This window comes from Tenrec ecaudatus, chromosome 9, assembly GCF_050624435.1.
Source record: "Tenrec ecaudatus isolate mTenEca1 chromosome 9, mTenEca1.hap1, whole genome shotgun sequence".
In the NCBI taxonomy this organism is placed as follows: Eukaryota; Metazoa; Chordata; class Mammalia; order Afrosoricida; family Tenrecidae; genus Tenrec; species Tenrec ecaudatus.
Window position 1 is genome coordinate 72342198 of NC_134538.1, and position 72089 is coordinate 72414286.

General features: G+C 42.8%; 1 protein-coding gene and 1 pseudogene across 1 annotated transcript; one reads left to right on the top strand and one right to left on the bottom strand.

Annotated features, from left to right (window-relative positions):
* Window positions 1–7668: 7668 nt before the first annotated feature.
* Window positions 7669–8311, top strand: LOC142456397 (large ribosomal subunit protein eL18-like; annotated as a pseudogene).
* Window positions 8312–30197: 21886 nt separating this feature from the next.
* Window positions 30198–30615, bottom strand: LOC142456398 (small ribosomal subunit protein eS12-like). Its single transcript, XM_075557548.1, has one exon. It carries the CDS (start codon window positions 30594–30596, stop codon window positions 30198–30200), a length of 399 nt encoding a protein of 132 aa, XP_075413663.1. The 5' UTR covers window positions 30597–30615.
* Window positions 30616–72089: the final 41474 nt, after the last annotated feature.

Genomic DNA, 72089 nt, shown 5'->3' on the forward strand with positions numbered 1-72089 from the left:
CCCTGACCCTGTCCACCACAGGTAGCCCTATTGATATTTGAAACACTGGAGGCATAGCTTCCAATATGGTAGCGAAACACAAGCCATCACAGTGGTGTTGGCTGATAGACAAGTGTTGGAACAGACTGCTTACTACCTTGTCTATGTCTCCTTAATGATGAAACATACAACTTTCCTCTAGTTCCTAAATGCTCCCCCCCCCCCCATTTTCATGGTCCCAATTCTACCTTACAAGTCTGGCTAGATCAGAGGATGCACACTGGTACGACAGGAACTGGAAACACAGGGAAGCCAGGGCGGATGATCCCTTCTGGTGATTGTGATCATTTTAATTTCTTCTTTAAAAATGGTACTCTATCTTGTTCTTTTGCATTGAGGAATTGACTTGTAAAGGTTCTTTATAAATAACAAATAAAAATCTTTATCCTGTCAGAGTTTTCTTCTTTTGAGTCTGCCATTTGTACTTTCATTTTGTTTTTAAATTTTTTTAATATAAGTAACATTTTTATATGATGTTAAAATTTTTCTATTGACTTGATGTGCCACCAGTTTATTATTTGTACGTAGAAAGTACTTTTGGAGCAAAAGATATAAAAATAATTAAGTAGAAAGCCCCTCTGTCTCCCAATCATCCATCACATTGGGGTGAGTTAAGGAAGTGTTTCACTAGTATGCCCTGCAAATATCCAAATGGCTCTTGGCAGAAACAAAGGTCCACACCCCAATCAAGCTTGCTAATACTGACAAATGATCTTTGAGAAAGTTGAACCTGTTTATATGCTCATATTTCAATGGATTAATACCCAATCTTTTCAAAGTAGAGATTTAACAATTGTTTTGATTTTCTATTATTTTAGTTGGAACTTTTGTTCCTAATGGTAATAACTATTTTTCTACCTTTAATTGATTATATGTATAATTTTGCATTATGCTAATGGCACCACAGTAGTACAGTGAATTACAAGTTAGACTGCTAACTGGGAAATCCACAGGGGCAATTCTATTCAGTTTCATTGAACCAATTTCGCTGAGTTACAATTGGCTTGGTGACAGTGATTTTGGTCTGAGTTTTGATAATATGCCATTTATATCATTTTCTTGTTCATAAGCATTTAGATTGTATTAACTATTTCTTCATTACAATGTTTCACTGGAATAGATTCCAGGTCGTGGTTTGGCTCTCGTGGACTTGGTTTTATGTTCTTCAGCTTTAACCTGAACTTACATATGAACAATTGATGGTCCTTTCTCCAGTTTGCCCTGGGCCTTGTTTTAGCTGCTGATATCGAGCTTCTCCATCATCTTTCCCCACTAACGATCCCATTTTATTTCTATTGTTTTTATTTCTATTGCATCCCATCTGGGTAAGTCTATACGTATAGCTGCCATTTGTGTTGTTGAAAAAAAGGTGTTTGTAGTGGAGAAGGTGGCAGTCTTGCAAGTTTTTATCATGCAACCTCTAGCTTCATTTCTAAAGCCAATGTCATGGTTTCTAACTATTGTTCCTTCCTGCTTGCTTCCAGATTTTGCATTCCAGTCACTAATAATTATCAATACATCTTGGTTGCATGTTTCATCAATTTCAGACTAAAAGAGCTGATAATATACTTCAATTTCTTCATCACTACTTTTATTGGTTGGTGTATAAATTTGAATAATCATTGTATTGACTGGGTATCTATCTCTTCACAGATAGATACTACTATCACAGACAGCATTGTATTTCAAGCTAGATCTTGAAATGTCCTTTTTGACAATGAATGTATACCATTCCCCTTGGAGCTCTCATTCCTGGCATAATAAGCCATTTGACTCTCTGATTCAAAATGGTCAATACCAATACATTTCAGCTCAGTAATGCCTAGAATATTGATCATCCTGGATTCCATTTCATTTTGAACAACTTCTGGTTTTCCTGAATTCACCACCTTGTGCATTCCAAATTCCAATTATTAATAGGTGTTTTCAACTGTTTCTTCTCATTTTGAGTTGTGTGCCATCAACAAGTGAAGTTGGTGCTCCACCCATGTCATTAGGCTTGACTGTACTTTGAAAAGGTAAGTGTAAGATATGACAAAATAATAATTTATAAATTATCAAGGGTTCATGAGTGAGGGGGAGCGGGAGGAAGGGGGAGAAACTGAGGAGCTGATGCCAGGGGCTTAAGTGGAGAGCGAGTGTTTTGAGAATGATGAGGACAACGAATGTACAAATGTGCTTGACACAATTGATGTATATATGGGTTGTGATAAGAGTTGTATGAGCCCCCAATAAAATGATTTTTAAAAGAAAGAAAAGGTAATTCTTTCTCAGTCATATTTTGGATGCCTGCTGACCTAAGGGACTCAGCTTCAGGAGCTATATCTGACAATATTCTGCTACTATTCACGAAGCCTTATGTATCTGACAATGTTCTCTTGCTATTCCTCAGAGGTGCTTATTAATAGCCTATTGTTAGTCTGGAAGCTCTACTGAAACCAGCTCACTTTAGGTGACTCTGCTAGTACTTGAAATACCAGGGACATCGCTTCCAGCATCACAGCAACACAGCCACCACCACAGGACAAAGGGACGGAAAAGAGGAGGATTGAAAATAAGTACATTACATCCACAGGGACGAAGTTAGGATTACAATATATATATATTTGGAGGGATATACTTCAAGCCACAAGATCATCTCCCACCCTGAAAAGAGAACCTCTCTTCCCTTCTCTTCTCTTACCCTCTGTTTCAGCTCTTCCCAGTCAGAGCTGAGCTAACAGGTGTCCAGCCCTCCTATCTGCCCTCATAGGGGAAACACTGATGGGCTATATATTGTATTCCCGCTGGCAGGCAAACACCTCGCACAACAAGCATTTGACAAATGCTTTGGGAACAGAGCTATAAACCAGCTTATGACAGGCAAGAAGACAAAATGTTTGGGCTGGAACCATTGGCTGGTCATCCATTTGGCTGGCCTGTTTTCCCTCTGCTTTCTTCTTTATGAGAAGCGCTGGGGTGTACCGACAGCACTCAGGGTTGCTAACTGAAAAGTCAGCAGTACAAAACCATAGGTGGCTTTTCAGGTTACAGATGAGGCTTTCTACTCCAGTCATGAGTTATAGCCTCGAAAACCCACAGGGGCAGTACTCTGTTGGCCGACAGAGTCACTCTTGAGTCAGAATAGACTCAATGGCAATGAGTTTGTTTTTTTGAGAGTTTTGTTGTTGTTTGTTTGTTTGATTTCCTCTTTGCTTCAGAGTTCCATAGGGGGCATGGTAGAGTACTTCATAACAACCTGTCCTTGCCTGGCAGAGCCAGATTCACTGCAGCTTCTACCTCTCCACACATTGGTCTCCCACCCCCACCCCCACCCTGCTCTATCCCGACCCCTCTTCTGATGCAGAGAAATATGGTAGGAAAAGCTCGCCTTCAGAGACAAATAGTCCTCAATGTAAATCTTGTCAATCCCTTGCTGGTCGTCCAATGTGCAATTTACAGCTTTTCTCTTCCGTTCCTCCCTTAATAATAACACTGCCTGGCTCCCTGGCTTGTTGAACTTCTGTCTCAGTAAACGCTTGACAAGTTTACTGTGCCACACATCAAAGCCCTTCTGAAGTGCTATATTAAAGATGCCTCCATCTCTGTTCCTCATGCCCGTTCCAAGACTGTGACTTTTGAAAATCAAGGAAGCTTGATTTCCACTCCTAACTCTGTAGTCAGCAGGGATGTGTGCGTCTCTTTGTGTCAGGGCCAATTAGCTTTTCTGTATTTCCCATCTCCTCCTGCAGTCTTATCTGCTGGTTTATCTTCTCTCTCCTCTCCTCTCCTCTCCTCTCCTCTCCTCTCCTCTCCTCTCCTCTCCTCTCCTCTCCTTTTCTCTCTCTCTCTCTCTCTCTCTCTCTCTCTCTCTCTCTCTCTCTCTCTCTCTCTCTCTCCTATCCCCTTCCCTCCCTTCCTCTCTCTCTCTGTCATTCATTCATTCATTCATTCATTCATTCTCCTTGTACAGGATGGAGAAGGGCCCCTGGTTAGGAAAACCCCAGAACCAATGCACTGATAAGCTTCTTCCCTCTGTTGTTTTCTAACCCTTAGAAGGCGGAAAGCCAGGTGCTTGTATTGCCCTTCACGGGTAACCCAATTACATGAATTAAAAGGCTTTGACTACATTATTAATTTTGAAGCCGTGTGCCTCTCACCCATTAAAGATCCAGGGACCCTTAAATTCAGATGGTCTGCAGACCACTCTACTTCTTTTTAAAAAAATCATTTTATTGGGGGCATGTACAACTGTTGTTTTTTCTTAATCATTTTATTGGGGGCTCGTGCAACTCTTATTGCAATCCATACATCCATCCATTGTGTCAAGCACATTTGTACACTTGTTGCCATCATCATTTTCAACACATTTTCTTTCTACTTCTTTGACAATCACACGTCAGATTACCCTTAGATCCCTTTAACCATTTGTCTGAAAATCCCGCAGAGCAGTCTACTCCGTCCTATAAGGTCGCTATAAGGACGAGTCAGAGTCAACTTGGTGACGGTGCTTTGGGGGTTAGTTTTGTCCATTGCCAACCCTTTGGTTCGCATCCAACAACATTGGCTCCAGCCAGTGAGTCAATTCTAACTCATACTGCCCCTGCAGGAGCAGAGCAGAACTGCTCCCTGGGGGAGGAGACTGCATCTTATTTCACTTGCTGGGCAATTAGTAGGTTAGAGCAGCCAACCTTGAAACCCAATAGGGCCATTCTGCCCTATCCTGTAAGGTTGCTATTACTTGGAATCCCAGAAAAAAGATCCCGTCTAAGCAAAAGCAGGGCTGTGTTCTAGCTTCTGCTGCCCCAATGTGATCTACTTGGCGAGAATGGCCTTGGGAAAGTCATTTACCTAATTGTCCCTAGGTCAGCTTGGTGTCCGGAGAAGCGCCTGAAACACAAAAGGAACCTGCCCCTCAGGTTTCCGAAGCTGTTGTGAATGCCAGGTAAGACGATCACAGGAGTGTTCTGTTCTTATGTATTTTAGAAATTTCTGACATGATTTATAAGCTGGTCGTGCTGTGGAATAAGCCTTGGGCTGCTAACTACTGGGTCAGCAGTTCAAGCCCACTAGCTGCTCCCAAGGAGAAAGCTGTCTGTTCCTTTAAAGATTTACAGTCTCAGAAACCCTGCATGGGGTTACTGAGTCAGAATCAATTTTTATGTCGGTGGGCATGATTTACTGTAGTTTTTGTTTTCCATGATGTGTAGCTATCTGTTGAAGGTTAGATACATACAAATATTATTTTCCATTCCTATTTTCTATAGCAGTGTAACATCATGTTTCAGTTAGTACTTGAGCATGTAACCACTGTGCCATCTCGTAGGATAGCCAGATCCATAGTTTTCCAGTTGATTCCAACTCCTAGCAACCTTACTGGACAGGGCAGCATGGCCCTATTGGGTTTCGATGTGTGGCAATCTTCATAGTAGCAGACTGCCTTGTTTTTCTTTCACGGAGTGCCTGATGTCTGTGAAAACTAACCTTTCTGTTAGCAGCTGAACACTTAGCCATTGCCCACCTGTGATCCTCTTCGGGCGGCCAGCAATGAAAGCTCAGTCATCAGTATCATTGTGACTATCAGTACTCACTCCTCATTCAGCTCTCCCCCAGCTGCCTCCCTTTTGCAGAGCAGGCCTTGACCAAAGCTCCCAGAAAGAGCTTAGTTAAGTCTCATGGGTAATTCTGATTTTATTTATTGGAGGAAAATATTTTCTTTAAGGATTAAGTGATTGAGTTAATGACCACAAAACTAAGCAAAAGTGAGGTCCTATCTGTTCATCTGGCACAGAGGAGAAGGCATGAAGTACAAAAGCCAAGTGGGAGTCGTAATGGGATGTCTCAGACTCCAGAGGAGTCTTCCCAGGAGCATAGATGGACACAGAAGCTCATGCTGAGCGTGCCAATCACACACACACACACACATACACAAAGTCAATATTTATCTCTCTACTCACACATCCATAAGTGAGCTTCAAAAAGTTCACAGACAGATGGAGTTAAAAGGTCATGGAAATGTTACACACACTTTTAAAAGGACCTTCTGGTGGCACAGCGGCTACTTGTTGGGCTGCTAATCACCATGTCTTCAGTTAGCAGTACCAGCTGGTCCTTGAGAGAAAGATGAAGCGTTCTACTCCCGTGAAGAATTAACAGTCAGTGGTGTTAACAATCTCGGGGACAAGGGAACAAGTGATCTAAAATTGATGGTGAGGAGGGTGTAGGAGGCCTGATAGGGCTTGATCGAGGACAATGTAACCAAGAGGAATTGCTGAAACCCAAATGAAGGCTAAGCATGATAGTGAGACAAGAGGAAAGTAAAAGGAAATAGAGAAAAGAACTAGGAGGCAAAGGCTATTTACAGACGTCTAAAAACAGGCATGTAAATATATCTATATGATGATGGAGAAATAGATCTATATGCATATATTTATAGGCTTAGTATTAAGTTAGCAGATGGTTATTGAGCCTCCAACTCAAATACTCCCTCAATGCAAGAATACTTTATTCTATTAAACTGGCATTTCAACATGCTCACCTTCTCGAAGACAAAGTGGGTACAGAAGCAAATGTGGTGAAGAAAGCTGATAGTGATCGGCTATCAAAAGATATAGCTTCTGGGGTCTTAAAGGCTTGATGATAAACAAGCGGTCATCTAGCTGAGACGCAAATAGCCCACATGGAAGAAGCACACCAGTCTGTGTGATCATGAGGTCTTGATGGGATTGGGTATCGGGCATCAAAGAACAAAAGAATCATATCATTGTGAATGAGGGGGAGTCAGGAGTAGGGACTCAAAGCCCTTCTGTAGCCAATTGGACATCCCCTTACAGAAGAGTCTCAGGGAGGAGATGAGCCAGTAAGGGTGCAGGATAGCAACGATGAAGCATACAACTTTCCTCTAGTTCTTAAATGCTTCCTCCCCCACACCCCTCCACTAGCATAATCCCAATTCTACCTAAGAAATCTGGCTTGACCAGAAGATGTACATTGGAATAGATAGGAATCGGAAACATAGGGAATCCAAGACAGATGAATCCCTCAGGACCAGTGGTGAGAGTGGCAATAACGGGAGGGTGGAGGGAAAGTGGGGTAGAAAGGGGGAACCGATTACAAGGGAATCTGCATATAACCCCCTCCCTGGGGGGCAGACAACAGAGAAGTGGATGAAGGGAGACATTGGACAGTGTAAGACATGACAAAATAATAAGGGGAAAATGAGGAGCTGATTCTAAGGACTCAAGTAGAAAGCAAATGTTTTGAGAATGATGATGGCAATAAATGTACAAATGTGCTTGACATAATGGATGGATGGATGGATTGTGATAAGAGTTGTATGAGCTCCCAATAAAATGATTTTTAAAAAAAGAATTAACAGTCTTAGAAGCCCATGGGGGTGGGGTGGGGGGAGTTCTACTCTGTTCTACAGTGTTGATCTGAGTCAGAATTGATTCAATGACAATGAGTGAAACCTATGTGCAGGTGTATGTGTATACATATGCATGTATGCAAATATGTGTGTGTACATGCAGGAGACCTGGTTACATGTTGGGCTGCTAACTGCAAGGTCATCATTTTGAAAACACCAGCTGCTCCTCGGGAGAAAGACAGGGCTTTATACTCCCATAAAGAGTGACAGCCTTGCTTTCCGGACCCGGCTGAGCAGGAGGTGCCATCATGGGAGTTGACATCCGCCACAACAAGGACCGAAAGGTTCGTCGCAAGGAACCCAAGAGCCAGGACATCTACCTGCGCCTCCTGGTCAAGCTATACAGGTTTCTGGCCCGACGGACCAACTCCACCTTCAACCAGGTTGTGCTGAAGAGACTGTTCATGAGTCGCACCAACCGGCCGCCCCTGTCGCTCTCTCGGATGATCCGGAAGATGAAGCTTCCTGGCCGAGAAAACAAGACCGCTGTGGTCCTGGGAACCATAACGGATGACGTGCGGGTGCAAGAGGTGCCCAAGTTGAAGGTGTGTGCCCTGCGAGTGAGCAGCCGGGCCCGCAGCCGCATCCTCAAGGCCGGGGGCAAGATTCTCACCTTTGACCAGCTGGCCCTGGACTCTCCCAAGGGCTGTGGCACTGTCCTGCTGTCTGGTCCAGCAAGGGCCGCGAGGTATACAGGCATTTCGGCAAGGCGCCAGGGACCCCCCCACAGTCACACCAAACCCTATGTTCGCTCCAAGGGCCGGAAGTTCGAGCGGGCCAGAGGTCGACGTGCCAGCCGAGGCTACAAAAACTAACCCCAGATCCGGTCCTGCTATTAAAACGTTTTGAATGTTCAAAAAAAAAGAGTGACGGCCTTGGAAATTCACGGGAACAGTTCTACGCTATCCTAAAGGGTTGCTTGGAGTCAGCATGACCCAAGCTAGTATTGTCAAGCTAGTACATAGACAAAGCAATCCAATGGGCAACAGAATGGTTCTGGATACTGTACCATTCTCACAATAATTGCTTTGTTTGACCCCGTTGGCAGCCACTGTGTCAATCCATGTCACTGAGGTTCTTCTATGGGGAGATTCTGCTTTCCCAAGCATGATGTCCTACTCCAGTGACTGACCTCTTCCAATAACAAGTCCAAATACATGAGATGGAGTCTCGCCACCCTGGCTCCAAGGAGACTTCTAGCTGAATTCTTCCAAGACTGATGTTTTTCATCTCGTAGCCTATGGTATAGTCAAGATTCTTTGCTAACACCATAATTCAAAGGGATCTATTCTTCTTTGACCTTCCTTTGTCATTGTCCAGCTTGGACCCACATAAGAGGTGACTGGAAATTAACCCTTTGATTTGTTTTCATTGCTACTCTAATGAGCATCCAAGTAAAATGAAATTCTTCCTTTTCTCTCTTTACTGTAATGTTTCTCAGTCCAGTTGAGAGGATTTGGGCTTTCTCTATGTTAAGGTGTAATCTTCACATGAAAGCCTGTAGCCTTTGATCTCGATCAGTCGATCCTTCAAGTCCTCTTCACTTTCAACATGTAAAGTTGCGTCATCTGCATGTTGTAGATTGTTAAAGAGTGTTCCTCCAGTCCTGACATCATGTTCTACTTCATATAATCCACCTTCTTGGATTATCTGCTTAGCATAAAGGTGGCCTAAGTATGTGAAAGGACACACCCCGACACACTTTCTGTTTCTGAATCATATCCACCTACTCCCCACAGTCAAGGACTTCATTCCAACTCACAGACTGATCGGTAGGGCAGAGTGAAACGGTCCCTTTGGCTTTCCACAATGTAAACCCTCATGGGCACAGACAGGATCATCTTTCCACAATGTAAACCCTCATGGGCACAGACAGGATCATCTTTCCACAATGTAAACCCTCATGGGCACAGACAGGATCATCTTTCCACAATGTAAACCCTCATGGGCACTGACAGGATCATCTTTCCACAATGTAAACCCTCATGGGCACAGACAGGATCATCTTTCCACAATGTAAACCCTCATGGGCACAGACAGGATCATCTTTCCACAATGTAAACCCTCATGGGCACAGACAGGATCATCTTTCCACAATGTGAACCCTCATGGGCACAGACAGGATCATCTTTCCACAATGTGAACCCTCATGGGCACAGACAGGATCATCTTTCCACAATGTGAACCCTCATGGGCACAGACAGGATCATCTTTCCACAATGTGAACCCTCATGGGCACAGACAGGATCATCTTTCCACAATGTGAACCCTCATGGGCACAGACAGGATCATCTTTCCACAATGTGAACCCTCATGGGCACAGACAGGATCATCTTTCCACAATGTGAACCCTCATGGGCACAGACAGGATCATCTTTCCACAATGTAAACCCTCATGGGCACAGACAGGATCATCTTTCCACAATGTGAACCCTCATGGGCACAGACAGGATCATCTTTCCACAATGTGAACCCTCATGGGCACAGACAGGATCATCTTTCCACAATGTGAACCCTCATGGGCACAGACAGGATCATCTTTCCACAATGTGAACCCTCATGGGCACAGACAGGATCATCTTTCCACAATGTGAACCCTCATGGGCACAGACAGGATCATCTTTCCACAATGTGAACCCTCATGGGCACAGACAGGATCATCTTTCCACAATGTAAACCCTCATGGGCACAGACAGGATCATCTTTCCACAATGTGAACCCTCATGGGCACAGACAGGATCATCTTTCCACAATGTGAACCCTCATGGGCACAGACAGGATCATCTTTCCACAATGTGAACCCTCATGGGCACAGACAGGATCATCTTTCCACAATGTGAACCCTCATGGGCACAGACAGGATCATCTTTCCACAATGTAAACCCTCATGGGCACAGACAGGATCATCTTTCCACAATGTGAACCCTCATGGGCACAGACAGGATCATCTTTCCACAATGTGAACCCTCATGGGCACAGACAGGATCATCTTTCCACAATGTGAACCCTCATGGGCACAGACAGGATCATCTTTCCACAATGTGAACCCTCATGGGCACAGACAGGATCATCTTTCCACAATGTGAACCCTCATGGGCACAGACAGGATCATCTTTCCACAATGTGAACCCTCATGGGCACAGACAGGATCATCTTTCCACAATGTGAACTCTCATGGGCACAGACAGGATCATCTTTCCACAATGTGAACCCTCATGGGCACAGACAGGATCATCTTTCCACAATGTGAACCCTCATGGGCACAGACAGGATCATCTTTCCACAATGTAAACCCTCATGGGCACAGACAGGATCATCTTTCCACAATGTGAACCCTCATGGGCACAGACAGGATCATCTTTCCACAATGTGAACCCTCATGGGCACAGACAGGATCATCTTTCCACAATGTGAACCCTCATGGGCACAGACAGGATCATCTTTCCACAATGTGAACCCTCATGGGCAGAGACAGGATCATCTTTCCACAATGTAAACCCTCATGGGCACAGACAGGATCATCTTTCCACAATGTGAACCCTCATGGGCACAGACAGGATCATCTTTCCACAATGTGAACCCTCATGGGCACAGACAGGATCATCTTTCCACAATGTGAACCCTCATGGGCACAGACAGGATCATCTTTCCACAATGTGAACCCTCATGGGCACAGACAGGATCATCTTTCCACAATGTAAACCCTCATGGGCACAGACAGGATCATCTTTCCACAATGTGAACCCTCATGGGCACAGACAGGATCATCTTTCCACAATGTGAACCCTCATGGGCACAGACAGGATCATCTTTCCACAATGTGAACCCTCATGGGCACAGACAGGATCATCTTTCCACAATGTGAACCCTCATGGGCACAGACAGGATCATCTTTCCACAATGTGAACCCTCATGGGCACAGACAGGATCATCTTTCCACAATGTGAACCCTCATGGGCACAGACAGGATCATCTTTCCACAATGTGAACCCTCATGGGCACAGACAGGATCATCTTTCCACAATGTGAACCCTCATGGGCACAGACAGGATTATCTTTCCACAATGTAAACCCTCATGGGCACAGACAGGATCATCTTTCCACAATGTGAACCCTCATGGGCACAGACAGGATCATCTTTCCACAATGTGAACCCTCATGGGCACAGACAGGATCATCTTTCCACAATGTGAACCCTCATGGGCACAGACAGGATCATCTTTCCACAATGTGAACCCTCATGGGCACAGACAGGATCATCTTTCCACAATGTGAACCCTCATGGGCACAGACAGGATCATCTTTCCACAATGTGAACCCTCATGGGCACAGACAGGATCATCTTTCCACAATGTGAACCCTCATGGGCACAGACAGGATCATCTTTCCACAATGTGAACCCTCATGGGCACAGACAGGATCATCTTTCCACAATGTGAACCCTCATGGGCACAGACAGGATCATCTTTCCACAATGTGAACCCTCATGGGCACAGACAGGATCATCTTTCCACAATGTGAACCCTCATGGGCACAGACAGGATCATCTTTCCACAATGTGAACCCTCATTGGCACAGACAGGATCATCTTTCCACAATGTGAACCCTCATGGGCACAGACAGGATCATCTTTCCACAATGTGAACCCTCATGGGCACAGACAGGATCATCTTTCCACAATGTGAATCCTCATGGGCACAGACAGGATCATCTTTCCACAATGTGAACCCTCATGGGCACAGACAGGATCATCTTTCCACAATGTGAACCCTCATGGGCACAGACAGGATCATCTTTCCACAATGTGAACCCTCATGGGCACAGACAGGATCATCTTTCCACAATGTGAACCCTCATGGGCACAGACAGGATCATCTTTCTCCCACAGAGTCAAGGATTCCTTTAGTTCCTTATTCTGCTTGTTCAACTTCCTGTTTGTCTGTGTCTGGGCCACACACGAGAACACGTAAGTGTCGGGATGTGCATTCGTTTGCCGTGTGATCCATGGTTTGTTATGATCCACACAGGCATTGCCTTTGCCTGTCAGTAACACCTGAGTAACCCTCTTGCTGGTCGCCCTGCTTCCAGCCAGGGTCCATGTGACATCAGCAATGGTCTTTGCTGAAAACCACTTTGTTCTCTTCCTTCTCTGGACTTTTTAATGGCCTTTATCTTCTTCATGGATGAGGTTCTTGATATCATCCCAGAACTCATCTGGTCTTCCATCATTAGTATTCAAAATGTCAAATCTACTCTTGAGATGATCTCTAAATTAAGGCAGAATCTACTTAAGATCACATTGTGGTTCTTTTGGATTTGTTTTAACTTGAGCATTTGGTAGTCTCTTCCAGAACTGGTCCCTGCGCAAGTGTTAAGAGATGATATTGAGCTTCTTCATTGTCTCTTTCCACAATGCACAGGCCATCTGATTCCTATGTATCCCATCCAGTGACTGGGTGTGTTGTTGAAAAGTATACTTCCAATGAATAAATTGTAGGTTTCCAATATTTTGCAATATTCAATCGTGAGATCTCCTGTGCCATTTCTTTAACCAATTACTGTTCCTTCTTCTTTGTTTCCAACTTTCACATTCCAATCACCGGCAAATTCTAATGCATCTTGAGAGTATTGATTGCAGAAGTGGGTAAATGTCTTCTATTTCTTCATTTTTAGCGTTAGAGGTTGGTGGGTAAATTTGAATAATAGTCCTATTAATTGGTCTTCCTTGTAGGTGTATGGGTATGATCCCGACACAGTGTTGTACTTCAGATAACCATTGACATGATCTTTGAGAGGGTGCTTTCCTAACACCTGTTTTAGTGGAAAATATTTTCATTTTCTCCTCTCATATCTTTACACAGGTCTGGCTTTGGCAGATTTACTGTGCACGTTCTGCTTATCTGGGAAACTCTGACTGATAGAGCTAATACTCTTTCTCCAAAGATAAAGATATCAAAGCCGAGAGGTAGTGAGGCAAGTAGCTGCTGGTCCATCCTGCCTTTCCCGCATTTGAGTCTGATCTGGGCACTCAGATCTGTGATCTGACACCAAAATGGTTCACTCTACTCTCCGGAGGCCCTGGGAGGTCCCTGAGCTTTATTCTTTTTCTACCATGACAGAGGCCAGATTGCCCCCAAACTGGCCATGCCCCTATTTACAGCTTCAGATCTTTAGGTCATGCATGAAGCCACATTGTTATGCAGTGATGTTCATTCTCAACTGCTTGTACGCTAGCCCCCACTGTTCTACAGTCAAAATATTTACAACACAATCAGTTATAAGTTTCTTAACTCCCATCCGGAGAAAAGATACTACATTCTCTGTCACTCAAAGACCTCTGTGTCATCATTGATTTTTACCTCTCATTTGCCAACTCACCTGGCCAATCCACATGCAATGGCAGCCAGTTTGGAGGGTATGCGTACTCACTATATTGATGTGCCTCACACATGCCTTTCCCAGATCCACAGAGGATAGACTTCCTACCCTGCCTTCCCTGCGCATGTGACATGCTTGGCAGATTCAGAGGTAAGCATTGACCTGAACTAGGCCAAGCAAACTTCATTCCATGGAGAGAAAGAGGGATACAAATTCAGGAGCTGCCAGTGGCCTTGTTTTTCCAACCTGGGACATAGGAATGCAGAGAAGACCAACTTTTAAATGCAAGGGAGAAATGAAAGATGAGAAGAAAGAAGTCAAGAGGAGAGCTAGTGATCTCTAACTCTAATATCTGCTTTAGTACCAATTCTACCGTTCTGGGTGCTATGAGATGCCATGTCCATATTAATAAACCCTTTGTTTTGCTTACATCAATAGAACTCTGACTACAAGTTTCTAAAATTTATTTCCCCAGCAGCATTTCTCAAATCTTACAGCTTATTTCCATTTTAACCTCCATCAACCAGGATCTCATTTCTTCATAATAGTTGGTTGTAATAACTACCTTAGTTGCATTCAGGGTCTCTCTCATCTAATCTATCACTTTTATAAGATTGTTATTTTTATAAAGTACATACAAACACAAAAAAACATTAATTCTCCTTCTCAGAGAGTTTCAACTCCCTATAGATAAAGTCTGAACTTCTTTGTCCAACTTTCCAGATTTTTTTCAAAGTTATTTCATATACTGATCCATCTATGCATCTGTATCTCATTTAGCCATTTAATAAATATTTGTTAGCTGTCTTTCTACCTTATCCCACAGTAAAACACACACAATAACAACAACAACAAACACTTCAGTACCCTTGAGTTGATCCTGACTCATAATGACCTCGGAGGACAGAGTAGAATTTCCCCTGTGAGATTCCTTAGACTGTAAATTTTTACGGTATAAGAAAGCCCCATCTTTCTCCTATGGAGTAGCTGGTAGTTTGAATGGCTGACCTTGCTGTTAGCGGCCCACTGAGTAACCCACTAGGCCACCTGGGCTCATACTATTAAGTAGAAAATCTGGTCTTCCGATTTGAGCCTCCCATCCTAATGTCCTCATATCTTTACAGGAACCCAGATGTCCAGGGCATAGACAGGAGAAGTACGCTGTAAGCAGGTCACCCTCCAGCTGGAGTGGACTTCCTAGGTGTTCTCAATTCCTTCCTCATCCAGGATAAAGCCAACGTATGGCCAAAATTCAATCACTCTCAAGACACTCTAAGGGGCTTCAAAGGGGTCATGGAAAACTCAGTATCTTTTCATTCCATTTTCCATAAATCTTTAACGCCTCCTGGAAGGCTCCTATTATCCTCACTTTGAAATCAGACAAGAAACAGTTTTCAACCATCTTGGACCATGTTTGGTCTGATTGGCTCTTTTATTCCCTTATATGTGTGCACATTTCCATGTGCGCATTATTTTCTTATATGTGTGCACATACTAGCAGAATGTATGAGGGGGCTTCCAAAAGTTTGTGGAAAAATAAAATGAAGAGACAATGGACCAAAACCAAACTCAACCCACCACCCTTGAGTCAACGCTGACTCATAGCAACCCTATAGGACAAGGTAGACTTGCCCTGTGAGTTTCTGAGATCATAACTCTTTACAGGAGTAGAAAGCCCTGTCTTTCTTCCATGGAGCTGGCTGGTGGTTTCAAACTGCTGACCTTCCAGTTAACAGCCCAATATGTAAGTACTACCCCCACCACCTGGATCTCTAAGACCCTGGAAGTTTCCACAGATGTTTTTAAGGTTCCTCATATATTAGTCAAGGTTCTTAAGTGCAAGCAACAGAAACCAACCCTGGTTAATTGAAGGTGAAAAATAAAGTTTTGAAAAGTTATTGGGTAGTCTTGCCAGGAAGACTGGAGAATCAAGTTTGAAACTTAGGAAGAAGAAAGAAAAAAAGTTGAGCTGTCAAACTAGAGCCAGCACCACAACTCCAAACCACTTTGGGAAGGATTGTACCATTGTTGTTGTGATGGCCTGGTGGCTGCCACCCACTAGGTTACTAAGTTGGGGGATGAACACTGTCATGACTATCCCTAAAAATCTCAGTTGCCTGCCCCTGCTGATGCTGGCAACATGGATTCTCTGGTGCCCTCGTCTCCTTTTACCACTAGGACTTGACAAGGCATTCTGAGTAAGTGTACTTGACTAACCAAACTTGCAACATACACGCATCTTAGTTACAAAGGGGACTGGAAGTAATTTCTAGATTTTCAGCATCTATGAGAAGTGCAGTGACTAAGAAATTAGTCACCAACTGAAAGGCCAGCAGTTGGAAGCACCAGCTCCTCCATGGAAGAAAGATGTGACACTCTGCTCCAATGAAGGGTACAGCTTTGGGATGCTGTAGGACCCGTCTACTCTGTCCTACTAGGTTGCTATGGGTTGGAATTGACTCAATGACAGTGAATTTTGTTTTTGGTGAGTCTGATAGGAATGAATTTTTCTCCCCGAGCATTGCCCTACATGGCAGTATGACCAGGTGGCTGGTTCTAGACAATGAGTTGTGAGTGGAACTGACATGCGTTTCGTTCTGGTGAAGACATGGAAATCACGTGTGATTCTGATGTACATGTTCTGTCCTGACGCCATGACTAGCAGCTTTCTGCACAGTGATACCTGTATCAGCCCAGGCTCCTGAGGGGCTTTGTAGCACAGGGCTCTGGCTCACATAGGGTACACATGTCATGCTAGGTTCTAAATAAAGCTTCATTGTGTTTACCACAGAATTTCAAGATTATTTTGCTCCTGTAGGATACCCTGTCCTATCCTAACAATGAGAAGTAGGGATACGAAGACAAATATAAGAAATGGGGTTTAACAATGATCGATATTCACTTTTCGATGCATAAATATAGAAAAGAAGACACAATATGACTGAACAGCAAAGGTGATATAGTGTTACAGATCAGTCAAATTAGCTCACTTACTACTCAGTGCAGCCTGCTTCTAGTGGAACGTCCAGTAGTAAAAAGACTGGCAAGCTAAAGACTGTGCTTCCCCGCCTCCTTGCAGCCACAATGTGGTGTGTGTTTCACTTACATCCATGGCAAACATCTGTTTGAACTGAGTTAGATGGGAAAGAGTCGACGAGTGAGGCAAAATTGACTTGTATAGTTCCTGACAGAGGCAGCTTGCCTTTGGAGCTGCATCTGTCACGCCTGCTTCTGAGTTTTGCAAACTGGTTCCTGATGGTGGCAAAAGCACTCGCTTCCTTGAACTAACTTCAGAGAATTGAGAAACTGCTCTGGGAGGCTCTGTAGACAGTCTGTATTCTTAATCCTCTTAGTGATTCTTTGAGCCATTTTTATTCCCTAATTAAATCCTTTGGGCTAAAGATGCTAGTAGGTATTCTGAAGTCTGAATTTAAGAGTATACAGGGAAATTTTTGAGTAAGGGAATTATTTAGGCAGGCAGAGACAAACTAAGGCTTAGTCTGACTGGGTCAGCACAGAAGCAAAATCACCCAAGACCCAGATATATTGTACGTATCCATTCAGCAATCTAAGATGGCCAACCCAATTGTAACTGGTGGAATGGTAATTCAACTGGTTCCACCTTATGATCATAGAGTCTCACTGCCATTGACTTGATTCTGACTCACAGCAATTCTATAGGACAGGGTAGAAGCCTGCTTTGGATTTCTGAGACTTTAAGTCTTTGTGGGAGTAGACAGCCTCAGTTTTTTCCCACATAACAGCTGGTGGGTGTGAACCACTAACCTTGAAGTTAGAAGCTCACTGTGTAGGCCACTAGGAAAGTGACTGCCTATAATTCCTGAATGGATTCTGGGAGCGCTCTCAGAAGAGAAAGAAAACTTCCAATACCTTCTTCATTTTAATCGGTCACAAATGGATCGTGTGACCTTACTTGTACCAATTATGGTGAGCAGAGGGTGATCTATATTGATTAGTTTCACCCTAAAGCTCACCTGTTGCCAATCCTAGTGCCAAGGGTGGAATTGTGACCTTGCAGCGTGGGAGGGACATGGAAGAAGTGTGGACACAGAGATACATTCACAGAGAATGACCAATGACAGAAGTAATACATGGTACGACAGCAATGAAGTGGCTTCGACTCTCTGCTAGACTCTTGGCTCCTCCAGGGCTTTGAGCTCTCTGATTTCAGGAATTCGTCACAGTGTCCTCAGCAACTATTCATTAGGCACACTCCTCTAATTCCTCTCTACTGTGACATTGAGTAGAAGGTGGAGAGGAAAGACGTCATCATCTGTCACCTTGTCTTTCTCTTTAGTTCAAATGGCTCATATCCCTGGAGGTAATGAAGAGTTGATAGGGGGTGACCTATAAAAGTATCTGTTTAAATCTAAGTTTAGGAATTAATGCTCCTTGATGAGTAATGCTTTACCCATGACTTTCCTACTGAGTTTGTGGCAGACTGGGAGTTGCTGACTTCAGTGAAGCAAAAGCAATCTTTCAGACACCATCTAGTATCATGTTCCTCACTGGAAAAGTAGAGGTGAATAAGGCCCACTAACACCTACTCTGGGCAAGCTTGCAATCTGGTGGGGGAAGGGGTAAGTGAAAGGCATTATCTAAATTTAATTCTAAGTGCTCAAGTGTTGGGAGGTAAAATCATGGCATCCCTTAGAGTCCGTATGCCTCCATCCCTTCATCTGAATATCATGATTCCAATTCTCAGTCCAGACTCCCCCGCCCCTTGGGGGCATCATTGCTAAGACTGAATGGCCAAGGCCATAAATCTGTGCCCTTGTTTAGTGTGGCATGTCCTCTACCTCTAATCCAATCTCCCCTCTGTGTGTTCTCTGTGCTCACTCATTCAGTCTGACAGCTATTTAATAAACCTATTTGCTTCCTTTGACATGAGGCAGAAGTGGTGGGTGTTGAAGAGCCGTGAGGCCCTCGTGGACAATGGAACCCTTTCCCACTCAACACTCTTCCAGCTCACTACAGATAAATTGTGGAGAACTGGAAATTAACCCAAGCTATCTTCTTTTCTTAAGGAAAAAAAATCATTGGAGACCCAAGAAGCAGAGCAAGTACAGTAAGTGAAAGGGATGGCAGGAGAAATCTCATTTCCTGGCTCTGAGGGCAGGGGTGAGCCCAGATCAGGGGCCTGTGAGCCTCCCCTCAATCTAGCTTTTATCACTTCAAAGCAGAAGGTCTTAAAGGAATGCCCTTTATGACGGACTCTGTCTCCAAAAAACATGAAAGAAAAACATATTTTCTTAAGCCCAGATGCTGGAAGCCAAGAAATTCCTATCAGATGCTTGGGCCATGGCTCTCTGAAGCAGGATGAAGTGTGGTATGCCATAAAGAACACACCAGCTTATGACTTTGAACCCTTTGCTTCAGCTCTCTGACCCTCTGCCTCTGTCTTTATAAAATGCCCATTCTGTTCACCTGCTAGGGCCGCCATAGAACTAAATGAGAGAGCAAATGTGAACATTCGCTGCACATAGTAGCTGTTTTACAAACTCTAGCTAGTATTGTTATTGATAGAAGAAATAACAAGAAAATCTGCTATCCATTCCACCTTCAAATAACTTTGTGTCCCTGGTTAGTACTCTATCTCATGTGTTTATTTGGTTTTCTCTTGCATCGGTGGGACACAGGTATAATTCTCTCCATATTTTCAGTTATGACCCAAGGGTACCACTTCTCACAATTTCGTTGCCTACCTATGCTCCCTACCTGGAGACACTGCCTGCTTTGACTCAAGACAGTCATCCTGCACTGGGCTGGCTGTTACGGTGTCAATAGTCTATAAATCTCTTTGTTTGCTCTTTTTATCCATTTCTCCTTCTAAGTGGTTTTCAATAAAATGCTTCATCCCTCTGTTTGCTGCACAGGATTCTAAGACTTATCATATGTATCGGTTTCACTTGATTTTGTTAAGTCTTTGCTGTGAGGAGGCATGGCGATTGCCTCCATCTTGGGCCCTTTTGTCCATAAGTCTTACCCTGGATCCACCTACGAAGTTGCCAGAACCCACTGATGCAGGGTCATATCCCTATCAGTATCTTTCTGTATACCAGCAGAAGGCCACTTTTTTCATGGATGGCAGGTAGCTCAAGGGTACATGAACAAGATTTGATGTGGAAAATTGCTACATTAAGACCAGAAGATAGAAAGATCGTGTTTGAAGAAAGTACATTAAGTAAGCTCAATGGACTGAACTGCATTCTATCTTTCTAGCTACGATGGTGAAGGCTGTGTGTCAACTTGACTGAGCCCCAATTCTCAGTGGTTTGGCAGTTGTGATGCATTCATTCATCCCTTGTGCTGAGATCTGATACAATGTAATTGCATTCGTGGTGACATCTGCTATAAGCAGACAATCAATTGCAAAGGAGTTTCATCCACGCTGTGATGTGTTTCCTATATATATGAATGCTTTGACAAGGTTCACTTTTTTTTTTTTTTGCTGAGTCTGGATTCTGCATGTAGCTGGTCAACTGATCTCTCTATCTAGACTTGAGCCACCACTCTGTCATATTGCCTTCCAATCCTAGAAGCCATCAGCAGCCTGCCACCTTGCTACCTGGCCTTGGATCCATCCGCCTCTTCAACCTACAGCTTGCTATCTGACCTCCCATTCTTAAGTTAGTCAGCATTCTGAGTCAGGAGAAGCCTCTAGCTTGACATCTGACTTCTAATTTGAAACTTGCCAGTCTCTACAACTATGTAAGCGATTTCCTTGAGATAAATCCCTGTATGTGTAAGCTGTGCTGATTTTACTTCTCCAGAGAACCTAATCGATAATACTAGCTATGATGGAAGAATTGGGAAATGGTGAGACTCCCCCATATGTTTTAATGTTCACTGATTCATGGACACTGGCCATGGCCTGTCTACGTGGGCAGGAAAGTGGGCAATGGAAAATTGGACTTTAAAGGGATACCAGTATGGGACATAGCTATAGGGAAAGCTCTGTGAGCACATTAGAGTGGGACATGTTGGTTCTCTTCAGAAGAACCTAATTCCTCGATCTGAGGCTGGTGGAATCAGCAAATGGGCATGTCGGTATACTCCACTGAGGTGACCAACTGGGTGAGTGAGCACAGGGGTTCTGAAGCAATGTAGAGATGAACTGAATTTGTACACAGCCTCCTGATACCCTTTGGGGCACAAAAGGCTAATAAGGACTACTCTACCAACAAGAAAGAAACAGAAGTGGCAGAAGGCTATGAAACAGGTCCCCCAGGGAAAAGTCCCGACACATAGCTGCCATGATTATATTGGAAACATTGATTGATAATCAGAGCCTGGAATGCACAACATTTGAAATGAGAAAAATTGAATGTAGTAAAAAAATCTGCCATAAATTCAAGATAGATTCAGAATAAGATGTGTAACAAATGATATCATTGCTAATATGAATTGAGTTTTGCTGATCGCACAGAACACAAGGAAGGATATTTACTTGTGTTTTATTGACTAAGCAAGACATTAGACTGTGTAGATCCAAACAAAGTATGAATAACATCTCCAAGAATGGGAAGTCCAGAGCACTAAATCGTGCTCCTGTGGATCCTGTACAGAGACCAAGACACAGTCGTTCAGAGGGGTTGCAGAGCTGGCAACAAACATAGTGTATATGATATTTGTGTAAAACATGGGACATCTTTATGTGTGCTCCATATACTCAAACCCATGGGAGACAGAGTTACGAAGGTTTTCTAAGCCTATCCAAATGACTCACAGGATTGGTCTACTGGGTTAAAAGATTCTTATTCATATTCTTATAAGATGACTTAGTTATTTGGCGTAACATAGTTCATAATGATATGCCCGTTAGGTGAGTAAAATCTAGGGTCATAAAATACAACTATTGGTTCCTACTCATCTTGAGCAAAGGAGAATTAAGGAAATTCAAAAGAAAACTCAAAGAGGAAACTAGTCCACAGGACTAATCACCCATGTGAATTATATCCTCTTCTAACCTGAAATCAGAAGAACGAAGCTAACCCTGCTTACTCTTCTGAGCAGGGATGCAGCAAAAGGTCCCAAATAGAATGTGGGGGGGGGGGGGGGGACGAAAATAGAACAAAATTCAAGTTATCTTATTGCACCAAATAGAGAACAAGGGAACCCCTGACCTATCACCCTAAAATATGCTTTGTCTGCAGCCATTCACGAACTATAGAGACATGGTCTGTTGGCAGTAAACACATGCACATATGAACTCGAACCAAAGTAGCAATCCCAAACAATATAAGCAATATAAAGCCTCAGTTGGCATAAACAGTCAACCGCTCAGCTCCAAGCTAGCTGGCTGGTAGTTTGGACTCACTTTCAAACCGACCACAAGAGAAAGGTGTGGCAGTTTACTTCTGAAAGGTCACAGCCATTGAAACCCATGGGGGGTGGGGGGGGTGTTACTTTGCCACCCATGTTGCTCTTGAATCACTAGAGAGTTCTCCATATCAGTGTCCTCGCCTTTATCCCATTCCACACTCCTCTCCTTTTGATCCTGCACACCCTGGACAAAAAGAAAGGGTTAAGCAGTTTCTGATAAAGTTAAGCATATTGGTGTTACACATGCATATACTCCTGGATCAGACCCTAACGTTCCTTGATGTAGTGTATATTTAGCAAACACTCTCACACACATAGCCTATCCAGTATCTCTTCAGACAAACTGTGCTGGGCTCTGACCTTTATTATTGCTCTCATTACCAGTAAGGTGTGTTGGGAAAGATCTCGAGTGGGGGGGAAAGCATTGTAGTCTAAACCAATGACCTAATTTGTCATTTCCATGTGATTTTAAAGCAAGGGGCAAGCAGGAAAGGCACTATTTTTTAAGCAAGTCAGATGGAGACAATTAAAATCCAGCATGTTCAGGGTTACTTAGAAGTTTACAATTTTTCTACAGAAACTACCCAAATACCGCACACCTAATCCTCAGAATACCATTCCTTCTAAACCAGGGGTCTGGTGGCTGTGAAGGAGACTGCCTGGAGCGAGACGTTCAGTGTCTTTGACCAGATCCTGGACTTAGTAGGACTTGATCTTCCATGCTGCCTGCCCTCTGGTTGCAGAGAATTAGACTGTCTTGATAAATGGTCAACCAAATGACAACAGAAATCTATCATTATTGGTCGGCGTGCTATGAACTACAATTGTCACTGTGTTTAAAACCTGTATGAGAGGGACAGGAGGAAGGTGAAAGGAAATAGGAAAGAACTAGGAGGCAAAAGCTATTTATAGAGGTATAGCTATAGGCATGCATATATGTAAATATATTAATTTATAATAAATGGGAGAGACCAATGTACATATATTTATATGTTAAGTATTAAGATAGCAGACAGACATTGGGCCTCTGTTCCAGGCCTCCCTAAACACAAGAACATTTTGTTCTAATAACCTGGCACTCTTTGATACCCACCTTCTAGACGCGATCACTAAAGACAAAATGGGTGCATAAGCAAAAGTGGTAAAGAGAGTGGATGGTACCTGGCTATCAAAAGCTATAGTATCTGGGGTCTTAAAGGCTTGAAGTTAAACAAGCAGCCATCTAGCAGGGAAGCAAATAAGCCATATGGAAGAAGCATACCAGCTGGTGTGATCATGAGGTTTTGACAGGATCAGGTACCAGGCATCAAAAGATCCAAAACAAAAAAGTATGCAGATGCAAAAGAGGGAGGTTGGAGTGGAGACCCAAAGCCCATCTGTAGACAATGGGACATCCCCCACAGAAGGGTTACAAAGAAGGGACAATTTTACCAGGGTGCGATATAGCACCAAAGAAACACACATCATTCCTCTAGTTCCTGAATGCTTCCTCCCCACCACTACCATGACCCAGTTCTACCTAACAAATCCAACTAGACCGGAGATAAGAGCTCTCAACACATGGAATTCAGGACAGATAAAACCCTCAGGAACAGTAGTGGGAGTAGCAATATCATGAGGGTAGGGGAATGGTAAGGCGAGAGAGTGAGAGGGGGAGAAATGGGGAGCCCATAAAAAGGCTGGATATATAGCCCCACCCCAGAGAGGGACAAATAACATAAATGTGGTTGACAATGGACTGTGTAAGACAAAAAATAACAACAATAGTATGTAATTGATCAAGGATTCATAATGGTGGGAGGGTGGGGGAAGGAGAGGAAAAAAGAGGAGCTGATACCAAAGGCTGTAGTAGAAAGAAAATGTTTTGGAAATGTTGATGGCAACATATGTAAAAGTGTGCTTAATACAGTTGAATAATGGATTGTTACAAGATTTCTAAGAGGCCCCCAATAAAATGATTAATAAAAAAAGAAAGAAAGCTTCCATTATTAAAAAAAAAAAAAAAAAAGAACAACCCACCCGTCCAGTGGTGAACATGGCTGGATTATCAATGGGAAGGGGCACACTGCAGGGTCTCTGGTCTCCACATTTTGCCTTGAGTCGGTGGTTCAGTATCCTGCTCTTGTTTAGTTAATCAGGGTATGTAACAGTAGCCATTCAATCCATAGTCTTGTGTGAACTCCACCGAATGGTCCTCCTCCCATTGATAATCCAGCCATGTTCATCACCAGTACAGGTTTTAACACTGTAACAATCATGGTTCATAGCATGCCAAGGACTGTTCATGTACCACCTACCAATCATGATAGATTTCCATTGCCAACTGGTTGGTCACTCATCAGGTTCCAAAATCCCATTCCAGAACCCTCTTCTTGGGACCATTGTTGGTAACAATCCCAAATACAAAGTTACATGAGGAAAGTGTTCTGGTATATGCTAAACCTGTAGGGAAGTAAGGAAGTCAGGATTAGGTAGAAGGTGTAGTGGACTCACAATGTTGTTGTAACTGAGGTCTCAGCCTTGTATGGGAAGCTCTGGATGGCCCTTTGGTGTATCTCAAATTGCAGCAAGAGAAACAGACTTGAATTTCTGCCTTGGTCATCCACTGGTTACGGTCTACCCTCTGAGAAAGGGATAGCAGGGCAAAAGCAGTTTCGGGGGGTAATGCCCAGAGAGGGATACTCAACCTAACAACACTAGAAACAACTGATAACAAGGGTGCTGGTGGCTTAGTCGGTTGGCTGCTAACCACAAGGTCTGTGGTTCAAATTCACCAGCTGCTCCACGGGAGAAAGATGAGTCTGCCCCCATAAAGAGTTATAGGCTCGGAAACCCACAGGGACAGTTTTACCCTTTCTTATAGAGTAGCTGCAGGGCAGTGAGGCGATTACCTGACTTGTGATTTCCACAACAATATGCTTAACTTTATGAGAAACTGCTTAACCATTGCTTCTGTAGGCGTTCTTAAATATTCTGGATACAAGTCTACTGTTCGATGCTTGGTTCCCATTGTGATATTTTCCTCTTGTATTTTCATGATTTGATGGTATGCATTATGGATTGTTTGGGGTTTGGGTTTTCCTGTGTTAATAAAGTCATACCAGTGTGGGTGGATCCTACATCTAACCACTTCTGAGTTTTGAAAATGCTAGAGTAGACACAGAGGTCCACACAAACGAATCCAACTACCATGTGAGAACTGACTACAAGCCAGTAACACCTGGGCTTATCAACAAAGAAGAAATCTGCCCATCAGAAACCCAGATCCTCACAGCATGCCCAGACAGGTAGGAAAATAAAGTTCTGACCTTTAAAGCCTCCCACCAGTGGTATTTACCTTACAGTAACACTAGGTCAGTCCCAGTGTCCTTTGATGCAGAACTTTTAAATTTGGGTTAAATTTATTATTTTTTTCTTTTATAGTTAGTGCTGTTTGCATCCTATGGAAACTTTGCCCAAATTTGTGAAGCTATTTCTCTTGGCTTTACTCCAGAAGCTTCATTGCTTTAGCTTGTAGTGCTCTACAATATGGTTCAAACGTAAGCAATCTTTACACATTGTTAGTAATGCTACAGAATATGAGGGGGCTTCAGAAAGTTTGTGGGAACACCACTGAACAGCTAATGGAATGTTCCTATGAGCTTTTTGAATGTGGAACACAAAACTGGGTAAGAACGTGCCCTTTGAGGAGGGAGTTACGATCTGCTGGAATCAAGGGGATGCACTGCTCAGACCATCAGCGTCTCCCGAGTGTCATGCCAGGGAAGCCTCTGCTCTGCGGTCATCTGGGGGCTGCTCCATTAGAGCGAGGAAGGCCAGCTCTGCCTTTTAAAAAGGGGACCTGCAAATGGAAGTCACACAGTGCCATGACCCTGGTGGGTAGTGTGGCAGCTGAGAGCCGGTTCCCTTCCAAGTGCATGCCACACATTCACAGCTGAAAGCTTGCCTCTCTGCCCTTTCACACCCGCCACTTCCCAGCAATTCAGAAGCCTGCTCTCCCTGACAACATTGTGACATGTTGGGCTGAGCCTTTACAAGGGCACTTGCTCACTCTTGACTCCTGATCACACATATTTCTGCTGGTTATCAAGGAACTCAGCTTGGATTCTCTGTGGCTTTGGCTTCGCCTGGTACGTGTTGTGAGGCTGTGTGTCCAATGGCCTCATGCCCTTGAGACTCTACCTCTGTGTGGTATATCTAAAGCACTTTCTGTGTAAGCTGAGGAAAGCATGTGTCTTGAAAATCGATTCATTTCCAACATTATCAGAACCATGTTCCCAGGAAACCTCACCAGTCCACAATCTTCGCTGAGTAGGCCAAGGTTTCCATCAAGGACACCTGAACCACAGCTGACTGGGTCAGTGAAAATCGCATGACCCAAGGTCACCAATTAGAGACTGAGCAGCCATCTTCCTGTGGTCCCTTGAAATGAGAAACTATGTGAGCAGATTTTCTCTCGGGAGAATTTAAACTTAAAAGCACAAAAACACTAACAAAACATACAACTTTCCTCTAGTTCTTTAATGCTTCCTTCTCCACTACTATCATGACCCCAATTCTACCTTACAAATCCGGTTAGGCCAGAGGATGTACACTGGTACAGATAAGAGCTGGAAACACAGGGAATCCAGGACACATGAACCCCTCAGGACCAATAATAAGAGTAGTAATACCAGGATGGTAAGGGGGAGGGGGGGAACAAATAACATTGATCAAAATGTAACCCCCTCCTAGCGGGGTGGACAACAGAAAAGTGGGTAAAGAGAGACAGCAGTTGGTGGAAGACGTGGAAAAAAATAATAAATTATCAAGGATTCATGAGGGAAGGAGGGTATTGTGTGTGGGGGGGGGGGTGGGAATTAGCTGATACCGAGAGCTCATGTAGAAAGACAATGTGTTAAGAATGATGATGGCAACATATGTACAAATGTGCTTGACTCAATGGATGGATGGATTGTGATAAGAGCTGTATGAGCCCCCAATAAAATGATTTTTTTTAATCACAAAGAATTTGCCGATATACAGTCAGAGGTAAGGCGAGATGTGGTAAGAGAGGGGTCAAGTGACTGGAAAAGATCCAAATGACAGAGAAGCAGGAACCCTGCGCAGATGGAGGAAGTTAGTTGGTAGAGAATGAAGCATGAAACTGTTGTGTCCCAGGGGCATGAAACCACAGGCACCATGGGCTAAAGTCCCAAGAAGGGCCTCTGTCCCCAGATTTTACAGATGCCCATTGCGTGTATTTCATCTACCGAGCCCCGGCACGATGTGGTAACTTGAATCTGTTTTCATATCAAACACAGTTGACTGAGAAGGTGAGGTGCAATAAGGGGGTTGAGGCAAAGCAAATAGAATGGAAGTGAAGTGAAGAAAGGTCGGTCCAGCCACAAATGGTTTCAGGTCATGCTGAGTATGACCTCACCCTGTTTCCAGCTGGACCCTCCCATTCTGATGCATCGGGAGGTATCTGCTCGGCCTGGGAGGAAGGTCAATGCATCTTCCAGGAGCTGGCGAGCCTGGGTCCTGGAACAGCAGCCGTGCCTTGTCCGTTTCTGTGTGCACATGTGTATTTTTGAGACACGGTTCTCCAGTGCTTTGCTCTAGACGTGTGATTAAGGACTGAAGCATGCCTCTTGACATGGCTATCCCGCTGGGGTTGTGGGAAACCATATAGCATCTTCGCAGAAGTTTATGGGGCCAGTGCTGGGAGTGAAGTGCTTTTTGTAAAAACCACTATCTAAAGGAGTGACATTTTATGCCCACAGAGCAAGATCCACAGAGGCTGGTTATTTTTCAGATTTTGCTAAAAGAACACATACCATAACTACATGCGCTGGATACAGCTGCCTTCAGAGTATATCTACCATCTGCATGACCCAACTCCATGGAGATGTTCAGTGCATCTGATCACACACACACACACACACACACACACACACACACACACACACACACCGTCCCTTTCCTGAAAATTAAGAACAAATTCCAGAGGCTTAACATCAATTAATCAGTTATCATCAAGTTGACTCTGATTCATGGTGCCACCATGTGTGTCAGAGTACAATTGTCCTCCATAATGTTTCATTGACTGGTTTTTCAGAAATACATAGATAGCCAGGACTTCTTTCCAAGGTACCTCTGGATAACCCAAACCTCTAACATTTTGGTTAGCATTAGCCATTTGCACCACCTGTGGACTCCCCAGCAACAGTTAGTTCTTTGGAATTTGCTATTCAGAAGAAGGGTCATCGCCCATGGTCTTAGGCTAGGTTCTGTAGGCATCCCAAGCCAATGAAGTTGTGTGTGTGTGTGTGTGTAAATTTATTTCAAGAAAATAGTTCATACAGTTGTTAAAACTGGCAAGTCCCAAGACCACAGGTCAGATGTCAGGCTGGATGCTTTTAATTCATATAACTGGAAGCTGATGAGTTCAAGATCAGCAGGTCAGATGGTAAGCTGCTGGCTCGCAGACTGTCGGGGATAATGAACTGAAGATTTACCGATGGGATGGCATGTTTCTGCTATAGTAACAGATCCCAACATTGATAGGAAGGCAGACCACTGGTGCAATCCAAAGAACCAGAGGTCAGATGAGGAAGAGCCAAATACAGGATCATTTTTAAGCCAAAACCAAAGAGTTTTTCTGAAATGTCCACATATACTAGACACAGTGTACATCCTGAGGAAACTCCCTTTTGACAAACTGGCTACTCATCATATATCTCTTTATGAAAGTGATTGCATTATATTAAATTTCATAGCACATGACAACATCCTCATACAAATGCCAAACTACAACATGGCTGCCAAACCATTGAGAATCATGGCCCCACAAAGTTGACACCCAATCTTAACCATCACAAACCACCCCTTGACAAGTTGTACACATCTCCTTAAATCATACACAATCTCTAAATAAATCAATGATAAATCCCTACTTGTACCTAACATTAGTAAAACTAACACCTTTAAAACCCAAAACACATGTGACCTTGTGTTGGTCTGGGTACACTAGAGAAACAAATTCATAGACACGTATAAGTGTCTAGGACAGAGCTTTATATACAATAGCAGTTGACTGTTGAGGAAACACCTCAGCCCAGTCCAGATCAAGTCCATAAGTTCCATATTAGCCCATATGTCTGATACCAATCTATAAAGTCCTCTTCGGACTCATGAAACACATGCAATAATGCCACATGCAGGAAGATCACAGGCCAGTAGGTTGGTAGTTTTCTGGATCCATTGGCGATGTAAGTATCTCAGAGTATCTCAGGTATGTAAGTATCTATGTGGCTTCTCTGGCACCAGAGGTCTGGTTGCATCAGGGTAGGTCCACATGGCTTCTCCAGCTCCCAGTGCAGAGTGCCATGTGTCTTGTTAGTAGAGTCTCCAAGGGAGTGAGCCGAAAAGAGAAGTGTCTTCTACCTCCAAGGAGGAAATGAAGGAATACTCAGACTCCTCGGGCCATGCTCATACAGAGGCCTCATTGGCTATAACCCAATTGACAGGCTAGACACCACCTGAGATAGTTAAGGTTTATTGTGCCAAACTGGCCAATAAACACATGTGGGATTAATTGAAGGGCATGGAAATAAATGGCTCAGTGAGCTTCGCCTTTCTAGTTCTCGGATCTCTGGCTCTCTGATGGTCGGATCAGGGTCAGCTGCCTTAGCCAGTTCCCTGCTTCAGCTGGCAAGGCTCACTTCCTGCAAGACATCCCTGAGGAGAAGCCACATAGACCTACCCTGATGCAGCCCTGAATGCTGGAGCAGCCATGTAGAGACCCATGCCAGCCCTGAGATGATTACACACTCACTTGTATTCAGCTTTCCTCCTGCAGTCGATGTCATTGAGTGTGTATTGTGAGATTGAGGAGGACTTTGTAGATTGGTGTTGGACATATGAGCTAATGTTGGACTTATGGGCTTGGACAACACTGTGTTGGGATGCTTTCTTAATGTACACTTACCCTTTACATAAAATTCTCTCTCTTTTTTTTAACAATTAGCAAAGTTTTATTTGCTCATTTTTTGCATTTAAAGTATGCTTCAATAACATCCTTGGCTTGAGATTCTTTGCCATAGACCTTAACAACCACACAGCTGCAACCAACCACTTTCCGGGGTTTCCCTTCTCTATCAGTTTTGCAGAGGCCCACCCACTCTCCTAGTTTCTTGTTATCATCAACCTTAATGAGGTTGATCTGGTGTTCAGCACATAGGGCCTCCACCAACTTGACATACATCGGCTCATCACAGTTGGCTGCAAGCACACAAAGATGAGCTTGGCGCTTGTCTAAGGCTTTGGCAGCTTCGCGGATTCCACGTGCTAGGCCATCGTGGATGAGGGCGGTCTTCAGCACCTCTTGTAATGCAGTGTTAACGTCCATTACACCTCCAGCAGCAATGCCTTCCTCAGCCATGGCAGTAGGTTACGGGTGGGACCGAATCTTGAACACACCGGAGCCTCCGCCTCCACACAGCTCGGCGGGGACAGGGAAAGAACAAAATTCTCTCTTATACACGTGAGTTTCTGTGGATTTATTTCCCTAGTGTACCCAGACCAACACATCACCCCTTCACACTTAATCCTCTCAAGTCCCAAATGGACACCAGATTATGTAACTACCACAACCCTTTTTACATCTTCTATTGTATAAATGAAGAAAAGCGGACATGTGCACATATCAGAGGAGGAAATACTCATAGCTATTATGGTCCTTGTTTGTGGCCACAGCTGTTATTTAGAATTATTTTTATCAACCATCCACTCCTATTTCCATTGCCTTCAACAAGCGCCTCAGCTGATCAATTTTTGCAAAGAGGGTTGACCCAAACTTTTATTTCTAAATGGTCTGGGCCATTAGTAGTCATTTCAGAATTGGCTTGCTGAGGCTTGCATTTACTTTAATCACAGGGCATGGTATTACAAGAGATGTCTTAAGTAGCCTCCTGTATCCCAGACATATTCTTCCTTACTTCCATTATATAATAACAATCAGATTTTTCCCTTTGATAATCAAGCTCAGTCACGTCGGCCAATACATAACTTCTTCCTTTGCCTCTTGATCCAGAGGCTTGAGGAGCTTCAAGTGGCAAGGTGACATTCTTAACATCCAATTGCATGGGATCAGTTTGTGTCTCCAGGGAGAGTATTCTTCCTTTTGGAACTTAAAACTCCAGGACCACTAAACACAGGTACATTCACCAGGGTAGGAAGCAAACTTCTTAAGTGGATCACTAGGGATAATAGTGAGTTAGTGCTGTTGCCATTTCTATCACTTGGTTCTGGACTCATTTCTGCCGATTCTACCTTTTGGAGGAACAGGACAGTGTATTCCATGCTGGTTTAGAGCATGTACACTCTTTGGGGGCCTGCCAAGGACTCCAAGCAATATTTCTATCTGCCACTGACACCCAAGCACTATTTGATCAGCTGGATGGCTGAGTTGAAAAACAGTTTGCACAGAAGCCTGAAGCTGTTGCGAGATTCCTATTGTTTGAGACATACTCAAAACTAGAAGCTTTTCAAGTGTTTGCTAAACAGGGTGGAGTAGCACACCCAAAGGAGAGATATACCGTGTTTCCCCGAAAGTACGACATCCCCCGAAAATAAGGCCTACCTACAATTTTGCCTCTTAAGGCTTGCTGCTCGCTCTGCCCTGACGTAGTCTGGCTGATTCACAATAAGATAGTGAGTCACGTGGGGCAGGAGTAATAAGTTCTTGATACTGTAGGATTCACAATTTGTCTGGTTATGCCGGTTTGTGATGACAACTACTACCATACTGTATACAGGCAATAAATTTCCTTTTTGTTGTTCAACAATAAATGTGTACCGTATTTTTCTTCATGGAAAAATAAGACATCCCCTGAAAATAAGACCTAGAGGATCTTTGGGAGCAAAAATTAATATAAGACACTGTCTTATTTTCGGGGAAACAGGGCACTGCCTCCAAAATCCAAACAGGCCGAGCAGGCCTTATGTATGTCTCCCTTTTAGTCATGGGAGGGGCCAGATGAGAAAATTTATTTTTTACCTTCTTTTTTAACAGCTCTATTGGCACATAATTCATATACCAAGTAATTAAATAATTTAAATATATTTTAAAGAGTTGTGAAATCATCATTACAATCCATTGTAGAACAGTTTCTTCCTTTTTAAAACCCATTATTATTAGCTCCTCATTAGCCACCAACCTCCCCTGACATAACCCCAAGGAGCTATTCATTTAGTTACTATCTCTATGAATTATGTATCCTGGATTTCATATAAAGAAAATCATACCAAACAACAACAAAGCAAAATCAAACAGAAACACCTTAATCCAAAGGAAAGCAAAAGATAATAGAGACTAGAACAAATTAAAAATGAGTCGAAAGTGAAAACAATTGAAAGTAGGTTAAATTTTAACATAAATATGTCTACAATAATCCACTTTCCAATGCCCTCTACCTGAGGGTACAACCACTCACATGCCTGGTCAAAGGTCAGAGGGGAGCTATTGGAGGCTTAATCTGTGTGGAGTCTCTCCCAATGGATTTTTGGGTTTTCACTGTCACCATACCCTTCTGTGAACCGGGTATCAGAATTTAAGCTCTAATAAAATTCCCTCCTCTAGTCTAGGAATTTATTATTTACAATCCTTGGCTCACATGGGTTTGTGTGCTGCTTTCCTTGGACTTAGCTGACAACTCCCTTAGGTGTCTTCTTGTTTTAAGACAAGACTTTAAGACCTCAAATGCTATTATTTGTGAAACTGGGAAAATCCTTGTGAGATGGATTCAGTGACTCCAGACTCACTGTCAGAGGAACCTGAGCTAAAACTGCTAATAACTTGACTTCCACATGTCCCTGCTCTGACCCATGGGCCACGCTGACACTCTGGGTCTCCTGGGCTGAGTGGGCCGGGAATTAGCAGGTGCAGAGAGTGTGAGAAGCACTGCTTTAGCATAATTGGAACACAGTTCCAAGAAGTGAAAGTATGCATCAGCTGCAACTCAGCAACAAAGGCAGTTGTCTTGCTGGTTGAAAGTCTAGGTAGTTGTATTGTTTCCCGAGGGTGTCCTACAAATTATACCAGTTTAGAGAACCTGTGGGTGGCCCAAACTAGTGCATGCTTGACTTAGCTGCTGACAGTCCGGCAGTGTCAGTCTAGCAGTCCACCCCGTGGCATCTCTGAAGAAGATGGCAGGGCATCCTGCTTTCAAAAAAATCACAGCCTTGAAAATCCTATGGAACCATCTTATCCTGCCCGCTTGGGGTTGTAGAGAGTTGCCGTCAACTTGATGGTGACTCCTAACAGCAGTAGATTAACGCAATGGAACTCTCTTCTCTCACAGTTTCCAAAGCCTGGGTCTGAAATGACGATCCTAGCCAGTCACGCTCCCTCTGGCATCTCTAGGAGAGACGTCCTCCTTGTTTCTTCCAGCTTCTGGTAGCTCCAGGGCTCCTTGGTTTGTGACAACACAACTACAACCCCAACCTCCGTTTTCACAGCGCACCTCCCCCAAAATCTCCAATTTCCCCTCTGTCTTTCTCTTACAAGGACTCCAGTCATTAGATCTAGCGTCCATCCAGATCCATCCAAGATGGTAGCTTCTCAAGTGACCTTTAATGCCCACAGAGCAAGATCCAGGGGCTGGCTAATTTTCGGACTGTGCTAAAGGAACACACACCGTAGCTGCATGCTGTGGAGGCCGTCAGCACTCAGTCTCCGAGGCTGGAGGACCTGACCCAGAGAATGTCACTGGAGATGGGTTTCCGCTTTGGGGTTCCCCTTATTTATTTTTCAGTCATTTAGCAAGGGCTTTCAGGAGAAAGAGAGACAGCAAAGGGGAAGGGAGGTGGGGAATGGAGGGCAAGAAAAAGAGAGGCTCTTTCATTGCCTCCTGGAGTCCTCACCAGAAGAGGAGTACAGAGAACACTAAATTAATTCAGCCCGTCCTGAAAGCACTCTTCTCTGGCAATTAGATAAAACCATCACTGGCATTAGAAGTCGGTCTAAAATATATTTCTTTTCTGTCAGCAAAACATCCCCCTCCAGTCCTTGCTACTCAGGGCCCTCTCTGTCCCAGCCCCTGCTGCTGACTGCTGGGCACTCAGCCACTCTGACAAGAACCTGTATTTGCCATTGAAATGAGTCCACACAAGAGCTTCCTCCAGCTTCCCTTCCCAGCCCAGTGTCGAAGGCCATGCTTGTCAGGCTGCTGGATGCGGGTCTCCACGCTAATTAGGAGCACTATCACTTTGCCAAGAAGCAACAGGGACCCAGGAATAAATCTCAAGTGTCCTAGACATCAGGGATCCTGACCGTAGGCAGCTGAACCCTGACATCTGCTATGCTGGGGAGTGAGCTGGTCTCCATTCAAAACCCCACTGATCCGAGTCAAGGAGTAGCACACCCGCAGGACACAAAGGGTTTTTTTTTTTTTTAAGACATATTTGGTTAAATTCTTATGCAGGAAGAAGGAAACTCCCAGACGGCCTAAGATGGAACAGAGTTTAAAAATAAGGCCATCTGTGACATCCACTAAGAACAATTGAGCAGGTTTAGAAAAGAAAAGAAAAATCAGCATCCCCTGTACAGAAAGGAAAAGTCTCGCTTTTCCCAGCAAGACTGAAAAATATGTAGGTCTGAAAATGTGAACAGTTTGGTTGACTGAGCTACACCATTGAATGAGTTCATTCTGAAAGAAGAGAAGGCAGTAAGGCGCATGGCCAGTAAGATGAGCCGCGTGATTTGGAAGGAAGTGTGAGAGTTATGCATGCAGGCCTTGGTTCCGCGTTTTAAGAAGTTGGTACTGTTCTGCAGATGGGGGCGGCAAGGCAATCACGTTCCAACTTTAGTGTAGAAAAATGACTGGAAGACTGCTTTCCATGTTGAATGTTGAGCTCCAAGTCCCAACGTTTAAACTTCAAAGCGGGATCTTCCCTCCAGGGGCCCCTGTTAATATTTCTCTGGGGAACACACTTTAGGAAACACCACAGCTTCGGATGGAGGTTGGCCAGAACATGTCCTGTCCTGCCACCACCTTTGTATTGCTCTGTCACACTGGGGGCTTGCATGTCGCTGTGACGCTGAAGCTCTGTTGCTGGAATTGCATATACTAGCAGGGTCTCCGAGAGGGGGCAGGTTTCAGTAGAGCTGCCAGACCAAACTAGAATAGAAAGAAAGACCTGGAGCTCTACTTTGAAAATTAGCCAATAAAACCCCTGGGCATCACTCACTCACGCTCTCTGCTACCGAGTTGTTTCCAGCTCACAGCCACTCCAAGATCACAGCGCAGGAGTAATTGGATTTCCCGATTCTGAAGGCTCTCAAAATACATACCCCGTGACCTCCACACTGGACTCCTTGATGCCAACAGCATGAATGGTGCATGGCTGGGCATGTTGTCCATATATGCAATAACATGTGGGCCTTGTTATAGTACATGTGAGGCTTTTAAAGCCTTTGCTGACAAAGGCTAATTTACTTTATTAATTGTCTTTTATTAAAACAACTAAGAATTTTTTTTAATACTGGGCTACTGAATTACTCGTTGACTGGATACGAGATAGAAGGCCAGGCTTCTATCTTAGAAAGGGAATCGGAGATCCCCTTTATCATAGAAAGGGAGTAAAAGCTTCCTTTCCTTCAAAGAGAAGTAAACTTGTACAGAGCACTTATTTTTCGAAGTGATGTTTGTCATTCTCAGTTTGACCAGGAAGACTCATAATGAGACTCAGTTATGAGAAGGAACACTCATAAATATTAGGACGTGTAGCAGTAACTCAAGGCATGGGGACACCCAGTGGAGAATTCGCTGCATTTGCATTCCATCTTGCTGAGAGAGGGTCCCTGGGGTAACATTGCACCATAAAATAGAGAGGGGGGACAACCTCACGGTCAGTGTTAGTGGTCCAGGGAGGGGAGTGAGTCATAGATGGTTGAGCCCTGGGAATATCAAGCCAGCCTATTAGTGTCCCCGTGAGGCAAACTATCCAGAATGGAGAACAAACCAGGAAATACAGACCCTCCTGTGGGTCTCTCGTGCTGCACAGAATGTACAGCCAGGCAGTGTGGTCTCCTGAATCCGGAACCTTCTGGGATTTAGATTCCCACAAGTCAACGTAACTTCCTCTCTCCTTCTATTTCCTTAACTTTACTTACACTTCCCACCCACCTGGTCCTGACCTGTCATTGTTTTACATGAATCCAGACTTGCACGGGTCTTGGTACTTTCCACCAACAATTCTCCCAGCACTGCTTTGAAAATAAAACCCAATGATGGAAGGGAGTGAGTCTTGAGGCACCGTCAGTGGCAGAGGCTGACCCCAGAGCTTTTTGTGGAAGGACCAAAAGCCGCATGGGGTCTCTAAGCAATACTGTGGCCACCCCATCTGGGCACAAGCCGCCTCCCATTAGAAGGGAAGTGACTAGGGAGGGCAAAGAGCACCCAGTGGCCAATGGCGCTTACTTCAGGAGCTATGGCTTTGCTTTTGCCAAGGGACCCAAAACAGCCAAGTTCTGGTGTGAAATTTTGCGTAGTGAGGGTGTAGTTGGTGGTCATCTCTGCTAGCTACCTTGAGCTATCAAATTCCAAAATAAAGAAAACTGAGCGGAAACATAAATGCTCAATTTAGGAGCCGACTCCACTTATCATCTTCCACAAGAAACAGAAAAGTCTCCTTTTCCAGGTCCGGTTGCCCAAGGCTCGGGTTTCTTAGGATCCATAAAAACCAGGAAGGCAAGACCCCCAAGTTTACCCCGGGGAGCTGCACCGCGGCCCCACAGTTGTATTTACGAAGTGGTCCTGCAGAGGCTGTTGGGCAGCCTGAGCTTTAGAAGTCCTGTCCTTTGTAGTTTCCGTTTTTCCACTGCTTACTGCGTGCCTCCTGAACGCCTTTCTCTGGGCTGCTGGAGCCAAGTCTTGCACAGGAGGTGGCCTTTAAGAACAGAAGGTTTTGTAGCACCATTCCGGAGCTGAGGAGTCCAAGTTCAGGAGCTTGGCAGTTCCCTGTTCTCTCTGACAACTCTAGAATCGTCCCGCTCTTCTTTCTCGGGGCTCTGGTAGCCCCAGCTATTCCATGATGTGCAGGCTCATCGTGACGTGGCTCTCTTTCCCCTGTCTCTGGCATTTCTCCATTTCCGATTAGGGCCCACCCTACGCCACCATAACTTCATAGTAACTGAGAACATCTTAAAGGCTCTCTTTCAGTAAGTTATATTTGCAAGAACTAGTGGTTAGTATTTCAGTATAGATGTTTGGTGGGGTGTGGCGGAGGTGGAGACCACTCTCACACCATTGCTACTGGCTGCCAGCACAAATGACAATGATGAACAGGGTAAGGAGGCCGACCTTGTGTTGGCCATTTTCTATGTGCCTGTCACCCGTACAGTGGGCATTTACAACCACCTTTCACCAAAGTACACAAGGTTGGCCCCTAAACGGCTGCGCCACACTACGGTATCTGAGACACCTTAGCCAGAGCCCAGAGTGGGAAACAGCACACGGGTGTATTTACAAGTGCTGATAGTGCCTTGGGTGTTATCTCTTGGAAAGGCTCAGTTGAGAAAGAGAACTCTCTTTTACTGAGCAGATATGAAATAGCTCCACTCCAAATTAGGCCACCACGCGCCAGTGCAGCCCCATCCCCACAGGTCCTCCAGACGCACAGAGGAGATCCAATGCTGCAGCAGGATTACCAAGCCGCATGCTTTCTCCACGGTTAGCCCACAGGCTATGTAGTCTACGCCTGCTTTTAGGAGAAATAAATAAAACAAAACTAACAGATAAAAAGCTGCAAGCTTCATACTATATATAGGGTTCCGACTATATGACATTCTGAAAACACGAAACGACCCAGAGTAAATTGATCGGCGGAGAGGAGGAGGGTGAGGGCGTGGCGTACAGGACGTGAGCCCAGTTCTACTCTGTCACGCATGGGTCACAATGAGTTGAAATAGACTCAATGGCAATTGGGATATTTTTGGAGGGAGGGAGCGTCATCAGGCGTAACGAACGTACCACCGAGTACACGTGTCAATATTAGGAGAAATTGTGCAGACAGAGGGGGGGGAGACAGAACCTCTTTATTTAACTGCCTAACTTTCCTGCAAACTTAAACTTCTCTGTGAAAAAGTCTATTTAAGGGATGGCAAGGGGGGCGGCGGCCAGAGCCCACAGGAAGGATTAAGAGGTTAAAATGTCCAAATAAAACCAAAGAAGATCCTGAAAGCAGAGTACAATAGAGAGCTGACATGACTTAGTAGCCTATAAATTTCAATTTAGAAATCTCAGCCCTGCCCTTCCTAATATGGGGTGTTGGGCAAGCAGCTCAACTTCTTGCACCCCAACTACATGAGACAATGCATGCAAAATCCCTGGCCGTGGGTGGACACCCAGGAAATCACCTGAAACGCAACAAAGTGGGTTGTGCTTCCATCCTCTTTGCAAAGCTTAGAACAAACATTTACTTGTCCAAAAGAGAAAAAAAGATACGGCGTTTTCTAAACACAATTGGAAGCCCTCATTTAACGTTCCAATAAATGCCACAAGGCAGTTGCACACCCTCCCCATCACTCATTTCCAGCTCTTAAAACGTGTCCCAAGACTAGATAGGCTTGTTTCAGGGTCCTGGGAATAAGGAACTGTCTTCTGCTTCCCAGACAAGCATCTAGTCCATCTCTTTGTGTTTACTTCTGGTCTTTTCCAACAGCTTTGCAGGGGGAAGACTTTATCCAAGGCTTGGCCTGTGGTGGGCTCTGTGAAGCTCTTTGCTGTAACTGCCGGATAGGAGGCACTGGGCCCTACCCTGGGCTTGGCTGTGCAGCCAGGCTGCCCCGTCACCAGCCTTCCCGCCTGGCAGCTGCAGACAGAGCATTCCAATGGTTGAGCCCTCTCAGACTTAGGCTCTTTCACCGTGAGGCTCTGTGCGTATACTCTGACTTGGGTTTGCTTGATGGGTAGGTGGGGATTTTCACAATTAAAAAAAAACTTGTCAAAGGTAAAGCCTGTTGGCTCCTGAGGGATTCCTCAGGGGAGCTAATTGGAAAAACCATTTGCCCCCGTTAGTGTTCCCCAACCCCCACCCTACGGCTGCCCCCAGCCTTATCCGAGAGCAGCCACCCTATCTGTAAATGGCGACCATGGAAAATGTACCCTGGCGACTTGGTGTGAAAGATAGGCAAGGCTCCTAAAAAATCTTCTCTGAGGCTTATCACCTTCTTCTGGCTCCACCGGGGGCTCGGGCTCTGAGGCTGGAGGAAACGGCCTGTCTGTGAGCCTAGACAGGGTCTCATCAACAACTGATAAGGCTCTCTGTGAACAAGCAGGCCTGTGGGGCTCGGGGCTCGCCGCCTCTGAATGCCAGAGACGCTGCAGGCAAACACCCAGGGTCCAACGACCTCTGTGAAGGAGGCCCGGCAGGGCCTGATGTCAAGCGCCATGCAGGCCGTCCCTGCCCCCACCTGGGAAGGACAGCTACCTCGAGGTCACACCGCAGGCCAGGGGACATTGGTCTGATTGTCCAATGCCGGTGTGTCAGATGGATTATCACAAAATAAGCGCCAGTGTATTCCGACTAAGCAACCGGAGCGCTACTCACATCAGAGGTTCTGCAGCCAGTGGGGTGACAGTGAACCCTAAAGTCTGCCCCATCAGGTGACATGATAGGTAAGACAAGCGGTCACTGAGGGGACTCTGACTTACAGCGGCCCTGTAGCACAGGGTAGGATGATCCTGTGGGTTTCCAAGGAGCTAGGGGAATAGAAAGCAAGATGGTTTCAGGTAGCTTCTCAACAGAACCATCCCACTCAACAAGAGGCAAGGCATTAAGGCAGAAGAAATAAGTTTGGTTTTCCAGCTCTGCCCACAACTGCCCACGCACCTCTGGGTGAATCCGTTTCCCCAGCGAATGCGAGTGAAAATCCCAGCCCAGGCTTGTTCTAGTAATGTGAAGGAGACCAGTCAGCCAATGGCTGAATGCTAGATACACAGCGCATTAGTCAATGTGTAAAAACAAAACAAGGCGGAGACGCTTCAGTAGCTAGTCTATTTAGACCATTGCGAAGTCATAGCTCGTCAGTTAAACGCTGCTTGCTGAGTTACATACAGCCCAGCGGGCCGAGGAAGACACAAAACCCAAAGGCACAGTTTCAAAGACCATGTCAGGCAGTTGCACAAGCAGGCACACCATATGGGGAAACCCCATGGGACGATTGGGTAACAGTCTTCACACCAGGTATTTGTTTGTGGGCATATCTGCATGTGGGCAGACCCACCTGGAGACAGATAGAGGAGCTATGTCTCAGTTCCTACGACCATCAGAAATATGTGTTTTCCAATGGTCTTATGCGACCCCTATGAAAGGGTTGTTCAACCCGCCAAAGAGGCCGTGACCCACAGGTTGAGAACCACTGTCTAGTTCTTTAATGCCTCACCCCCCCCCCAACTATCATGATCTCAATTCTACCTTACAAATCAGACTAGACCAGACATGTACACTGGTACAGATAAGGGCTCGAAACACAGGGAATCCAGGACAGATAAACTCCTCAGGACCAATAATGAGAAGAAAAATACCAGGAGGGTAAGGGGAAGGTGGAGGGAGAAAGAGAAATCGATTACAAGGATCAACATATAACCCCCTCCCAGGGGGAAAAACAACAGAAAAGTGGGTGAAGGGAGACAGCGGATGATGTAAGATATGAAAATAGTAATCTATAATTTATCAAGGGTTCATAAGGGAGGAAGAATGGTGGAGGGAGGGAGAAAATGAGGAGCTGATATCAAGGACTCAAGCAGAAAAAGATTGCTTTGAAAATGATGATGGCAATATATATACAAATGTGCTTGACACAAAGGATGAATGTATGGATTGTGATAAGAGCTATAAGAGCTCCCAATAAAAGTATTTCATATATATTTTTTAATTTTAAAGCATCCTTTGGAGGAGAGGGCTCTAATAAAATGAGGACAGCACACCACTGAGAGAAGTTATCCTCAGTCATCCACTAATCTCAGAGATATGCTTTAAAGTGTTTTATTTGGAATAAATCCATGCATTCATGCACTGGGGCGGGGTGGGGAGGGGGGATCAACTTGAGACTCTAATGAAGGGATTGGTCAATTTTCCCATCCTGCTGAGCATAAAATGAGTCACCGCAGAAGCAGGAATTGGGAGGTGTCACTGCCATCAAGAAAGATGAGAACTTCCTTAGGACTCTACAATTCTTGTGTGCTGAACCTCCTTCATCGAGGAGATGGACCAGAGCTGTGAAACCAGAGGAACAAGAGCAGAGCATGAGGCCGAGCAGCAGGCTTCCCAGCGAGCGGAGCAAGTAAAGTTGAGTGCCTTTGGGCAGGAGACTTGCTTGCAGAGTAGGGTGTCCCCAGGCACTTAATTGGAAGAGATAGGTTTACTGATGTATAGAGCTAGAACTGAGTGCTTTGGAGCTGAGATTCAGGGTGAGCTGGTGCCCTCTTTGGGGTGTACATTGGTAATATTGCTTGACCAGGGCAGAAGCCAATGGGCCACAAGGCTAAGAAGCAGAGGGTCAGAGAGAGGCCTGCCTTCTCTGTTCAAATAATTGCGTCTAAACATTCCTTATTACGAGTTTTAATCTGTTAACTTCTTTAATAATTCCCACAATCCTGAATATTGTCTGAGTTCTGCGGGCCATTGAAATCAAACCTGCAGAGAAGTGGAGAGTATCATAGGAGGCGTGGTTGGTGTCAGAATTGGTAAAGGCGTGGTTGGTGTCAGAATTGGTTGGAGAATGGAGACCTGACATCTGCTTCACAGGCATCAGCTGGGGCTCACTGCCACTGAGTCACTGCTGACTCACAGTGACCCCTGAATGTTCCCGAGACTATAACTGTGTATGGGAGTAGAAAGCCCAGTCTTTTCCCCATGAGCTTCTGGTGGTTTCCAACTGCCGACTATGCAGAAGGCAGCCCAAGGTGTAACCCCTACGCCACTAGGGTTCCAATATGGGGCTAGTGGATTTGATTATCCTTCCCCCTGTGAAGTCAGAGGTCAGACAGTACCCCCACGCCATGTTTACAATATCCTTCCAGAATTTTCCTTTGAGCGTGTTCATGTGTGTATGTGTATGTTGTGTGTTCATGTGTGTATGTGCATGGTGTGCAATCAACATTTCTGTGTGTTATCATAAAAAGGAGAGCAGAGACTGTTGTGTTACCACTCCTGTTGTCACTGGCCAGTACTTGGCACATATTGAGATTTACTGGCTAGGAGGAGGGCCAGATAGAGCCTCGTGCAGGCCCGAAACCCTGAAGATCGGTGGTGCCCCTCCTTTGCTTACGCACACACTTACAGTGAATAGGTGAGCTACAGAAGAGCAGGTTTCAGAAAGTTCATGGAAAAATTGAACTGAATGATAATGTGTGAGTGTGTGTGTGTGTTTTACCTATCAAGGATGTAACTTCTTTATAAATATGACTATAATATTAGAGATTAAATGCAAAAGTGGCATATGCCATTTAGTGGAATGAAGTTAACTACATTGTGCACGTTTTCGTGGATATATGGTACTAATTTTTTTAAACCACATTTTCCACAAAAAGAATATACCACATATTCTACAAAAAAAGAAAATGAGGCAGTACATTTAGTTGTTTCAACAAGCAGTGTAAACTTCTGCTGACTGTCCACAACAAAAAAGTTGATTTTCAACTATTTAGCTTTAAATAGCCTATGCTTCAACTTTGATGCTTGCTTCATAATAAATACCACAATTATAATGGATCAAATAAAAAATGTCATAATAGAAAATGTAATCATCAGAAAACAAGTATTAGAGCAAATCACATATTTTCTTTTTAGATAATACCTTTCATATCTAACATGTTAAAATAAAAACATTTCTTTCTATTGCTTTTTCCCATTTGTTTATTTTGTTTGTTTGTTTTTAAATAATTTTATTGGGGGCTCATACATCTGTTGTGTCAAGCACATTTCTACATTTGTTGCCATCATCATTCTCAAAACATTTTCTTTCTAGTTCAGCCTTTGGTACCAGTTCTTCATGTTTCCTCCCTCCTTTTCCCACCCTCCCTCCCTCATGAACCCTTGACAATTTATAAATTATTATTATTATTTCATGTCTTACACTGTCCAATATCTCCCATCACCCATTTTTCTGTTCTCCATCCCCCAGGGAGGGGGTTATATGTAGATCCTTGTGATCAGTTCCCCCTTTTGACCACACCTTACCCTTACCCTCCTGGTATCACTACTCTCGTTATTGGTCCTGTGGGGCTTATCTGTCCTGGATTCCCTTTGTTTCCAGTTCTTATCTGTACCAGTGTGCATCCTCTGGTCTAGCCAGATTTGTAAGGTAGAATTGGGATCATGATAGTGGGGGGAGAAAGCATTAAAGAACTATATTGCTACACTGCACCCTGACTGGCTCATCTCCTCCCCCATGATCCTTCTGTAAGAAGATGTCCAGTTACCTACAGATGGGCTTTGCATCTCCACTCCAGACTCCCCTTCACTCACAATGATATAATTTTTTGTTCTTTGAGGCCTGAAACCTAATCCCATCAATAACTCACGATCACACAGGCTGGTGTGCTTCGTCCATGTGGGCTTTGTTGCTTCTGAGCTTGTTAATCTTCAAGCCACCAGGACCCCACACACTATATCTTTTGATATCCTGGAACCATCAGCTTTCTTCGCCACATTTGCTTATGCACCCGTTTTGTCTTTGGTGATCGTGTCAGGAAGCTGAACATCATGGGATGCCAGTTTAATAGAACAAAGTGTTCTTGCATTGAGGGAGTTTTTGAGTAGAGGTCCAATGTCCATCTGCTACCTTAACACTAAACCTATAAATATATGCACACATAGATCTATTTCCCCATCCTCATATATAAATATATTTACAAATGTACATACCTGTATTTAGACCTCTATAAATGTCCTTTGCCTCCTACTTCTTTCCTCTATTTTCTTTTAGTTTGCTCTTGTCCCACTATCACGTTCAGCCTTCATTTGGGTTTCAGGAATTCCTCTCAGTTACATTGCCCTTGATCAAGCCCTACCAGGCCTCCTACACCCTCCTTGCCATCGATTTTAGATCACTTGTTGTTCCCTTGTCCCTGGATTTGTTAAAACCACTTTCTTTTCCCCACCTCCCTCTCTCCCATGTCCCTCCCAGAACCATCGGTCCTGTGTTCTCCTGCAGATTGTTTATCCAACCTATCTTATAAACCTACAGAGATAATAATATGCACAAAAACAAGACAGAGCAAAACAAAGCAACAAAAGAAAACAAAACCAACAACAAAAAAAGAAAATCCTATAAATAGTTCAAGGTCTGTTTGTTGGCCTTTAGGAGTGTTTTCTGGTCAAATCTGATGGGGTGTCATGCCCTGGCCCCAATGTCTATTTTTGGTATTCTCTGGGGACTGCATTGCTCTGTTCCCTTGCTGTTCGGTTGCACGCCCTTAGCGGTTCACCTTGGTGTGGTGGGGTCAGATTGGGCACAATTCCTGTACTATGTCTCCAGTGTTGTCCCTGTAGCGCTATGGGTTAATAAGGGACGTCATGTCTCATAGTGGGACCGGCCCTAGGTTCCTCTCCGTGCATTGGCTGCTCTGAATGGGAACATCGTTCTCAGGGCATGGTGGGTCAGAATGTGTTCCACTCTCATTTCCTCCCCCTTCATTTGCTCCTGTGTTTTCTGATGAGACATGTCCCTCTCCCTGAGCTGTAGCTTCAGTGCTGTCATCTGAAGTGAATTCTTCTGCGGGGAAGGGGGGTGTCCACATAGTTGGGTTTGGGGTCACTCCCTCACACCTCTCTACTCTTTGCTTTCACAAATTCATCAATGATTTTGTAACAATTAAGCTGTTAAATATGATTCATTTCCATACATAATAAGGATAATGAGTCAATTCTCTCTTAAATCATTGTATGCTGAGGGTTTTTGAAACTCCTTAGGGATGAAAATGAGCATTTTATTGTGCAGTTTATGAAAAATCATCTCAATAATGTGAAATAACCTTCATATTTTATTTCTATTATAAATATACATGCCTACATCAGTACATTTCTCTTTTCTGATTCTGTAAACTTGGGGTAAGAATGAAAAAGCCTTCACTAATCCTCCAATGCCTTCATCATGTATCCACATTATTTAAAAAGGAAAATCTATTTGAACTTCATACATTGTTGTCCTTCTTTTCATGGAATCAAGTGTCCATGATAGAATGTAGTTATTTAAATTAAGCTCAGTACTTCTGGAGCACTTCTGTTATTTGCTTGTTTCTGTCCAATGCTTCCATGAGAGTGAACTGCTTTTTAATGCGTATCTGGATGTACTTGTTTTGTTTTCAAATCTTCTAATAAATTTGGTAAATACCTTGTGAATGGCTGGGAGAGATCGATGCATGTCTTTAACTTTATTTCTGAATCTTGGAGAACGTGCCATGGCTGATGAAAATGCCATTATAAATTATTCCACAGAACCAAAAAATACATATTTGAATATTTGTATTTTGTTGGTGATATTTTCAGCTTCTCTTTTGCTTTTTTTCATCTAGTCTTCAGCAATATTTTCTTTCTTTCTTTTTTTTAATTAAATAATTTTATTGGGGGATTGTACAACTCATCACAATCCACACATACTTCCATTGTGTCACGTACTCCTGTACATTTGTTTCCCTCATCATTCTTAAAACATTTGCTTTCTACTTGAGTCCCTATTATCCACTCCTCATTTTCCCTCTCCCTCCCCACTCCCCTTCTCCCTTTAGCAATATTTTCTAAGGCATCTAAAATCTGGTGTACACACATGATTCTAGGATTGTAATCATTAGTACAGAATGCACTTCCTAACGTGTCTGTCTTTTTAATACTCGATCATTGTGTAAAATTATTTAAGAACTGCCTATCAACGGGTAGAGGTGGCAAACATTATGTAGAGTAACTCAATAGCAGAAAATAATGTTTTCAGACAATAATCTACTTCGTTATGTCCCACAAGATTAAGTGATCGCATAGCACATGATGTGAAAATATCATATTTATTATTTTCTGTAGCAGGCTTCTATAATACACTAATATATTGGCAGTGGTGCCATTGGTCTGTCCCCTGCACTTAGAAAAATAAAATTTTCAAACATCGTATAAATAGTGAAATATGTGATTAGCCATTTGTTTACCAGTATAACATTTTAAACTAGTAAATGTGATAGATTACTCAACGAGTTTTCTATCTGTTGAAGATTCAGATCATAAAACAATACTTAGCTCATCTGCCTGAGAAAATTCAGGAGATGGATTCTATAGACCATGTGAAATATCGAGGTATACTTATCCACTGAAAGTAGTTGATCAAACCTCATCACCTGTAACGTTTATTAATTCTTCATATACTCTTTTACACATTTCTGATGGATTGCCATTACTGTGTTGTTGTATGTTGAAATATGACCAGTTAAATGTGTATCAAACTATGCAACAAGATTAAGGAAGTAAACCTACAAAATGTCCATTTTTGATGGACCCAAGCACTTCATTTCTTCCTTGAAATACAGTCCGCATTCAGTGATTGTTATAACGACATCAAGAATGTGTTGCAAAGCAGTTTATCATTTCCTGAGGTTCTTCAGTAATCTATGATTCCATTTCATGGGTTAAGTCAACACTATGTCTTCCATTTAAATCTAAATCTCTGTGAATTGAACTCTTTTCATTCTTATCTATGATACTAGAGTTGCACCAACTGCTAAGTCCATCTATAGCAACTTGAGAATCCAGTGATCTAGGACTGAATAGCAAAGAAATAATGAACAGAGCCAATTGTTGGAGAGTACACAAAACACTCCATCCTGTCGTGTGCAACATTGGCTTTGCACCCTAGAAAGATATGCAGCCTACAGAATGTTTTGTTTACTATGCGGAAATTTTTGACCTGTATTTTCAAATAATCCACTCTGATATTTGCAATCCCTTTGACCCTCTTCTGAGCCAAAACATCATCACTATTTCAAATTAGTTCATGCAACAGGGTCAGAATCTCTGTGTTTTATGGTGTCTTCAGATATAACCATTTCAGATTCAAAAATAGTTTCACTTTTTGCAGCCTGATTTTTTAAAAATAAAACAAAGTGAAAGATGCAAAACTTAGAATAAATTTTGCTGTCGTCCTATTGCTGTTAATAATTTCAGCACCGGAAGTACTAGTACAACAATTTATACCCTTTGAACTTGAGTGCTCACCAGAAGTCTCTTCTGATTCATTATGTTCTAAAAAGCAAGTTTATTTTGCAATTGTCTTTAGGACTCACAAATTCTTTTCTGTGTTCTGCAAGCTCTCAGGGGTTTTTTTTTGTACTTCACTTAGTGGCTGCTATTTAATGTTACCTGAATATAAGACTATGTCACTTTTAAAATATGCTACTAAACAAAGCTAAATGATTGAAAATAAATAAAACTTCTAAAACAAGCATAACTTATAAAATAAGTTACAGTCAAATGAGAAAAAATTATATTCAAAAATTAGTAAATAAATTATATTGGAACCTATGATTTTGTTCTTCAGTTCTGAGATAGTCCTAAGAAATAATGCTTGCAAGGCAGTGGGGAATAATTTCATTCCCTTGTCGTACAATGTTTGTCTATGGGTCCTTCTGAGATCTCCACAAATACTTTTAATCTTGAAATGATATGGGAAAGCTTAAGCATTTACTTTCTCTACTTTGATGCTACATCTGTGCAGTTCATTGTTCTGCTGCTGCTGCCTGATTCGAACAATGGTAGAAGTGTAACCTGAAGTCACGTTTCCTTATGGCTTGCTTTGCCTGCAGGACAGGACCCGAACCACCCTGAGCCACATGGTAACAGGGCTGCTGGTGCCCCTGTAATGATCGACATGAAAGAACTGAATGTGAGCTCATACCTGATGGGTCAAAAAGGAAAATATAACTGCTATCATATTCAAAGTTTATAAAATGCATACTTTGTGGAATTATTCAACTCTCATATTCAGAGAAACATACATAATTGATGTAACAATAGCTTCACTTCCTGAAAGCAAGTTCATGTTGTAAGTCATAACAATGCCAGATAATTTCTTAAGGAAATAGAAAACACAATACATTCATATAATTTTAATCACATGCATATTCATTTAATTTATTTCAAGGAATTGTTTGAGTTCCTTACATGGAGATATGTGAATATTATTATAAACTAAATATAATGTTCTGATAAATGCCCTTACCACCTTCTTAGAAGATGAATTTAGAAACGTACCCATTGTTGCAAAGCAAGAACATAGTTTGCATAACAAGTAAATATGGAATTTTTCAACCTCTGAATGTGCCTAATATCTCATTTGTTAGTATGTGCAGAGTAACAACAACTGTGTTCCATAGAGCAGACAACAAAAAAGAAAACTCAGTTGTTACATAAAATAAAAGTTTTTGTGTTAGATAAATATTGAGGTTTCCAGTTTTTTGAGCATTTATTTTGTTAGTAGAAAACCATTGCCCATGTTAATATTACATAAAATTTATGCCTTACCACATTCATGTGTATCCCAGAAATATTTTAAAGTTAAAGTTATAAATATTGTTTGCAAAACCAAGGACATAATTTTGTACCTATGTGCAACACAGTTGACCCTGAGCAACGAGCAGTTAGGGACACCAACCATTGCAGTCACAATTGCGTGTGTAACTTTTGACTCCCCCCAAACTTATCAACTAATAGCCTACTGTTGAATGAGGTCTTACTAATAACATGAACAGCCAGTTAACACGTTTTGCATGTTATATGTGGTGTGTACCACACCTACATAAAAGCTGCATTTTCAATATGAGAAAAAAAGTATTTCACAAAAAGCATAATGTTTTGTATCTGCTCGTGCAGCTGCAGCAATGGTTTCACGTATTCTGTCTTTCTTTCTTTTGCACACCAGTTCTTATGCTGGCCCCAGTTCTCTTGGAATGGTGGGCATGGTAGCTGCAGATCTCTGTCTGTGGTGCAGACCAAGCAGTTCCACTGTTCCTGGTAATGGCACGGCATTTCTCTGCTACTTGAGAGCACTAACATCACCAGTGGTGCTTTCCCCACTAATTCCTTTCTTTCCCCTAAGTCATAGTAACTAGGATTTACTTTTATCCATTCAAAGAAGTATGTCTTTTAGTGCAAAGATCACCCGGAGCTGCTGAAGAAAATGAACAATTTTCTCTCTCTGGTACAGGTGACCTATGAACGTCAGTTAACGTCTATGGAGCGTGTGGCTCTGATGAGCTAGAGATTCGCCAGTAGACATAGCAGTAGCCATATGGAAAATGATTCTGCCTTAGTAACTATCGTGGACCAGAGAGAGATTCATGTTTTTTCATGTTTGAAGTATTTTATTTTATTTTTAATCATTTTATTAGGGGCTCAATCAACTCTTTTTACAATCCGTACATACATCATTTGTGTCCAGCACATTTGTACATACGTTGCCATCATCATTCTCAAAACACCTACTCTCCACCTGATCCCCTGGCATCAGCTCCTCGTTTTCTCCTCCCTCCCGCTCCCCCCTCTCCCCGAATTCTTGATAATTTATAAATAATTATTATTTTATCATAGCTTACACCATCCGATGTCTTCCTCACCCAGTTCTTCGCTGTCTGTCCTCCAGGGAGGAGGTTACATGTAGACCTTGTCATCTGTTTCCCGTTTCTCCCTCACCCTCCCTCCACCTTCCCGATATCACCACTCTCACCACTGTTCCTGAGGGGCTCATCTGTCCTGGATTCCCCGTATTTACAGTTTCTCTCCATGCCAGTGTACATCTCCCGGTCCAGCCGGTTATGTAAGGTAGAATTGGGATCATGATAGTGGGGGGGGAGGAAGCATTCAAGAACTAGAGGAAAATTGTATGTTTCATCGGTGCTACACTACACTATGACTGGTTCGTCACCTCCCCACAGTCCTTCTGCAAGGGGATGTCCAATTTCCCCCAGATGGGCCCTGGGTCCCCATTCTGCACTCCCTCTCATTCACAATGCTATGATTTTTTTTTTTGATGCCTGATACCTGATCCTTTCGATGCTTTGTCATCTCATAGGCTGGTGTACATTTTCCATGTGGGCTTTGTTGTTTTTCAGTTAGATGGCCCCTCGTTTATCTTCCAGCCTATGGGACCCCAGATTCTATATAATTTGACAACTGGGTACCATCAGCTTTCTTCACCACACTGGCCCATGCACCCGCTTTGTCTTCAGCGTTCACGTCGGGGTAAGCTGGTGTGCTTCTTCCTTGTGGGCTTTGTTGTTTCTGAGCTAGATGGCTGCCTGAGCTAGATGGCTGCCTGATTGTCTTCAAACCTTTAAGACCCCTGAGGCTATATCATTTGATAGCCGGGCACCATCAGCTTTCTTCACAACTTTTGTTTATGCACCCACTTTGTCCTCAGTGATCAAGTATGGACAGGCCGGTGTGCTTCTTCCATGTGGGTTTTGTTGTCTCTCAGCTAGATGGCTGCTTGTTTATCTTCAGGTTTTTAAGACTTCAGGTGCTATATCTTTTGGTAGCTGGGCACCATCAGCTTTCTGTTTGAAATATTTTAAATGCCTCAAGTATGTTGTAATGATCAAAAAGGATTGTGACTAAACTGGGTCATAGAAGGTATACAAAGTGAAACTTAAAGAGAGTGAACAGCCCTTAGATTTTTCTTTTTCTAAAACCAAATGTCTATTGTCCCTTTTAGGAAAAGGTGTATAAGTGGACTCTCACAGTTTGAACTCATGTTGTTCAAGGTTCTAATGAACTCTACGGTTAAGTAACATGATTGAATCAATTGCAGTGGTTAATCTGTGTCTGAGCTTCATCTGGGAATGGAGTACCCATTGGTTATTTACCAGCATGGGCACAAGTGCATCCCTTTTGGTGTTTGTGCCTTGGCAAAGCCGGATCCAAAGCAGTGGATGTACAAAGCAGTGCTTTCAAAACAGATCAGGGACCTGTTACGTCTTAATACAAGGGGGTACCACCACCCCATATGGGGAAAAAATTCTGCTGGGTGGAGCTTTTGTAGTATGCATTTTTCCTGCTAGGCAAACACCGAACAACTTGCTCTGAATTAATGCACCCAGTGGCGACACCTGGAAAGGTTCTCTCTGGTCACAGTGAATTTTTTCATGAAAGCAATTTTGCTCAAACCTCATTTTTTATGATGACCGATTTAAGACAATAGCATGTGAAATTTTGTATCCTGCTCAGGAAAAACATCACAAAAACTGTTGTGATGTTGAACACATCTTACAAGGACAGCTCTATGGGAAAAACTCCAGTGTATGAATGATTTTCTCATTTCAAAAAAGCTTAAATGTCGATGGCTGGATTGTCGATCAGCTTCCCGAACAGATGGAAATGTCAACTCACAGTGCATGTAGAGTTTGTGCCACCAGGTCAGACTGTTAATCAAGCTTCCTTTTAAAAGTTCTGAGAAGATTGCACAACAGTGTGAGACCAAAAAAAAAAAAAAAAACCTGATTTGTGGCAGACAGGGACTGCTCTTGCCACAACAACAATATACCTGCTCACACAACCATCTCAGTGGGCCAGTTTTTGGCAAACAGCAGACTGCCTCTCATGCCCACACCTGACTCACCTGACCTCACTCCATGTGACTTCTTTTTGTTTCTGCTAATAAGAGAGGCATGAGAGCCATTGAAGATGTCGAAGAGATGAAATGAAAGCCATTTGAAGATGTCGAAGAGATGAAAATAAAAATGAGGGAGGTGCTGTCAGCCATCCAAATCAATGAGTTTGGAAAATGTTTCCAAGAATAGAATCACAGATTTGACAAATGTATTAAATGTAATGGAAAGTATTTTGAAGGTGATAAGGTTATTTTGTTTGGTTGTTTTCAAAGCTATACTTTTGAAAAAAAAAATCTGTGGGTTTTTTGTCTGTTTGTTTGTTTGTTTTGCAGGGGTTGTGGTTCCCCCTCATATAGTCTGTCTGTACCCAGTAACTACTCCTATTGGATCCAGTTGCATATTGGGTGAATGTAGCAAGAGTTTGACTTGGCGGCCCATGCCCACCTCTCATTTGTTAGAAAGAAACAGCACATTTCCAAAAGACTTGCCTAGATAAGGAATTCCAGTTATACAGGAGACAGGTGGCACAGAAGGGGTTGAAGGGGTAGAAACTTCATACCACTTTGTTCATTGGTGCCCTCATGACCTTGCATGAGTTCTATTGGCAAACAACACATGCTCACCCCCTAGAGCTAGAACCAGTTCCAATCCCTTCCTCTGTAACACTGGCTTTTCTTTGTGTCCTGTCTGCTTGGCATCTATGACACCGTGCATTGGCCAACCTGTACACCTGTTTTGTTGATGCCCTAAGCATGTGTTTACCTTGTTTATTGAGTAATTGGCCCTGGCTGAGTTAATATTTGATTGACCCTGTATTATTTAAATTTATTAAAAATATTTTCTTGACTAGTTGCTGAAAAGGGAGCTGACCACAAATGACTGTAGACATTGCTCCATGACCTGATGGTTCACTCAGTCACACGGTATGTTGTGAAGACTTCCATGCCTTCGGAACCATCTTTTAGTGACTCAGGTTTTCTGTCCTACAAAATTATTGTGCTTGACTTGAGCAAGACTCAAATGGCTGGGCATTTAAAAAAACTGTAATGACCAATCTTAAATTTATACATTTATGATTATTTCCTTGGGGGGGGAGGGGCGGAGATTCTCAGAAGGAGGCATGCCAGATCAAAAGGGGTGTGCAACCCCACAGCGAACCAAGAAGGGAATAGAACAGATTCCCTGAGGAGCCCCCAAAATAGACTTCAGGCTAGGAGGGGCAGCTCCCAGAATTCTCCCAGGACCAGGGGGGGAGATAGTCATAAGGGTCAGTGGACAGACCTGGAATTATGTATGCTTTTTGTTTGTTTGCTAGTTATTATTATCTTTTCTCTTTTTACTCAATCTTTTGTTTTCTTTTTGTTTGGTCACTGCTATTGTTGGTTTGCCTTCTGATATAAGACAGGCACAGGAAGCAAGCTCGAGGAGAAAGCAATAGGACTGATGGTTCTGGAGGGACTTGGTGGAAGAGGAGGAAAGGGAAATGAGTGGTGAGCAAACAACATCATTGACAGGGGAACAACTAGGGAATTAAAATCAATAGCGAAGAGGCTGTAGAGATAGTAGGGGTGTTGGAGCAACAACAATCCAGTTGAGAAGAATTACTAAGAGGCAGAAGAAGGGTGAATGTGATGGTGGGACAGGAGGAAGGTAAAGGGAAACACATAAACAATCTAGGAAGCAAAGCTATGGATAGAGGTATAAGAATAGGTATGTATATATCTAAATACATTAATTCATAAAAATTTGCCTATGTATACATATTTACAAGGAAATATATTGAGGTAGTAGACAAACTTCGGGCCTCTGCTCATGCAACCTGGCATTCTGTGATGCTCACTCTCCTGGTACAATCCCTGAAGAAAAAATGGGTGCATAAGCAAATGTGGTGAAGAAAGAGGATGGTGCCCAGCTATCAGAAGATAGCATCTGGGGTCTTACAGACTTGAAGTTAAACAAGTGGCCCTCTAGCAGAGAAGCCACAAGCCCACATGGAAGAAGTACACCAGCCTGTGTGATCATGAGGTGCAACAGGATCGGGTAACAGGCATCTTAAGACCCAAAAACAAACAAAACCATATTGTTGGGAACAAGGAGGATCAGAGCAGAGACCTAAAACCCATCTGTAGGCAATGGGACATCCCCTCACAGAAGGGTCACAAGGAAGGGATAAGTCAACAGGGATGCAGTATAGCACCTTTGAAACACACAATATGCCTTTGGTTCCTTGAGGCTTCCTCATTCCCCACTCTCATGATCCCAGTTGTGCCTTTCACTTAGGGTTATACTGGAGCATGTGCACAGGTACAGATAAGAGATAAAAGCTCAAGAAACATGGAATCCAGGAGGAGGAATGGGTGTGGCAATACCAGAAAAGTAGGGGGAAGCTAGGGAGGGGAGGGGAGTAAGAGGGAATGATTGCAATGATCCACATATAACCACCCCACCCCATCCAGGGGACAAGCAACAGAAGCCATGGGAGAAGGCAGACAGCAGTCAGTGAAAGATATGAAAATAATAATTATAATTTATCAAGGCGTCACAAGGGGTGGGGGAAGGAAAAAAGAGGAGCTGATACTAAGGGCTCAATAAAAAGTAAATGTTTAGAAAATAATAATAGCAACACATGTACAAATATTCTTTATATAGTTGATGTATGGATTGTTATAAGAGCTGTAAGAGCCCCCAATAAAATGATCTTTTAATTTTAAAAGGGGGTGTTCATTTTCAAGACTTCTGGTACCCACTGGTAGATTTTTATATTCCCTGTTCAATTACCATTTAAACCCCCTGTATTATCAATTCACACTTCTTGTTTTGCCTATTTGGTTGGGTAAAAAGTTACCTCATTTCAATGTTCACTTCTTGAATTACTAACAACTTTGGATCTATTGGGTTTCATTGGGGGAGTATTGTGCTATACTCTGGTTTTTTGTTTGCTTGTTTGTTTGAAAGAGCAATTGCTTGCATATATCTTGTAATTGTTGCTCCATTCTTTTACTTATAAAGACTTCTACACCTTAAAAATAAGCACCCTTTGTTAAAAATCATTGCAAATGCTTTTTTTCTAGTATGTCTTTTGTTTCTTGCTATATAGTTTTAAATGTTTATACTTGAATTTATCTATCTGTCCTTACGGAAACAGCAGTCAAGAGATCAAAGGACACATTGCATTGGGTAAATCTGCTGCACATGACCTTTTTAAAATGTTGAAAAGCAAGGATGCTACTTTGAGAACTAAGGGGCATCAGACGGAAGCCATGGTATTTTCAATAGCCTCAGATGCCTGGGAAAGTTGGATACTGAATAAGGAAGACTGGAGAACCATCTGTGTGTTTGAATTACGGCGCCGGAGTCGAGTACTGGAAGTACCATGCACTGCCAAAAGAACAGACAAATCTGGCTTAGAAGCGGTACAGCCAGAAGAGGTCTTAGAGGTAAGATGGCAGGACTTCACCTCCCATACTTTGGACATGTCAGGAGAGACCAGTCGAAGAAAGACATCGTACTTGGTAAAGTAGAGGGGCAGTGAAAAAGAGCAAGGCCCTCTACAAAATGGATGGACTCTTGGCCACAAAAATGGGATCAAACATGGGAACAATGATAAGGATGGAGTGGGACTGGGCTGTGTTTCGTTCTGTTGTACATAGAACCAGAACCAACTAGCTTACACAATAACAAAATTAACTCTCCTTTATGATTTCTTCCTGTAGCATCATACTTTAAAAGACATTTCAACTTAATAGCCAATATAATGTGGTAATATTGACTATATTAGCATATTGATTCATATTTTTGTGGTATTTTGTATTTTAAACCCATCTGAAAATATTTGAGGTATACATTTTGAGCTCAGTTTAGAATGGTTCACCACTTGCACTAATGCCATTTTATGAAATAAGCTACTATTTTAGTAATTTGAAATGGAACTTTAATCAAATGATTTTTTTTTGTATATTTGGTTTCTATCTGAAGATTCCACTCCAATAATCAGTATGTATGTTTACTTAGGAGCCAATATTATATTGTTTTACTTAGTGTATCTGAATACCATGTCTAAATATCTGGTATGACAAATCCTCATTATTCTTCCTTCTTTCAATCTTATTCACCTTTATATTTTCAAATAATTTTTTAGTGATTTATTTATTTTTTAAAGATTATTTTATTGGGGGATCTTACAGCTCTTAAAACAATCCATACAACAATTTAGTCATTCTTTTATAATTTTGTTATTTTAAATATTTTTATAAATATAAATATGCAGCGGCAGCTTCAAAAAGTGTGTGGGAAAATTCATTGACTTTTAATTCCATTTTCCGCCAGCTTTTTGGAGCTCCATGGGTGTGTAGTATTAATTATACTTTGTTTTTATTTTTTTAATATTTGGGGTTTTTTAATCATTTTATTGGGGCTCATACAACTCTTGTCACAATCCATACATACATCAATTATGTAAAACACACTTATATATTCATTGCCCTCGTCATTCTCAAAGTTCGCCTTCCACTTGGGTTCCTAGAATCAGCTTCTCATTTGCCTTTTATCCCTCCCCTTCCCTCCCTGTTCCCCCCTCCCTCATGAACCCTTAATAATTTATAAATTATTGTTTTATCTTATCTTACACTGCTCAACGTCTCCCTTCACCTACTTTTCCGTTGCCCATCCCCAGAGGGGAGGTTATATGTAGATTCCCGTGATCAGTTCTCCCTTTCTACCCCCTCTTCCCTCCCGGTATCACTACTCTCATGGTTGATCCTGAGGGGTTCATCTGTCCCAGATTCCTTTTGTTTCCATAGCCCATCTGTACCACTTTGCATCCTCTGGTCTAACCAGGTTTGCAAGGTAGAATTGGATCATGATAGTTAGGGGGAGGAAGCGTTAAAGAACTAGAGGAAGGTTGTGAGTTTCATTATTGCTACACTGAACCCTGAGTGACTCATCTCCTCCCCACTACCCTCTGCAAGGGATGTCCAGTTGTCTACAGATGGGAATTAGGTCCCCATCATATGCTCCCCTCATTCACGATGATATAATTCTCCGCCCCCTTCCCTCCCCTGCCTTTGGTGCTTGAAACCTGGTCCCCTCGGCCCTTCATGATCACACATGCTGGTGTGCTGCTCCCATGTGGGCTTTGTTGCTTCTGAGCTAGATGGCTGCTTGTTTGCCTTCAAGCCTTTAAGATCCCAGATGCTATATCTTTTGATAGCCAGGCACCATCAGCTTTCTTCACCACGTTTGCTTATGCACACGTCTAATTATACTTTTTAAGCCTTCTATGTTTTGTTGAATTTTTGTCTGCCTAAGCTACCTGTTTGGGTAGTTAAAAATCTCTCCAATTACTGATGTGTTTATTCACACCCACCTCCATGTTTCATCCCTTGTTATCCATATATTTCTAATCTATATTGGTAGGTGTATATGTGTACATAACTCCTTCTGTTACAAGTACATAATGTTCTTCTTTGGTCCTTTATGATGTTTTTCACCTTAAAATCTTTTTTTCCTGCCATGGAAATTGCTACAATGGCTTTATTTTGGTTATTATCATAATTTGTTGTTTTTTTTCCATCTTTTCTTTTTGTTCCTTTTTTATCATTTTATTGGGGGCTTGTACCACTCTTATCAAAACCATACATACATCCATTATGTCAAGCACATTTATACATTTGTTGCCATCATCATTTTCAAAACATTTTTTATCTACTTGAGCTCTTTATATCAGCTTCTCATTTTTTCCCTCCCTCCCCCACCCTCCTTCTTTCATGAACACTTGAAAATTTATAAATTATTTTTTCATTTCTTACACTGACCAATGTCTCCCTTTACCCATTTTTCTGTTGTCCATTCCCTCTGGGAGGGGGTTATATGTAAATCCTTGTGATCAGTTCCCCCTTTCTTCTCCCACCTTCCCCTTCCCCTCCTGGTAGGGCTACTCTCAATACTGGTCCCGAGGGGTTTATCTGTCCTGGATTCCCTGTGTTTCCAGCTCTTATCTGTACCCATGTACATGCTCTGGGCTAGCCAGATTTGTAAGGTAGAATTGGGGTCATGATAGTGAGGGGAGGAAGCATTAAAGAACCAGTGGACAGTTGTATGCTTCATTGTTGCTACACTGCACCCTGACTGGCTTGTCTCCTCCCCATGACCCTTCTGTAAGGGGATGTCCAGTTGCTTACAGATGAGCTTTGGGTCTCCACTCCACACTCCCCTTCATTCATAATGATATGGTTTTTTTGTTCTTTGATGCCTGGTACCTGATCCCATCAACACCTTATGATCACACAGGATGGAGTGCTTCTTCCATGTGGGCTTTGTTGCTTCTGTGCTAGATGGCGGTTTGTTTATCTTCAAGCCTTTAAGATCTCTGACGCTATATGTTTTGGTAGCCAGGCACTAGCAGCTTTCTTTACCACATTTACTTATGTACCCATTTGTCTTCAGCGATCATGTCAGGAAGGTGAGCATCATGGAATGGCGGTTAAATAGAACAAAGTGTTCTTGCCTTGAGGGAGTACTTGAGTAGAGACCCAATGTCTACCTTAATATTAAACCTATAAATATATGCACATAGATTTATTTCCCCATCATCATATATAAATATATTTACATTTGTACATGCATGTACTTAGACCTCTATAAATGCCCTTTGCCTCCTAGTTCTTTCCTCTATTTCCTTTTACTTTCCTCTTGTCCCAGTATCATGTTTAGCCTTCATGTGGGTTTCAGGAATTCCTCAGTTACACTGCCCTTGATCAAGCCCTACCAGGCCTCCTACACCCTCCTCGCCATTGATTTAGATCACTGTTGTTCCCTTGTCCCTGAATTTGTTAACACCACTTCCTTTCCCCTACCTCCCCCTCTTCCCATATCCCCCTGGAACCATCGGTCCCCTTGTTTTCTCTTCAGGATTTTTTATCACACCTATCTTATCTAGATAGATATGCAGAGATAATACTAAGCACAAAAACAAGACAAAGCAAAACAAAGCAACAATAGTACAACAACAATAACAAAAATAAAAGCCTATACATAGTTTCAGGTCTGTTTGTTGACCTGTAGGAGTGTTTTCTGGTCAAGTCTGATGGGGTGCCATGCTCTGCTCCAAAGTCTATTTTTGGTATTCCCCAGGTACTTCCTGGCTCTGCTTCCCTTGCTGTTCTGTTGTATGCCCTTAGCATTTCACCTCGGTGTGGTGGAGTCAGATTGTGCATAATTCCCACAATCCCCACCGTGTCTCCAGTGTTGACCCCCATAGTGCTATGTGTCAGTGAGGGACATCATGTCTTGTAGTGGGGCCAGTCCTATGGTCCTCTCTGTGCATTGGCTGCTCTGAGCAGGAATATCATCCTCAGGGCTTGGTGGGTTCAGATGTGCTCCACTCCCTCCCTCCCCCTTCATTTTCTCCTGTGTGCTCTGATCATACATGTCCCTCTCCCTGAAATGTAGCTTCAATGCCGTCCTCTGAAGCGAATTCTTCTCGGGGAAGAAGGGGCTGTTCATGTAGCTCAGATTGGGGCCAGCCCCTCAGACCTCTCTCCAAATAAAGTTTATAATGATTTTGATGGTTCAAAAAATAGTACTATTGAATTTTGACTGGAATTATTTTTACTCATTAATTTTAAAATTAATATCATTACAATACTAAGTTCTCCATTCATCCATACTTGCTTTTATGTTCCTCAATAAAATGTTGAGGTCTATTACATGTAGGTACCACCTACTTCTTATTTGAGTTGTTGCTAACTGTGATAGATATATAATCGTTTGTCAATTTGAGGATTAAGAGTGTAGGGGTGGAGTCTAGCTTGTCAATCAGATCATAGCCAATAAGGCCTCTGTGTGGGCATGGCCTTCTCCTGAGAATCCTGGGAAATCCAGCATTTCTTCCTTGGAGGTGGGAGACACTTCTCTCTCTTGGCTCACACCCTGGGAGACATAGCAGCTGACAAGACACATGGACCCACCCTGATGCAGCCCTAGGTACTGGAGAAACAATGCAGAGACCTCTATCAGTGCTGAGATGTTTCCAATGCCACTGGATCCAAAGACTCTCTACCCACTGGCCTGTGATCTTCTATATTCGGCATCATTGCATGTGTTCCATAAGCCTGAAGAGGACTTTATAGATTGGTATCATACATATGGGCTAATATCAGAATTATGGATTTGATCTGGACTTGGGCTGGGATGTTTTCTTAATGTTCAATTGCTCTTATATATAAATCTCTTTCTTATACACATATGTGTGTCCATGGATTTGTTTCTCTAGTCTACCTAGATTAACATACTAAGTATTTTATACAAAGGGAGTTTGCAAAGTTTGTGGAAATATTTATTATTTTTATATTCCACTTTTTCATAAACTTTTTTAAGTTCTCTGGTATTTTGGCCTAAAAATTGGGATTATTTTTCCATTTGTATATAGGAAAGCTACTGTTCTGTATGTGTTTGTTTTGTCGTCTTATTACCTGCTCAATTCTATTATTAATTGTAGTAGTTTCACTATAGAGTCTCTTAGATTTTCTGGGTGTAGTAATTTAACCCTCTAGTTTGTTAAATTGGCCCTGTGTTTTCTAGAATGTTCTTCTCTATATTACTCTGAGTTACGGTTAGTCAAAAGGGAATATGCACAGTATTGGGAAAGCAGAAACCATGCAGTAGCCACTCCTCGCTAGAGAAGATCAGAGTTAGATGAGCTGTCAGGTAGCTCCTGTGACCACGCCTCCCAAAGCTCTGCAGAGGCCTGGCTTCGCATAGACTTCCAGAGGAAGCTGTGTGTCACAATCTGATTTCAGCAGCGGGGAGTTCCCTTTCTTTCAGATTAACTGGTTGGAAATTCTTCCTTTGATTGTCCAACTTCTCTCTTATGTCTTCCATTTCTTGAACTCTTTCCACATTGTATGGCGTCTAATTACTCAAATAGCTATCATACCTTTAACTCAGTTAAAGCAGAGTTGGCAGATGCAAGGCAGGACACCCAATTGAAGTTGAATTTCAGATACACAAATGTTTAGTATAAGAATAAAATTTTAGTATAAATATATCCCAAATATTGACTTGGATATACTCATCCTTCATTTTTTGTCACTGATGTAAAATTGAAATTTAATTAAGAGTTGTATTGGTTTGTTTTCTTCAGAGCCTCAAGCTGGTTTAGCCAGTCAATCATGGCCAAGGAAGCGACCACAAAATGGACCCACATTTTTGAAAGGTAGGTGAACTGGCACAATAATCAGGATGGGAAACTGATGGGCTGAAGCCCTGCTGGAAACTTAATTTCCTTCGTAGAAAATAAGAGCAGTACGCATGCTTTATAGCAACCAAATAACTCACTGAATCAAAAGCAGTGGTGCCCACCTAAACCCCACAGAGTGGTCAACCGCACAGCTGTGGATGTGTGTCCCTCTCCACAGGTCTGGCAATAGCGAATGTCACCCATCAGGCTCCTGCAAGACCGCGCTGCGCTTCTTTTGACTCTCCCATTCCATTCTGTTAGTCTTCTGGGACACCCAAATTCTTAAAATTTCAGTCTGTTCTCATTTTGCTTTTTCAGATATAACTAAATCTCCCCCTTTCTTTTTTCTTAATTCTGGTACCCCCATTTTTTTGGAGAAGGGTTCATATTTATATTTAGGGTTCTCCCCCCATGTGGTCAATGTTCTGATACTCTTTTTTGTTAAATCGTTTTATTGTGGACTCGTACAGCTCTTATCACCCCCGATACATACATCCATTGTGTCAAGCACGTTTGTACATTTGTTGCCATCATCATTTTCAAAACCTTTTCTTTCTACTTGAGCCCTTGGTATAAGCTCCTTGTTTTTCTCTCCCCCCATGCATGAACCCATAACAATTTTTAACGTTTTTTTCATGTCTTACACTGACCGCTGTCCACCTTCACCCACTTTTCTCTTGGCTGTCCCCCTGTTCGAGGGTTATATGTGGATGGCTGCGATCTGATCATCCAAGCTTAAAGCTGACCTGGTACAGTGTTCTCTATTTTCAGAGACCAAAATATCAATCTAAGACTAGTCAAATGATTGAATAAATATTTACTAATGTCAGGCTGAATCAACACCACTATAAGAAAAGTTGTTCGTCTCCAATTGACCCTGACAGCAGACGTTTCTTGGAGAGGAGTCAAGCTTTTTCTCTCACCATCAGAGTGGTCTTAATCTGCAAATATTTCTGGGAGCAATAGAACAACAATATCCAGTCTTATTTTTACTTCTCACATTTCTTTGCTTGACCTAAACTGAATTATGTTTGCTTGTCTCATCTAACCCAGGCAAGAACTTAGTGTTTTATACACTTCAATAAATAAGTTGTGAAGTGAAGGGAAGAGGGAGGGAGGGAAAGAAGAATGGATTACTAAATGGAATAATGTAAATATGGCTGGATGTTCTGAGAGGTGAGTGACAGGTTTAAGATTCTCCCTTCTGACAGCAACCTCTGATAAGATAAGAGGTAGGTGGGGGATTGAAAGAGGTGGGGGGCCCTGACAAATCAAGTACCAAGACACTCCTCAAGAAGTTTAGATTGCGCAGACAGACACAAGCACACACCCCACTTTAAATATGGTTAAAACAATTTTAAAATATTCAGCCTGGTCATAAAGTGGAAGTATTCCCTCGGGGTTATGTGGAAAGGAAGAGAGGAATGACATTGGTTTCCTCGGACAGCTGTGACAAACTGCCCCAAGCGGAGCTCCTTTGAAACAGAAGATAGGTATTCTCGCCAAGCTCTGGAGACTGGACGCTAGAAATCAGGGAATTGGTTGATTCCTTCTGACGACTTCCAGGGGAAGATGTTCCCTGGCTCTCTCCTAACCTCTGATTCTGACCAGTAATCTTTGACATGCCTTGACTTAGAGATGTAGCACTCCATCTCGGCCTCTGCTTTCCCACGACATTCTCTCTCTCTGTCTCTCTCTCTCTCTCTCTCTCCCTCCCTCTCTCTCTCCCTCTCTCTCCCTCTCCTCTCTCCTTTCTCCTCCCACTTCTCTCCTCTCTCCTCTCTCCTCTTCTTATATGAGCAGCAGTCTTATTACACCATGGCCCACCCTATTTCAGTGTACCTTATGTTTTCTAGAATTTTCATTTCTATAGTGTCCGAAAGAGAAATACACACAATATTTGGGAAGAAGAAGCAAGGCAGAAGTCATTACTCTCTGAAGGTTTCATAATTAAATGCAGTGTCAGCTAATGGAGGCTCACCCCCAGTGACTATATCCACGCTCCCCCACCCCGCCCCAAGAAAACTTAGCAATAAGTGCTAATTACATCTGCAAAAAAAGCCTGTGTCTCAGCAGGGTCACTTTCACAGGCACAGAGGGATAGGACAAAAACATGCTTTGGGGGAGGACACAAATCCACCCACAGCCTGAGTCCCACTCTCCACTTGGTGAAATATTAACAATCACTAATCGTTCACTGTACATCAGGAACTCTGAACTACATCAGCCCAAATGTGGACCACCTCCTATTGCCTTGACATCTCCTAAGTGACACTTCGACTACCTGGACATAAAGAAGAAAGGTGGAGAAAGTCTAAGACAACAAATGACTTAAGGGTAGCTATCAGATACCGAGGCAAAGCATTGGAGGAGTACAGTGGAACAGCAAGGGAACGGAGCGGCAAGGTGTCCAGGGAATGCTGAAGGTGGACTTTGGGGCCAGGGCATGGTGCCCCAACAGACTGGACTGGAAAACACTCCTAAAGGCCAACAAACAATCCTTGAACTAACTACAAGTTTTTCTTTCTTGTTGTGTTTTGTTTTGTTCTTTGTCAGTGGTTTGTTGTTATTGTTTTGTTGTATATTGTTCCTGGGTTTTGCTCTGTCTTGTTTTTGTGCATGTTATTACCTCCGCAGGTCTGTCTAAATAAGATAGGCTGGATGAACAATCTGGAGTAGAAAACAACAGAACTGACAGTTCTGGGGGGACATGGGATAGAGGGAGGTGGGGGGAAAGGAAGTGGTGTCAACAAATCCAGGGACAAGGGAACAAGTGATCCAAATTGGTGGTGAAGTGGGTGTGGGAGGCCTGGTATGGCATGATCAAGGGTAATGTAGCTAAGAGGAATTGCTGAAACCTAGATGGGGACTGAACATGATAGTGGGACAGGAGGAAAGTCAAGGGAAATAGAGGAAAGAGCTGGGAGGCAAAGGGCATTTATAAAGGTCTAGATAAAGACATGTACATATGCAACTATATTTACAAATGGGGAAATAGATCTATGTGCTTATATTTATAGGTTTATTATTAAGGCAGCAGAAGGACATTGGGCTCCACTCAAGTACTCCCTCAATGCAAGAATACTTTGTTCTATTAAATTGGCATTCTATGATGCTCACTTTCCCAACACAACTGCCGAAGACAAAGCGGGTGAATAAGCAAATGTGGTGAAGAAAGCTGATGGTGCCTGGCTATCAAAAGGTATAGCGTCTGGGGTCTTAAAAGCCTGAAGGTAAACAAGTGGCCACCTAGCTCAGAAGCAACAAAGCCCACAAGGAAGAAGCACACTAGCCTGTGAGATCACGAGGTGTCAAAGGGATCAGGTATCAGGCATCATCAGAACAAAAAAATCTTACCATAGTGAATGAGGGGGGCAGTGCAGAGTGAAGACCCAAAGCCCAATTGTCAACCACTGGAGATCCTCTTGCAGAGGGGTCTAGGGGAGGAGATGAGCCAGTCAAGATACAATGTAGTAATGATGAAAAATACAACTTTCCTCTAGTTCCTAAATGCTTACGCCCCCACACGTCCCCACACTCATGATCGGAATTCTACCTTGCAAGTCTGGCTAAACCAGAGAGATGTACACTGGTACAGATAGGAATTGGAAACACAGGGAATCCAAGGTGGATGATCTCTGCAGGACCAGTGGTGTGAGTGGCAATACTGGTAGGGTAGAGGGAGAATGGGTTGGAAAGAGGGAATCAATTACAAGGATCTACATGTGACCGCCTCCCTGGGGGATGGACAACAGAAAAGTGGGTGAAGGGAGATGTCGGACAGGGCAAGATATGACAAAATAATAATTTATGAATTATCAAGGGTTCATGAGGGAAGGGGGAGCAGGGAGGGAGGGGAAAAAATGAGGACCTGATGCCAGGGGCTTAAGTGGAGAGCAAATGTTTTTAGAATGATGAGGGCAATGAATGTACAGATGTGCTTTACACAATCGATGTATGTATGGATTGTGATAAGAGTTGTATGAGCCCTTAATAAAATGATTTTTAAAATAGCAAGAAAACAAAACAAAAGAGTAGCTATCAGATGCTTCCATTACTGTGCACATCTTTACATACGCCCCATGGGGAACATCTGAGTGACTCTTTTCAGCTTTGAACTTGCAGCCACTTTCCCAGGCTGCTCTCTTGTTCTCCCTCCTCTTTCTCTCATTCTACCTGTGTTTCCCGGTTCTGCGACCCTGCTAGCTTTTATGTGGCATTTTCCTTGGGAATCTCAAGACTTGTTTGGTAGAATAATCCATTTATCTTTGCCTCACTCAGGCCCTCAGTAGGCTCTGTGGCTCTTTCTACACTGAAATGGTCCAAGGAGAGGTTTCACAATACAAAGACTTTTCCCCCCTGAAAAACCTGTCTATCATTTATAAAGCTACCTTTCTCCTTCCTCCCCCCAAATACACACATGTTCCTATGTTTTCTGCCTTTTTTTTCCCCTGGATAAGCCAACTGATAGTATTGGGAGGCACAATGGCACCTTGAGTTTAACTTGAAAGTGAACCTTACAGAAACACGTCTGCCCAGCTTTGTACTTGGCCCACAGGGAAGAGTAGATGCAGCAACAGTGGCCAGAACTAGAGAGTCCTAATTTTCACATCAACACCTATTTTAAAAGGGGGCAGATGAAGGCTCCTGAGGTGATGGAGACAAGTCGCAACTCCATTCCTGCCCCAGGCAACGCAGGAGAGGAACTAATTGGATAAAAGCAGGGGGGGGGGGATTCTCCTCTGAACTGGTCTTGTCAGCTAAGAAAAAGCTAACAGTCCCCTATCAGCCCCCTTTATGTCATCACCAAATCCCTCCGGCCTCTGTCAGAAAAAACGTCAGCAAGACTGCCGTCCGTCCGCTGTACAGACATGACCTCACAGCGTCCCTGATACAGGGCGTCATTTCTCTTCGCGGGAGGTTTTTCTGTCCTTCTTGTCTTGCCACATTAGGATGCATGGAAGAGGGCTGTCTGCTACTCCTTATTAGTCTAGCTGCTGAGAGCCCTGAGAAAACACGATTACAGCCATTGTTCAAAGAAAGGAAAACATCTGACCTAAAAACAGTAAATGAAAATGCAATCGTGTGGACCATGTTCACTGCAGGAAGTTTGTCTGAGGGGGTGGAAGAAATGGATCAGGATGATGGCTGTGAAAAGTCTTGGAAACGTTAAAGTTGTTTAAATGTCTACACGTATTATGATATACAGCGTTCTCTTTTTAACTGCATTTCCCCACCTTTGGCTGATACAGTTTCCCCAGCCGTGTTTCTCAACTGTGATATTTGTGATTGGTTGAGATGAGTGTGTCAACAGGGATCATTGTAAACAATGCATCAGGCATCTCTACACTTTTCTACAATTTGGACTAATCATTCTTGGGAGGAGACTTACATGCTTCTGCTGCTTGTTTATCCCTTCCTATTTGGAAAATAAAATTTTTGACATTTAAGAATTGTATATAATTTATCAAGGGTTCACAAGGATGGGAGGGTAGGGCAGGGAGATAAAAAAAGAGGAGCTGATACCAAGGGCTCAAATAAAAATAAAATGTTTTGAAAATGATGATGGCAACATATGTACACATGTGCTTGATGCAATTGATGCATGGATTGTTATAAGACCTGTAAGAGTCCCCAATAAAATGATTTTTTAATTGCAACAAAAATGCCAATAAGAAAAATAACAGACTAGAAATAGATTGTGCCGGACTTGGAGCCCAGCAAGAGGCAGTGACCGTGTAATAGTATACATAAGGGTGTGCTAATTGGACAGGGAATTCATGGGGGAGAAGAATTGATAGCACTTAACTGATTTGGGAGAGAGTGACCTATCAGCATTTGAAAAAAATAAAATATGGAGTGCATAAATTTCGAGATCATCGGTCAGCAATATACTAAGACGGGGTTCTATTTTTGGCCCCCAAAATGTCATGGATTTACTTTAATAAATATTTATAAGTTATTCCTAAAAAATATTTTTCTCATCTGTCTGGAGAGGATATTCAGTCTATGTATTTAATTTTGGTGTATTCATGTGTGAGAGTAAATAGAAGGAGGTACATAAGATAAGAAAAACAACCATGGGACTTCCTTCGAAAGAAATGTCCAAATTTGGGCTGGATTTTTAAATAAATTCTAATGCTTAAAATATATATTAGAAATGGAATTCTAGCTCAAAGCTATATTGGCCAATAGCTTTTTATTTACTTTTCTAACTTCTCAATAAATGAAATGGGGATATAAAAAGAGAGAGATGCAAGGTAGAGTGATACGAAATCTAATGCCACCAGCATGTCAGGGATGCCCAACAGAACCCCCCATAAAACTGGGCATACGGTATCACTCAGCAGGCAAACACAGCTGGGCCACTGGTCCCATCTGCCTGCTATGTCTGCCATTATGCAAGAGTCGAAGAGATGCTGCTCGATGTCCGTTGGTAAACAGGCACATGAAGAGATGCTTAACTTCATTAGCCATGAAGGCAATGCTAATTACAATGTCGATGGGTTGCCTCTTCCTCCGTATTAGAATGGCTTTAAAAAATTTAAAAAGACAGACGATACCAAATGCTTAAGGAGTAAGAGCAATAGGAACTCTCATTTATTGCTGGTGCAACTGAAAAATGTTACAGAGTTAAATGTAACCTAACATAGTAAGCAGCAATTCCATTCCTAGGAATTCAGTTCCAGAGAGAAATGAGAGCTGTACTTCCACTCAAATCGTGAGTGTTTCTGGCAGCTTGATTCATGACTGTCTGAAACGAGGAAACAACCCAGGTATTTTTTATAAATTAATTCACAAACTCTTGAACATCCATAAATCTGAACACTATTCAACAATTAAAAACAATTAATTTTTTAAAAAGAGCAAATATTCATGCATGCAGTAGCTTGGAAGTGTCTCAAAGGAACCATACTGAGTGGAAGCAATCAGTCTCAAAATGTTATAAAATATATTATTCCATTTATATGAAATTCAGCAAAGGGCACAATCATAGGGCTAGAGAATAAATCAATGATTGACAGGACAGGGCAGCATGTGGAATTTTAATTTTGTTTTTGTATTTTTTGGAGGGAGAGTGAGGTAATTATTTTATGTTCTGAAGATAAAGATGTTTGCACAATCTGTACATTGAAATTCAAAGAATTCAAACAAAAGAGTTAGTTTTACAGGACTCTTCATCTGAAATGAATTTTAAAAATTAACATACCAGCAAAACAAAACCCACTGTCCTTGAGACAATTCCACGTGCTTTGCAAATAAATGAACAAATGAATAAATGGAATGTCTACTTCCCCATTCTGCTATGGCCCTGTCAGTATATCCCACCTTGTTCAGTGATCCTCACTGGCTGTTTTTGACCTGGGGAGGTGGCTGCCTTGAACCTGAGGCAGATGTTGGAGAATCCAACTGCAGAGACGCTTTAGTGACCACTCTCTCTCACACTGGGCAGCAAGTCTTTCCTTGTAGGTCTATTTAGATGGAGCATTTCTAGAGTTCTACCAAGGGTCATCAAACTTTCTCAGTCAGGGACCCTGTGATGATCAGCTTGGTGTGTCAACTTGATTAGGGCTATGGTGACCAGCTGTTTGGTCAAACACTAGTCTGCATGTTGTTATGAAGTAGTTTCATGTGATGAGTCTCAGTAGAATGAAGTAAAATGGATGACCTTGGATTATGTGAATGGATCTCATCAGTTGAAGGCCTTACAAACAAAAAAAGAGGTTTCCTGAGGATAGCCTACCTCCAGACTATAAGTAGTCATTTTCTCCAAAATTTCTCTCACACCTTCACTGCCTGATCTACAGATTTGGGGATATAAGACCACTGAAATTTCCAACCTCTTGTATGGCCTACATTGGGCAATCACATGAACCAATTCCCTATAAGAGAATCAAAATGTATTTATTTATTATTTATTTAACTTATTTATTCTTTCGGTCTCATGACTTCAACTTCTGAGAAAAAGGAGCCAGCAATTGAGTATCATCATTGGATGTGGAGTCCTACGTGGAGAACTTCTCCACCCAGGGGAGGACCAATGCCACGGCCATGCAGATTGCCAAGGGGCACCAGGGCCACAGGCCCTCAAAGGGACAAGAGCCTTCTCTCAGAGCAGGAGCCTTGAATTTAGACTTCTAGTTTGCTAAACTGTGAGGAAATAAAATTCTGTTGTTAAAGCCACACACTGGTGGTATTTCTGTCCTAGCAGTACAAGAAAGCTAAGGCAACTAAGAATATGTAGGGGGGAATGGTGACAGGATTGTCACAACTCCAAGGGCCACCATTCCCATTGTATTCTATGTTATTGGATACAGCGTTGGATGAAAATTAATGGCCCTACTAAGAAACTATGGTGATCCAAACAGGATGATCGTGCTAGAGGAACACCAAGCCCAAACCCACTGCTATAGAACTCATTTGGACTAAGGGACCGTATGTAGGGTCAAGTTGGCTATTAATAATTATGGGAACAGATGGCCTCATCTTCTCTAAAGCGGGAAGGTTGGAATTACTGGCCTTGAGGTTTGCAGTCCAACACACCTAACAGCATCATCAGAGCTCCGTTCTTGAGGGGTAGATGGCACAAAAATAACATAGAAAATCTGTTAAAAATTGCAAGTATATAAACATTGGTTGTGGATGGTAACAATCGCATTTTAAGCCAGTTTTAAAAAGATGTTTTTTCCCCATAATCATGTAGGTTAAATTGGCTAGTTACATAAGGATTATAAGATGTGCCCTTATCTTACACCTTATACCAAAATAAAATAAATTCTAGAAAGAATATGTAAACAATAAAATATAGATTCAGTCTCTCCTCATTGCCATTGAGTGGTTCTGACTTAAAGCAACCCTATAGGGCCTATAGGGCAGGTTAGAACTGCCCCTGAGACTATAATTTTTGACAAGAGTAGAAAGCCTGGTCTTTTTCCTGTGGAGAAACTGGTGATTTCTAACGCCTGACATGCAACCACTATGTTACCAAGGCTCCCTCTGGACATCTTAAAGACTAAAACAGGTAGATGTTAATATAATCTTTGGGATAGGGGAGGCACTAAGGACAGAAACAAGAAAGTAAAACCCTTCCAAACACAACTATTATCTGAAATGAGAAACTATTGGGTAATAAAATATTACCAGGGTCCCAAACCTTACGATTGTGCAAGTAGTAGCATTTTAAATAAAAACTTTTGCTTTTGTTTAATAAATTAATGTTTTAAGTATACTTACTTCCACCGGTATTCATTATGAAGAAAGAACATTTTTACTCTAAAAGTGTAATCTCAGAATAAAAAAGAGTTGAATAAATTGACTACTTTTAGCTTCACACTGCCTTACAATGTATACCCACCTTGGCCGTTGGCACACATATTGAACCCGTATCTGTGAATGTTGGGAGTCGGGAGCTGTGGACTCCAGCCCAGTTCTTCACCTGGAGTCTGTGGACCCTCGGACACATCCCGGATCCCTCTCTTGGCTCTGTTCAAGCTATAGAGGAAGACCAGAAAAGATTTTATAAGTGAGATTGTCTTGTTAATTTCTCTTTTACTATCCTAGACTAATGGGCAGAGGTGGAATCTTGCTAAATCTGACTAGTGAGATCATATTTGAAGAGTCAGAGAAGAGGCTGGAGAACAGTTCACCCCGAGCTTTAGGAACCTGAAGGAAAGTTCAGACGGTGTGCAGAAGCTCCAAGAGAAGTAAGTGGCAAATGTAACTGGAAGTCTTAGTTGGGGATAAAGGTTTGGAACTTATTTATGGGGAACATTTAAATGATGGGGATGCTGATGAAGATGAAATGCCAACAAAGAGATTACATGTCAGTATAATGTCTTTTTAAATGAGTAAAGGGACATTGGAATGTTTCTATGGTTATTACTTGGGATTCCCATTCACATAATCTTACAGTTGACTGAACACTCCCCTCTGACCTCTCCATCCTTGGGGACCAACTCAGGTTCAATTGAAGCTTTTGTCTTTATCTCTGCCTTTGGCAGTTGGGAGATTAGCAGGGGTTTGGCTAATTAGTATTTAACTGTTCACTAATGTTCCAGTGGGTTTGTCAATCACAATCTAGTTTGAAATGGATTCAAAGTTTTCAAAATCCTGAAAAGACGATGCTGTGTCAGACTTGATTCAATTTCGTGAAAGGATTAAAGCAAGAATCAAATCTACCTCAATGATCTTTTCCGTCACATTCCACAACAAAATGATCTTCTGAATTGGAACTATGCCACAGTCCCTTTTAAATGCAAGTTACACGGAATGAGAGGTAAGGATGGAAGAGACACCATGGAAATGTGGAATCTGAGGCTCCATGTTGAAAGTGGCCCACTGGCAACATATTCCTTACATACTTCCCAGGTGGCTCAGAGACACAAGAGGAGATAAGCCTCCTTATGTCACAGTTGGTTTCGGCTGGTTACACAGAGCCGCCACTCCACTTGATGGCCTCCTTTCATCCAGGCAGCAGGAGTCACTCAACAGTTGTGCCAGGTGCTGAACCAGTGCTGCGCACACAGGTATGCAAGGACTCGGATAGTCAAAGAGCTGATATCTCAGTGGGAACGCAGGCGTTTAAGGAATTACCATACGAGAAGCAATGTCGTGTTTTAATGATCTCCAACATTGCTGCTCAGAAGACAGAGTTACCACACCCATCTCGGACATGAGAATAGAATCCACATTCTCACCACTGGGCTTCTGAAGACCCTGGCGCTGCCTTGTTGGCCTGCTTCTCGGGAGTTTTATGTGGAAGAGACATGTCCGTGTTGTTTTACCCCCTTTCAGACGCAGTGAGAGCCAAGCCGCCCTTCTATGTGAGGCACTGGGCAGGCATGTTCACATTTCTTGCCCTTATTTCAGATGCCAGGACCTGGGTTTGCAAATAGTTTATGTCATTAACTTAAGATCATAGATCTGGTTAAAGTGGTATATCTTGGCTTTAGTATGCATTACTCTTAATAGAATAAAGATTGAAATTCTTTAACACAACATGTAAAACATTGTAATCCAATTACTGCCTATCTCCTCTATCTTTGTT

Excerpts from the sequence above, each read along its gene's own strand:
- LOC142456398 (XM_075557548.1), bottom strand. The coding sequence starts at position 30,596 with ATGGCTGAGGAAGGCATTGCTGCTGGAGGTGTAATGGACGTTAACACT.